The following is a 70,235-nucleotide window of genomic DNA, read 5'->3' on the forward strand; positions in this document are numbered from 1 at the left end:
CCTGTACATACATACTATATATAGATATAGATATATATATATATATATATACACACACATACACACCACTTTTCCACTGTTTTGTTTTAGAGCCAAAGCCATTGACTGAAGAGAATGGCAAAGACTGCAATAGGCCAAGAGACAACAGTGTTTTACCAATTTAACCAGCTTGCTGTTTTCAGAAAAAAAAATAAATAGAAAAGCAGAGTTTCTAGGGGCAAAAGGAAGAGGAGAAGTTTCATCTGAAGCGTACAAACATACTGAAGGGGGAAGTTATTTTAAAATATTTACATGAACGCTAAGGAAACTCAACAAACCATTGGATTTTGACAGCTGGACTGGATTCAATGTATAACCAATCTCAGCAGCAGTATTTCAAACAGGATGAAAGTGAATTTCCAAAAATTCATTAGCAGGTTACCTGTCCAGCAATCAAAGGCAATAATGTAAAGCAGGTTATTAACTTAAGGTGTCACAGTGCAACAATGGCTCCTACTCCTTATGTGGAACTCGGCTTTTGAAATTCAGCTTTAAAAGAGTGTTTTACAGCTTTTGAAATTCTGCCGTAAAAGAATGTTTCACAACATGAGTAACACTAATGAGCTGCAAAGAGACCAGAAAAACATCGGCTCTTGTTTGACTGCCTTCCCCATATGGTTCAAGGAAGCGGGGGATCTTGAGCAGCCACAATACGGCTGGAAGGGAAAACACTGAATTCTGCAAGTCTTGACTCACGCTGCAAGACCGTAAATCCCCCACTCTTTAATGAATAGGTAGGAAGTACGAGAATAGGTGTTGGACAATATTATAAAAATCCTCTTTCTTAAAGCAAGTCCGAATTGTAAACGAAATTACTCAGACATTCAAACAAAGCCCCAGCAGCTCTTCCCCATAAGGGAATCTTTCCTGGGTACTCCTGCGGGAACCCAGGGGTGCAGCAGGGACTTCTCACACAACCCCTGCGAGCAGGGCAGCCCTCACACAACACATCACCCTAAAGTTTATCAAATTCTCTTCTGAAGCTCAGGGAAAGGACTCTGATGGCACTGACTTCCCAAAGCACGAGCACAGAGGCTGCAGCAGCCCCCAGTCCCACCCCGAGCTGGGCACGCACACAAAGGTGTGAGCTGCAGAATGCAGATGTTCTGCAATGACTCAGCTTCTAGAAACTCTCTCACTCACTAATCTGCATGTACAGGCTGACCACTTAAAACAGCGACTGAAATAAGGGGATATTAATGTCAGACAATTTTGCTACCTCAAAACTGTCCAAATAACTATGCAGAATACTAAACTAATACTACTTAACTAATAAAAAGTGTGCTTTGCTTTCAAGTGCCCATCTCCAGCACACTGTGTACAACTTTTACTAAGAGCTTTAGAACAACCAAGCAAAGTTATAAAAATGATGTATTTATTACTGACCTCAGCCTCTCACACCCTTTGCTCTTAGAGTGCTTTTATAGTATATTTTTGGGTGAAATTCCAGACTCCTTGAAAGGTACAAAAGTTTTAGCATGTTACTACCCGAGTTTCTATGAAACTGATACACACACAAAAAAAAAAAAAAAAAAAAAGGGTCAGGGATGCCTAGCTCTGCCTCTGGGAGTTGTCTGAACGTCATCAAGTAAGTTTCACAGCAAATTTTGAATCAAATAGACGTTTCAGAAGAGCATTTGCCATCACCCCAGGAGAAGATTGTCTAAGCTGCCAACGATTCACCCACCCACCTGTGAAGGTTAGGCCCACAATGGAAACTCTCAGCTCATCAGAGTTAACCCATGACTTATCATGCAAGATTAATTACTTGTGTCCTTTTCCCATCAGACACCATCTCCTTTTCTTTTAAGTCTTGGAAAAGAACACTTAACAGCCAACACCAAAGAGTTCAGGGGGTGAGGGCTGTAGGAAGTGTGAGAATGGGATGGGTGGGATGACACACAATTTCTATTGTCTGCAATCAGCTTCAGGGCTGCATACAGTCAAACTGGATGTTGGCTCAAGGATCAATACATCAAACCTAGACCCAGCTCTGCAGATGCTCTTACAAGCAGAAGAAAATAGGGCTTTCAGCTGAGATCACATGTGACTACTGTGCCCATGACAGGCCTTTGCAATGCCACCAAGGCCAAAATCACCCAGGTACTCCAGATGGTTTCCAAATGTGAGTCACCACCACATGCAACACCCATCCATTGCAAATACTATTGGAGAACAATGCTGCATTGAGGCAAATTGCAGAAATGCAAGATTACAGCTGTTTAAACACAAATTCTGCTGATGAAATAGAGGCAGGAGTACTGAAAAAGGAAACGATTCAGCAGTTACAAATAGCAAGGGGGCCTTCAAGTTCTCAGAGTTGCACCTATGTGGAATGAACTTCAAAAGACAAAAAAAACCCATATCCACAAACCATGTGTTTTTAGAGTAAATCATCCTGGAACACCCAATAAACAAAAGGTGTGGTCCCCAAAGTATTGCTTCTGTCAGGAGTTGGCCAACAGAGCCCCTTGCATTCCAGCAGCAAATTAAGACCCGTGCAAATACTGAATATCCACCTTCCCACAGGCTGAAAGGACAGTGACAGCTGTTAGCAGCTTTCACAAAGGTCAAGGAAAAACTTGATTAAATCACCTCCCTCCCCAGGCTTTTTTTTTTTTTTTTTTTAATTTTACACTGAATGTGGAAAAAACCCCACAGCAACAAACCCACAGTGTCTGCACCTCTGAAACATTCATGACAAAAAGATAAAACTTTCCACATTCAATCACTTGGCCACCTGAACCTGGCGTGCTGTGACAGTGTTCTGAAAAGGCAGAATTTTTCCTGGACTACCTAACCACAAATTTACATGAAACTCCCCCAGATTACATCCTGTACCAAATGTCATACTCAAGAAAGTTCATTCCATGAAGTTCATTCCATTCAATGCACCAGCCAGAGCCTTTTCTACCCTGAAGACAAGCACCCAAGTGCTGAGGTGGTTTCCAGCTCAGTCTGCAATGTAATCCCACTTGTTTCAAGGGCTTCATGCCACACAAAAGGACACTGGTGGGAAGTGTGACACACACTTATGATTTTACCCACTAAAGTACCCTTCAGAAGACCTGTGGGTGCCATGCTCCATGTTCTTTCCCATTAGCCAAGAGAGGAAAAAGGTGAAGGAGATCCCAGTGTGCTTTTGCAGCCTGTTGTCCACAAAATGCAGCACTGAAGGTACAAGTCAGGTCTGGGTGCCCCTACATAATCTTCACTTATCATTTCCACTTGTTAAGTATTTAGAGAACGCTGCCAGGTTCAAGAATCAGACGTGAAATAAATATGTACTACACCCTCCTACCTGTCAGCCCTTAATGCACCCCTGAACTCAGGTGAAAAACAAAATGTTTTGGTGCTGTGCCTGCCCTTTGTCCTTAACCCGCCGCCTCCTCCTCAGCTCCTGAATGTTTGGAGTACAACAGGAAGAATTCTGCAGGGCTTGGGTGGACAGGAGCTGCAAGCAGGGTTACATGAGACCTCCAGGTTTTGTTCTGCACCACCGGATTGCTGGGAGGCCCCAGAAGATCTCATCATGCCAGCATTCCAGCCCATGCAGGGGATAAATGCTGCATTAGGACGTCTGATCATTCTGCTGGTTATGGATCCTTTCACACTCACAGGGACAGTCTTGAGGTGTTAGCCAAAGTCCAGAATCAAGTGTAATATCAGAAGGAACTCAACAATAGGATTGGCAAGCCAAAGGCACAGGATGCACTCGCATCACAGCACAAGGCTAAAAGCCTGGTTTGGGAATAACTCCCACGTTGCCAAAGGGATTTTATTGCTTCTGAAGTATGAGGCTTTCTGCAACCAGCCTTTTTCTCCCCCCAGGAATGAACAGAAATTCTACATAACTCCACATTAACATTCTATGAGCTCCAAAAAGCAAGCTGATTTTACTTCTTTGCTAAATTTAAAGGGTGAATCATGGACACACATCCAGCCTGGTAGATCAGAGATACAGGGTGCAAGTCAAGCTTGATCAAACATTGCTGATTTTTCTAGCGAATTTCTGAAATACAGTTAAAAACACTTGCTTTTGCCTCAACTTTCAGCCCTTCAAACCACATATGAGTCACATAGAGAACAGGCATTTGCTGCTTACCACACCTGCTCCTGAAAACCCATTAAAAAAAAAAAAAAAAGACAGCTGAGTTCTAAAGTAAATGGAAATTTAATTTTGTTTAAAAAAGAAATGCCATGATCAACAAAAGAAAGTGGCATATATTAAATATATTAATGGTGTTTGTGTGGTTTCCTTTCCAGTGAAAGGGAGAACACAGAGTGAGAAATCAGTTTTGGCCTAAATACCCAGAGCACTGGAAACCGACCTGTTCTCAGAGCTCTGCCCAAATTAAAATGGAACAACTCCTGCCAAATTTGTATCTAGAATCATTCATTCTCTTGATCCAACCCTTTTCCTCAGCAACCTACTACATTTCTCAGAGTGCTACACTGAGGACTTGAAAAAATGATACTTTGATGCTGCTGAAGACAATTTCAGAAACAAAACGATCAGATTAAAAGTTGTTACAAAAGCAATTTGTAACTGTTGCAGAAGATGTATATGTCAGCACACACCCCTACAAATATTACATAAAAGAAGAACTATTTATAGGCACTACTCTCTACTACCATTCTGGTTCAGGAGCACTTCAGTATTGCTTGCAGTTTTAGGAGTGGGGAAAAAAAAAAAAAAGTTCATTTTTGAGAATTCCGAGTTTATTTTCCAGTGTGAAAATTGTCAAATTCTGCTGCCTTTTACTTTAATTCCACACTAACTACTCAGTCTCCTCCCAAAGCATCCAAGATGCAGAAAAAGGAGGCAACTGCAGGTTCTCCCAGAAACATTCCCATGCAGCAGAGCTGTTTATATACTGATGAATCAATATAGCATCACTACACTATTTCACCAGCATTTATCACCTTTCTTTCTATGGCATATAAAACCACACCAAAATAACCTGTCCCAGTCAGCAACTGCTCCCTAATTTACTGCATAGGTCTAACCAGATCTGGCTAAAACATGACTCCAATGTCACAGCAAAACGGGATGCTGAGCTGCCTGCCAGAGCGGGCCAGGAATGCACCCAGCAAGGACAGCAATTAGCACATCTAAAATAACCATTTCTACAAGAGGCAGCTCAAAAGCTCAGCTATCTTTCCATCTCAACTCGCACCAGCCACAAACACATGACTACAAGAGAATCCTGCAGCGCTTTACAATCCAGATGACCCTCTGCCACTCATTCTTGACTTCTTCATTCAAAACACCGTTTCCATCTCCCTCTTTCCCCTCCTCCCGAGCACAGATCTGTCCCAAGATGTTCCTTGTCCCACCGCTCGGGGAAGAGCCGCCCCACAGCCTCCTGTCCGCGGGCACCAGCCCTCCCAGCCCCAGCAGGTTTGCTCCATGCTCCACCATCAAACATGGCTGCACCATGTCCTCTTTGTGATTGAATATGTGGAGCAGCTCTTCTGCCTTCCCAGACCTCTTTCATCTCCCTTCCCTTATTTCTTCTCGTTAGCAAGGGACCGTTTTGCACCGCTGTTGCCCACTTCTCTTTCCTTTCAACAGTCCGATATTTTCCATTAACCTTCCACCGTAAACCAAATGCATTTATACTTTCCAGGCTCTCCTCAAAAGCATCAAGGAGCTTTATACATTGAAACGCTCTGCACCATTAAAACCTGCTTTATTTACACACAACACAAAACTCTTCTCGTAAAAATCTCCGTCCTTCAGCTGCAGCGTGGAGAGAAACCCCTCAACAGCAGCGACAGGAAATTTTATCATCTGGCTTTTCTTCCCTGCAGCTCCCTCTCCTGAAACCGGACCCCCTGTCCATAGATCCACCTCGGAGCCTCCCGCAGCAGCCACACACAAAACCCACCCCACGCTCCGCTGCGAGCCTCCCTCCGCTCCCCAGCCGCCGCCGCTTTCCTCGCGCCACGGAGCTTTTTTAAAAAAGAATTTAATTCCTTCGGCAAAATTAAATCAAACTCCTGAACCTCCGCTGGGATTTCTCTGCAGAGGCTGCACATGAAACTTTCCGGAGCGGGGGGACCCCCGGGCTGAGCCGCGCCTCGGAGGCGGCGCGGAGCGCACCCCGCTCCCTGCCGGGCCGCGGGCACGGACCGTTATGCCCCGGTGCGGCTCCCGCAGCCCCGCTCCCCCCGCGCCCGCACTCACCCACAGCTCCGTGCCCCAGCTCATGGCTCCGCCGGCGCTGAGGGGCGGGCGCGGGGCGCTGGGGGTGTCGCTGTCCCCTGGCTGTGCCTGCTGGCCCTCGGCAGGGCCGTGCCCGGCGGTGCGAGCGGAGCGGGCGGGACGGGCACTGCTTACCGCCGCTCCCGCCTCATCGCGCCGCAAAATGGCCCGGGCGGCGCGGGGCGGGGGGGCGACTGACAGCTCCGCGCTGCGCAGGCGCAGAGCCGCCGCGGCTGGAGCGGGGGGGCGGCCCCGCCGGCGGTGCGCAGGCGCGGCCCGGCCGCGAGGGGAGCGGGGCTGAGGGGAAAGGGGATCGGCGGGGAAAAGGGGATCGGTGGGGAAAAGGGGATCGGCGGGGAACGGGGATCGGCGGGGAAAAGGGGTCAATGGGGAACGGGGATCAGCGGGGAAAAGGGGTCAATGGGGAAAAAGGATCAATGGGGAACGGGGATCAGCGGGGAAAAGGGGATCGGTGGGGAAAAGGGGTCAATGGGGAACGGGGATCGGTGGGGAAAAGGGGTCAATGGGGAACGGGGATCGGCGGGGAAAAGGGGGATCAGGGCCATGGGGAAAAAGGGATCAGTAGGGAAAAGGGGGATCAGTGGGGAGCAGGGCGGTGGGGAACAGGAATCAGCGGGGAAAAGGGGTCAGTGAGGAACTGGAATCAACGGGGAAAGGGGATCAGTGAGGAAAAGGAGTCAATGGGGAAAGGGGATCAGTGGGGAAAGGGGATCAGCGGGAAATGACGGCGATGCAGGAACGGGGATCAGTGGGGAGCGGCGGTGGCTGGGGAACAGGGTCAGTGGATAGCAGGGGTCAATGGGAACAGGTGCCAGCGGGCAGTGGATCAATGAGGAACGCGGGTCTCTGGGGAATGGGCATCAATGGAGGAGCAGGGGCAATTGAAAGAAGGGGTCACACTAAGGAATGGGTGCCACGCAGGGAGGAGGCTCTCCCCGCCCTGCTCACAGTATCACCAGCACTGGCTGCCCAGAGAAGTGGTGGATGCTCCATCCCTGGAAACGTTCCAGGCCAGGTTGGACAGGCTCTGAGCAATTTGGTATGGTTGAAGAGGTTCCTTCTCACTGCAGGGGGTTGGACTGGATGGCCTTTAGAGGTTCCTTCCAACCCTAACTACGGTAACATTCTGTGCTTTTTAAAACTTACACAAGTTTTAGAAGTCCTCTCGCTGGATACACTCCAGGACCTCAATGTCCTTTTTCAAGTAAGGGACCCAAAATTGAATGCAGTATTTGAGGTGCCTCACCTGTGCCAAGTGCACAGGTGGTGATTCCAGCCCCACCCACCCTTCTCTGCCTCTTACCACCCTCCCCCCGAGCCAGGTGAGGCTGGTTTTGAAGCAAATGTTCTTGTTTTGGTCATTTGTAAAGGAGGAGAGGGCCCTAGAAAGGAAGAAAACGCACAACCATAGAACGCAGAACTCTTGAAGCTGTGTCATGTGTGGTTCAGGTTGGACATCAGGAGGAATTTCTTCATAGAAAGGGTGATTAAATATTGTCATGGGCTGCCCAGGGAGGTGGTGGAGTCACTATCCCTGGAGGTGTTCATTGGGTGTGGCACTCAATGCCATGGTCTGGCTGACAGGGTGGGGATTGGTCAAGGTTGGACTCCATGACCTCAGAGGTCTTTTCCAACTGAATTAGTTCTGTGAACTCACTGCTGACTTCTAACTCAGCTAAGCAGTATATACATCCCTCACCCCCAAAATAACCCAAATCCAAGAATATTAAATCCACCATCTGTCACCAAAATGCTCAGCAAGCAAGCAGGAAAATAACCAAATTATCTGCCTTTGCATAAATGTGGGTTATTGTAGCAATTCCACAGGCCTTGCAGAAAATGGCTCATTTCCTTGCCAGAAAAATATTTATTTTGTGATCCTCTGTCATTTATTTGAGCTGTGTCACTTAATCTCATTTTGCATTTCTGCTTTTCAGCTACAACAAATGAATAAAGAGCTTTAGACCAATATATTTATTGATGTATCTATTCATGAGAGATTTTCTTGGGGGGAATAAGGAAGCATATTAATCCACCTGAGTAAAAGGCTTCTGCTCGTAAAGGGTGGGGATGCTTTTGATGTGAGAAGATAGAGATTGACCAGCTGCTACAGCCAGCATTATCTCCCCTAGATTAATGCACTTCTTCCACTGATGCTTGGCTGTTACCCTACACGAGGAAGAAAAACACATGAAGCAATTCCAACATTTTGAACAACAATGAAGACAAATGTTAATAACAGAATTGCATTTATTTTTATCCAACTTCCATTGATTTGAACACGAGAGGAGAGTGCAGCTCCTCACACAGCTGTCTTTGAAGAGACACAACAGGCAGTGCTTTTGTTCATCATTAAAAGTTGTTACTTTAAAGGGCTGGCTTCACAACAACTAAGAGACACCCTGTTCAGCTCATTTTAGAATAGTTCTTCCTTCCACTGCCAACATATTTGAATATCCAAGCCTGCCCTGCTGCCTGAAGCACAACCACAGTCTTCCAAGGGCCTGTACTCCCACAGGCTCCCAGACCACCATCTTTAGCCCTGCATCCACCCAGGACACTGCAAAACCAGCACTCTTCCATCACCACTTTTGCAGAGCTTCACCTATAAATACTTGCAGAAAAAGAATGTACAGAAACAGAAAGCAGCACTGGTATCATCTGAGCTAAGTTTGTGTGGAATTTCCTTTTGCACAAAGAGCTGGGAGGGGAACAGGGCAAACCTGTTACACCAGCACGGGCAGGGAAACCTGTCCACGCCGGGAGATAGAAATGCTCCACCAGTTCCAGGGAGATAAAGGCCAGAAATACAAGTTTTGTATTTTGATGGTACATTAGAATAAACCATGTAAAACCTATTACATGTTATCAAAATTTCTGTGGACAGAGGTTCAAGTCAAAAACTAAAAAAAGTAAATGTAGATGTTGCAATAACAGGATTTTCCCCTATTTGTGACTGCTTTTATTGTTTAGCCTGAGACTCTCCAAGGCAGGGACTGCCACTCACATTGTTACTTTCAGTTGTGCAGTACCCCAAACAAGAGGGCCTGCAGCTTGGCTGGTCCCTAATTAATAATGTAATTAGCAATGACAGGAGCATTAAGAGCCTTTTATGCCAAAGTTGATGCTGGAAAGCTCAGTGGGTTCCAATCTCAAAAAATAACTCAGAATTACACTTAGATCATCTAGCACTTCTCCACTGAGTTTGCACAATCCACATCTGAGCAACAGAAGCTGGGTAGGAATTTTCTCTCAGCCAGGCTGAGAACAAGACCATGCAGATCTGCGATCCAGATATGGGCCTATTCCTGTAAATTCTCTGTTTATCTCCCCTGTTGTTATGATTCAGAACACTCCCAGATTCAGCTCCAAAACTTAACTAGAAGCAATTCCATTTTTAGAAAGCCAGGACTTTGTTTAGGAAACCCCAATCCCCCTTGAAAACGGCCAGCCTCACTGCTAAATGATTGCGAAACCACGTAAAGTAGATACAATAAATCCCTAAACTATACTTCAATCGAAACCTTTTTACTCTGTGTTTGTTTACTTATGCAAAACAAGAAAAATCACAACTCTCAGAGCATGGACAAGCACTTGCAGCTTCCAGGATGCAGCAGGAAGAGGATGTACCTTTCCCCCCCAGTTACCACCCTCACAGCTGCTTCCCTTTGATTTGACAATTCTACCCGAATTATTCCTGTCCAAGATAAGGAACGTGGATGCTGCTTGTAACCTCTCATACACTGGGACCGAAACAGCACCGGGAAAGGAAGGGGACACACCTTTCCTAGAGGCCATCATCATCATCACAGCTGTTTCCTCGCTGCTGTTACAACACTGCTCAGATCACTCACACGCACCACGGGGGACCGCGGTGCTCTTAATGCCCCATCAGGGCCCGCTCAAAAACTGATAAACACCTGATAAACACCTGATAAACCCTAATGGCCGTGGCCAGCCTCACCTGGGGCCTCTGCCCACACCCTCACCTTCCAGGGTGAGATCCCTGGAACCCTCTGCCCAGGGATCCAGGGGCTGCATTCAAGCTCTGGCCTGAAAGCGCAGTTGCTTTGCCCCCTGTTTTAGGCGGTCCCAGTTCCAGCTCAGGCTGTGGATGCTGTTGGTATGGAGCCTAGCTCGAATCTGACCTCACCTTCGACTGCCTTGTCCCCGTCGGCCATCATCAGACCATGCCCCGTCACCCAAACTGCAGAGGGACTTCCCAGCTCAGCCTTGCCCCTGTCTCACTGCCGTGAACTCAGCAGATCACCTCGATTTTGGCTGCCTCCGGCTCTGACCCCTGGGCCTGCGGACTGGATCCCGAGTGACTCCTGCCCCGGATCTGTGTTTTTTGCTCACCTCCCCACTCTACACCTGCACCCTGGCTCACAAAACAGAAATCTGCCATGAAATGGCAATCTGGTTCATTCTGTGCTGAGCTGTGCCTGCAGGCTGCGCCTCCATCGTGATTTCCTGACACTGATACCTCCCATCCAACAGCAATAATTCCCCATGATGCACTTAAAAAAAAAAATCGTTCTGTGATGAGTTCTAATTATATGTTTAATTACAATGAAGGAGTAAAGAAAAAAGATACCCAGCCTAAGAATAACTGCATGTACTGGGAACAGCAGGCTTACAGCAAAGTGATCTCGTGTGGAAGCTACAATGAAGCAAATCAATGTCACGATGAAAATTATTGTTACAGCTTATTAATGACAGTCAGAAGCTGCTTTGTATCTTGATAGAGATGTAAATTTAAACAGAGACATTTTAATATACAAATTCTTAGAAAAAATGCATGGCCAAAGAAAGTAAACATGCTATAAATTCTACTTTTTGTTAATTTTGTATAGGTAATTGGGGAACTTACAGATACTACAATATCCTAATAGCTGGTGAAGAAACATTGGGAAAAAATAAAGATCTTCAGAAAATCTCCCTTCTGCTGCATAAAAATCCCTGATTGCTAGGAATCATCCTCAGGTTAAGGATGATTCTTCTTCTGAAGGAAGGTTCTGAAGGGAGCTCCCAAAGGCACCATTCTCAGACTAAAAAAAGCTCTGCAGGTGAACCAAATCTCAGAATTCTAGGGGAATTTCTTGACCACTCTAGCAGTCAAAGTGCTCCTGATATTTGCCATCGGCACGACAGCCTGTGCTGCAGCTGTGGTTGCAAGCAGCCGTTGTTTCTCAGGAGTCAAAACTCCCCAGCTTTCCGAGGTGGTCCGTGCACAGGGATTATAATAATTACAATTAAAAAAACCACCAAAACAAACAAACAAAACCCACCGCAACTCCCCCCTCCCCCCCGCCAAATTCCAAGAAAATATCTAACCCGAGTTTTTTAGAATAAATCATCCGATGTTTGCAGCTCCGTGCGGTGCAAGGGCTGATGCTGCCAGGACATCTAGTGGCACACGTCCGTACTGCCCAGACAAAGAACATTACTAGAAAAACAGATTTTTTTAATTTTTTTTTTTTTTTCATGCTTCCAGATATTTCCTGGTACCAGTCCAGGCTTCTTTGGCTGTTGGTGAGATTTCTCTGTTTGTTTTTTCACCTAAGAATACGCAAGGAGGAAATGAAATTTTGAGAAAAAATGTACAGGAACATCTGAATCATCTCTCTAAATAAAGATGGGACGTACTACACAATCTTGATGAAATAAAGGTCAAGGCCATTGATTTTTCTCTCCCTTTTCACCCTCACTTGCCTGGTCCAGTGCAGTTGTTTATCTGTCTCTAGACAACAGATCTTGTACAGCTGTTACTCCACACACTGAAAGGGAAAATCAGCATGTCTGAGTTTTAGGAGCTGAAAGCACAAGGCTCCTCATTAAAAAAATTAGATTTATTGACATTGATGGCTTCCCATTGCATAGTTTTTCAATTTTTTTTTCTTTAGCAATGTGCCAACCAAAAATCCATTTCAATTGCCCCTATTCATGTTCATTTTGCTTCTTCTGTTATTCTCATTTTCAGCAACAAGTCATGGAAACCAGGCCCAATCTGCTTTTTGTTTTATTTGTAAATGTGACTACAACTACTAGTTTAAATAGGTGCAAAATAGTTTAAATGGGTGCAAAACTAATCCTGTAAAGCAGCAGAAATCCCTTTGTTTGTTACATATTTTTCTGGCTATATTCAAAATCAATACTTTAACCCTGGCTTTAAATAGAAAAGCAATTTTCCTGTTGTTTGGACTACCTGATGTTCAGACGTCTGCTGTTGCCATAGCTCCCAGGAAGAAGCTGGAACTTGCTGGTAGATCCACGGCTGAGCTGGAAACAACCACTTCACCCCTCCCTGTAAACAACCATCCCACATCTCCCTGTGGACGATGCTGCAGGGCTCAGGTAGGAAGAGCTTCAGGCTTTTTTGGGTTTTTTTTTTTTGGTGTCACCCCACAGAGGCTGGTCCGAGGGAGGCTCAGGGGGTTCCTTTTGGCCGGTGTCCCCCTCTGAGCCCCATGGCCATGGGGGGACCTGCCACCCAGGGGGGACCCCTGTGCCAAGGGGGTCCCAGGGCTGAGGAGGGACCCACTGGACAGGGCCTGGCTGCTGCCATGGCCCTCGCTGAGGGGCCTGATCCGGCCTGGGGGCATCGTGGGGAGCAGCCTGTGGGCAGGGGCAACCCGGCAGAGCCCAGCAGGGCCTGAGGGGGAGAGAAAAGGGCGGGAAGCGCCTTCCCCACGGGGGAAAGGCTGAGGGAGATGGGGTGCTCAGCCTGGAGCAGGTTGTGTGGAGAGCTCACAGCACCTGCCAGGATCTCAAGGGGCTACAGAAGCCGGAGAGGGACTCCTCGGCAGGAACTGTGACGGGACAAGGGGGAGCGGGTTCAAACTGAGAGAGAGAAAATTCAGGCTGAACACTGGGAGGCAATTCTTCCCTGGGAGGGCGGTGAGGCTCTGGCACAGATCGCTCAGAGAAAGTGAGGCTGCTCCCCGGCAAGCGTTCACGGCCGGGTCGGACGGGTTTGGGGGCACCCTGGTGCGGCGGGAGGCGTCCCTGCCCGGGCAGAGGGTGGCACCGACCGAACCCCCAACAGCGCCCGTCCCCAACCCCTCCATGACTCCCCGACAGGACCCGGCCCCGCCCACCGCGGTCACGTGACGCGCCCCGCCCGACACGTGACTCGCCTGACCCGGAAGTGGCGCGCGGGGGACGCTGACGCTGGAACAAAGATGGCGGCCCGCGGCGCTGGGGCCGTGCTGGGGCTGCTGCTGCTGCTGCTGCTCCGCGCGGGCCCGGCCCGCGCCCGCGTCCACCACCTCACCCTCAAAGTAAGGTCTGCGCCGCCCCCGGCCCCGCTGGCTCGGCCCCCGGGTGCCCTGAGGGGAGCGGTGAGGCCGGCCCGGCCCCGCGCACCTCCCGCGGGCCGGGATTGGTCTCCCCACGTCTCTCTCTTCGTTCTGCTGCGTGCCCCGAGCCTTCTTGCTCTTCGCTTCTCTCTGAGCTCTCCCCCTGCGCCTCAGCCCGCCCGGGCCCCGCCTTGTTCTGCTTTTGCCGTTATCCTCCCGCTCCCTCTGCCCGCTTCCCCCAAGCCCCGTCCCGCTTGTCCCGGCCGCCTGTGTCTGAGTCGCGGGTAACGCGTGTGCAGGGCCCCGAACTGCGGAGTGCGAAGGTGCAGCCGCTTCACGTTCCCCTAAAAGCCTTGTGATAGGGGAGAGCCGAACGTGGGCTTAGGGAGAGGTTTCTGGATGTGGATTTGGGTTGAGTTTCCTTTTCTGCAGTGTCCTGGTCGCTCCGTGGGGCGTTTGGCTGCCGCTGCTTTGCCCTACCCGAGCCATTGGTGGTGGCTGAGGAAACTGACGCTGGCAGCTCTCTGTTTTGGCTCCGTGGGCTGCTGGGTGTGCTGTGTAGGAGTGATGTGTTAGGCTGTGCCTGTGTTTGAGAAGAACTCGTTGTTCAGGGTTGTTGCTGGGGAGTGCTGGAGGTCAGGGTGAAGGTGTGCTCTGCCTGTTGTGCTGTGCCTGAGCTGTGGGACAGAGGAGCTCTGCATTGAAGTGATGCCTTCTAACGCTTCTGTGGAGCTCATGGAAAGCTCTCTCAGCCTTCAGCATTTAAATTTTGTTTTGCTTGTCAACAGCATGCAATATTCTGCCAGTGGAAACATTGGAAGAGATAATAAAGTGGTAAATGACTGGGTCCTGCATTGCTGTGCTGTTGTAGGAGTTCAGGGATAATCCAGGACTTTGCAGCCTTTGGGATACAATGAGTGCTGGAGGTGTTCATATCTTGTAGGAAATCCTCCAGACTGTGTAGTTGTTTGAAGTGCAACCACATGAATGTTGCTGTACTGCAGGAGAAGTGAACTTTTTCCTGAAGCAGTCAGTTAGGAGGCTTGTGCTGGTTCCGTCATTGTTTTGAGGAATTCGTGACAAACAGTTGAGCACTGAAGGATTTCCCCTGGGGTGATTCTTTACCCTTTAGTAAAAACTTCCCAGCTTGCCTCAAGCAAATGTTCTCAGCAGCAAACACCGTGGCCTTTGGTCCCTATTGGGGACTGCTGGATCAATTACTGAATCCTCTTTGGTTTTTTTCCTGTCAGAGTGGGGTATGGGTTTGGTGTTCAGGTGTTTTGTGCAAGTTGCAGCACAAACCTGCTGGGAGAAGTAGCAGTGAGTGAATGCCTCTGCCCACCTGCTTTATAAACTTCATTGTCAGAGCAGTTGAGCTTTATTGTTGGAGCAGTTTCTCCCTTCCTCCTTCATCCCCTGCTTTACAGCCTTTATGTAAACATCAGGCTCCAACAACTGAGTCCTTTCACAATGAAAGCTCCTGTCTGGTGTTCTTGCCAGTGGCTCCTGCTTTGCTTGCAAGTGTGCATTGACACTGAGCCAAGCTAAAGGCCACAGCTTTGTGGGAGTGTTTGATATTAAATTTCCTCAAACAAGCTGTTATTCCTTAATTCAGAATAGCTTCATTCTTGTATCTTTGTAATTCCGTGCCAATGTGAAGCTTTTTTGTTGTCAGGAAAACAAGCCACAGTCTGAGCAGTTTCCAGCTCTAAAAATAACATTTTATCTTTTAAAAAGTGTACATTTTTTTTGCAGTAAAGAAATGATTTGCTTGATTTTTGCTGTTTGACTGACCTTGCCAGAGAAGCTCCTCCTCAGCAGCAGTTGTTATCACCTTCATTAGTTTAATGAGATATGTTAAAAAACCCAAAACACTTCAACTAACAAAACCTACCTCCTAAAAAAAAAAAACTACAAAAAAGGGAAGTTACAGAAGACAAACAGAAACAATTTTCAGAGGATTCCAGAAGTAGCTGCAGTTGAAATGTTTCTCTTGACTAAAAATAAGGCCTTTGTCTGACATGGAATTATAGAGAAGATGCTGGTTTTCAGTGGTTGCCTGTAAATGCCTGTGGCTTTCTAATGTTTCAGACTTTAAATAGCTCAGGCTGAAAATACCTTTCACAATAATTCACTCAGTCTTACACAAGTTATAAGCCTTCCTGTTAGTCTCACACAAATAAGAAGATTCTTTCCAGGTAAGGGTCACCTGTCTCTAGTGGAACTCTCACTGCACTGCCAGTGTGATCCCAATTAGGTTTAGGGTAAAATGGTGGAGGATATTTTTCTGCACGTTCTGAGCTACAGAATCATGGATTCCACCTCACTGTAACCTTATTCAAATATTGCAGGACCACTTTTTATCCTACAGGAGTGGAAGAACTGGGGAGGACTTTTATGGAAACAAGCTTGAGCACTTTGAGTATTGGTTTGACTGTAAGCTGTTAGTGATGAGTCCCAGATCATCTCTTCTCAGTAGGACAGGCTTAATTTTAGATGCACCCTATTAAATTAAATTAATGTGTGTATTAACAACTTGGATGCTGAAGTGTTCACTTGTATGGGTTCACACCTTTGTTGTGAACTTAAACATTTCTGAAGTCAGTAGTTGAGTGATTATAAATAAAAGCTGGGTTCTCTCAACCCCATTAGTAAGCCAGTGTCTTCAGGCTGTCAATCTGTGGAGCAATAGATGCTCTTGCTGTTGCTTGGTGGCAACTGGTGACAGTGTGTGTGTGTGGGATCATGCGAAGCTGAAGGATTTGTGAACTAAATCTGTAAACTCTAAACACTCAAAGCTGAGATCAAGCCAGGGAGGCAAGTGGTGTGTGTTGTATATTAATTATCTGCTGCTGGTGGGGAGCATATCAGTAAATCAGCGGAGTAGATCACGTCAGCTGAACTGAGGAGCTCCTTGCAAGTGCTCTCAACTGAGCAGCTGCCTCTGGTCACATTTGCAAGGTACAAAACCTTGTGTCTGGATGGCACCGTGTCCCCTCAGATTCACCCAAATTCTTCTCTGTGCCTTTGGGGTTAAACACATCTGGTGTGGCCTGTGAAGAGCCAGGATGGATTTTCTGTGCTGGCTGGGAGGTTCTGTGGGGTGCAGTGCTAGAGGAACCCGGTGGGCTCCTGCCTGAGGCACGTTCCATGACCGAGAGCCCGCAGGCAGCAGAGCTCTAATGCTCTGTTAAACACGGCATCTGCTGGAAGCCCTGTGGCACTTAACTTTTCTTTCCTCTTCTGAGCATCAAGGGAACCATCTGGTTATTTGCCAGGTTAACTTGATTCTGTTCGGGTGATCTTATTACAGCTGGATTGCAGGTTAGCTGTGTCAGGATTGCTGTCCTGCTTTACAGTGAGGGATGTTCACAAGTCAGGAACGTTTTGTGCAGAGATGTCAAAATCAATACTGGGGTGGAGAGAGAGAAAGAACTTCTTGTACTTGTGCAGTTCATAGCTCGGTCTTCCAGGACTGTCTGCAGAACAGTGTGCCTTTAGCAGCTGACTTCTCTTTTTAGAGAATTCTGCAATCTGATTATCTTTTCCTAGAAGAAGCGTGAGGAAGAAACATATTTTGAAATTGGTTTTTATTGCCAACTTGTCAAATGTTTTAAGTTCCATTTTAAATTTGCTTTTTGATTTCTGTTGCCTTGTTTCTGCTTTTCTTCCAATTAATGACCCAGCTGCAGACATTGGATGTGACCTTTTGTCATCTGATGTGGCAGCTGTGTGTGACGTCAGCTACTTTTCATGTGAGGTCCTTCATGGCCTCCTTAAAAAAAAAAAAATTAAATCTCACTGTACTTGAACCTTTATCAGCTGAGCAGGGCATGAGGAGAGATCAAGTGCTTTGGTTTCCTTGTCAGACTGAGAGGAAGGAAATTATTCTCCAGCTAAACTGGGAGCAGAGGAAGGAATTCAATTTTTCCTGCTAGAGAAACTAATCCAAGTAATTCAGGTTTTGGTATTTATTATCTTATTATTTTTTATTTATTTTATGCCAGAAATCATTTGGAGGTAGGGGACTATATATAAAACTTTATTTTCACACATAGTTTTCCAGTGTATTAATGTTTGCCTGTCCAAACACTGACCCTGCCTAACACAGATGGTCTGGGGTGGTGACAATGCACTTGCTAAACACTTGGCCAAACCCCAGCTTTTGGTTAGGTAAGATCCCCAAAGTCAATTTCTTCAGTCTGTGGAAACGACAGTAGCCACAATTCAAACAATAGCTGTCTTGGTGTGTCTGCAGTCACTTGAGGGGTTTTGCTGTATGCTGTTTAATCAGTGATGCCAGATGTTTAAATTCTTCCAGAATTTTGCCTGTGTATTTCCCAGCAGCATAGCCAGCCAGCAGAAACATGTCTGTGTAAAGTCCTTGCTGTTCAGGTTATTGGAAAAGTTGGTCCATTCCAGTGAAATAGTGGTTACATCTGAAGGTATCCTAAAGAAATTTGCTGTTTGCAGAATTAGATCTTTTGCATGAATGTTCAAGTGTCAATCACTCACCCTGCTTCCCCTTTGCTGCAGCAGATGACTCTGCATCTGTTTGTAAACTTGCTTTCCTTTCTAACAGGATGATGTGAGGCAGAAAGTGCACCTGAATACCTTTGGTTTCTTCAAGGATGGTTTCATGACAGTGAATGTCAGCAGCCTTTCCCTGCATCCAGAACCAAGCCCTGATGACATGGACAGTTTATCAGTGAGTTCCTTCCTGTGAAGCCTCCTGTGAAATTGCCCTCCACTTGTCTGAGGTGTCAAATCCAAACTTGTGATGCTGTTAGCTTTGCTTCTCAGCATGAGCCAGTTATGAGGATGTGTGTATTGAGATTCATCCCTGAGCACTCTCCATCCTGCTGTAAGCATGAGCCTTTAACATCCTCTGCTGAACTCAATGCACACATCTATAACTTACACTGAACATCAGTTTCCTGACAGTCCTCTGATGAGAAGTTTTTTCACACTGTGTCATGTAGCTTTGCCATTCAGCTTGTGATCATTGTGTCACTAGGTTTCCAGAACAGTGACAGTCTTATTTTTAACAGAACTCTAATATTACATGTTATATAGCACATTATATTAGGGGTTTTAATAGAGATTAGGTAACAGACCTGAGTTCTTACTCTGCTGCACAGTTTCACCTCTTCATTGCTATAAAGTATTAAATGTTTTTGTCAAGCAAGAACGTGTGGAATAATACTGAAATAAGTTAAAATGCTCAGATGCAGAAGGTACTCCAGGTTTAGTTTGGGTTTGAATAATGATTTTTTTTTTTCTTGGTGGATATGGATGAGTTTGTTATATTTGAATGTATTTTTCTGCCTGATTTGGTGATGAGAAAATACCTGAATTCCACCTTAAATGTAGTTTGACTTGTTTAGAAGCAGTATTTTTAACTCTTTCAGTAGTGGTTTGGCTTCAATTTGACAAATTGTTCTCAATTGTCTCCTAGGTGGGGTTCAGTTTGGATCGAACAAGTAATGATGGTTTCTCCACTTACCTGGTAAGAGTAAGGGATGTGAGCTTGCTTTTCTAAGATGGGACATCTCACAGTCTACCTGGCTCTGGGGATGGCTGGAAGAAACAAAAAAAAAGATGGGGGGACTTTAGACATGGGCAGGATTGATTCACAACTTGCTGCACTTAGAATGGTAACCTCTACCTGGAGGGGAACATGTCCAGAGGGCACTTCAGAGGGGTTTTGTTCATGTTACCAGGATGAAGAAGTGGATTATTGTATCTTGAAGAAGACTCCAGAGCCAGATGTCTTTGTTGTAATCTTACTTCTGGACATCCGAAATAAAGTGTGAGTGTACAAAACATTTTAAAGTTACTTCTTCAGTTGAAGATAATGTCACATTTGATTTATTTTTTAGGGCTTGGAAAGCTTCTCTGCATGTAGGTTGTTTTTTTTTTAAGGGGTTACATGACAGTTGAGAGGAGGTGAGTGTAAAAGTAAAACATCTGCAAGAGGTCCAAGAATTCTTCCTGCATATTGGAGGGGTAAAGGGACAGCAGGCAGAAACACCCTGCCTTAACTGTGCTGAATGAGCTTAATGAGCTTTGATGTCTTGGGTCACTTTTGCACTCAATATGGAATTTTATTGTTTGTCTTGAGTTCTCTTTTATTATGGAAGTACCTTCAAGTCTGCATTGCTTTCTTTTGCAAGAGCTGATGTGTGGTAACTTTTAGTTTCTAGTGAGACTCTTCTTACCAAAGCTGAAGAAACTTAATTTTCTTCATCTGCTCTTGTATTTCATGTAGAGATAGAGTGTGACTTTTCCCACACTGATCAGTTCTGCTGTGAGTCATGATCTGGTTCTTGCCTGTTCTTTGTGGTACAAAAAACAAGTCAAGACAAGTTGGTTTTCCTTTATTTGGTATATGGCTGTGACAGCCTTTTTGAAAATGTGGTTTACTTTCATTTTGTAATAAAACCTCTTTGTTTCTTTAGTGTGAAAGTACGGTTCTCTTCAGAAGCTGCTTCTTTGTTACCTAAAATTTTATTTGTATCTGAGGAAAATGGTACTGCCTTAAACACCAAACTGCTAAAAACTTCTGAACTGAGCAGTGATTCTGATAAAAAACCTCCAAAGACCAGTGAAAATACAGGTGACCAAGGTAAGCCAGCTAAACCTGACCTGTGTGTGCTCTCACTGCTGATTCCTCATTGCTGTGCATCCAGCACTGAGTTGTGGTCACGTTCTGGGGTCCCCTGGGGCTAGAACTTAATGTACATCCTGTGTCAACCTGTGCCCAGAGCTGCCTGTGGGGCTGGTGTCTCCTGCTCAGTGCTTTGTGTTCACCAGCCCTGCTAATCCATCAGAGAGACAATGAGTGTTGGAGACCTTCAGTGCCTCTGAGGAGGGGTTAACAACTTGGTTGTCTTTTGTCTGGCAAAAAGAAGGCTAAAGAGGGAATTTTATGGCCACCAACATCTAGTTGCAGAAAGGTTAGGAGGACAATTTCAAGCAGTTTGTAGTAGTGGCACACAATGTCTGTTTCCCTTTATTAAGCCTTGGATGTCTCAGATGGGATGTTAAGGCAGAAATAAGTAAAATAAATAAGATATCTTTTCTAAATAGGTATTCCAGTACTGTAGCAGATCATTTGTGCAATCCAATCTCCATATTTTATGGTTTTATATGCTTGACAAAGTAAAACCAGGGCCAACACGATACAGTTCACACCATGTGTGCTTTGAGTCAGAAGCTGCATTTGTCTTCACAAGTCCTTTCTAGCCAACATTTGTATGAGTCTGTGTCTGTCTGAAGAGTTGAACTCCTGTCACTTAGAAACTATGGGGAGGGAGGAGTAATTGTACCAGTAATCTTTCTAGGAGGCACAAGCCTTTGTCTGGCTTCCAGACCAGCAGACAAAATAATTTTATAATCTCAGCTCTAATGGGATTAGCTCATGTTATCCCTTCCTGGCAGAGTTTAGACTTCAGATCAGACTGCTGAGCAGTCTGATCTGGAGTAGTCTGAGTCTGTCTTGGCCTGTCACATTCACCAGCTTTGATACCATTCGAAAGCTTGGACAGCTGTTGTAACAAGTCAAGAACCAAGGGTGGATGGCACTGAGATAATGGATCTGACAGCTGTAGTTTTGCTTTCTCTGGTGTAAAAAGTGTAGCGTTTGGTGGACAGTGCACTGAGGTGTGGGAGCCAAAAGCAAAGCTCAAGTCTTGAACTTTTTTTCCTGCTAGAAAGGGGTGTGACCTAATGTTTGAAAAGCTTCTTATAGGAGAAAAGTCAAACTGTGAACTTGACATGCTGCTCTACTGAAGGCTCCTGTCACCTCAAGTTCAGAGGAAATGCTGACCTGGCAGGTCACCTATGCTTCTTTGTTTTGTTTGTTTGTTTGTTTTACTGGGAGCTTAGTGGAAAGCTGTGAATTTATTCCTTCCTCATATGGAAATTAGGATTTCCATATGTTTGTCAGGCCATGTATTAATGCTCAGATTGAGATTTGTCAGTGAAATTAACCATACTCAGTCATAACACAAAAAATCAGAGCTGTAGCTTGCATCTGGTTTAGGTCACCTGCCTCTGGTCACTCTTACCAGAGAGGTTGGCAAGATTTCTGGGGTAGACTTTTGTAGGAGGTGTGAGAATAGAGAATCATATCCTGGCATTTGAGGATGCATTCAGAATGAATGCTGGCTGTGGGAAGAGTCCTCTGAGAGTAAGGAGAGACTGGGGAAGCATCTCTGTTAATGATTAGCTGGGAAACTGCCACGCAGACAAGTGTGGGAAGATGGGAGTAAGGTATTGACAACGTGGTGGTTTCTGAGGATGTCCAAATGCGAACACTAAATGTACCATTAATACTTTTATCTCTAGATAACAAGTCCAAACGAAGTACAACATCCTCCCAGGTAAGAAACTATCTGGAATTCTGTTTCACAAAGACCCTGGGGGGATATTCCAGTATAATCATAGCAGAAAAGTGGAGAGTATTTGCTATTGCTCTCAGCCTCCACTGTAAATATACAGAATGCAAATTTTATTGTCTGGTTGATGTAGCCAAATGTTTTAGTTACCTGCTTAAGATAATCTAAAGGTCTCTTTTCCTTTTCCCAGAGCATGGTAGAACAAGAACATCCTGTACGCCATGTCGAAAGAATTTTTTCGTTTCAGGTAGGGTGTCTGCCAGTGTCTAAACTCAGTTCCTTCACTGTCCTACTTTGGAGAAGTGAAAGTCTAGGATATAGATGTCTCTCTGATAGCAGGAGTTGGCCTGAAAATTTACTGAGCTAAGCATCAGTGATGGAAATCTTTCTTTATAAGTTGTGGGAGCTGCTTTTAAATTAGCCCTGTTGTGATGCTGTTCTAAATATCATAGTCTGACAGCCTCAGCATATTAAAGTTTACTGTGATAGTAGTGCAGATTGCTGATAACAAATAGCTGTGACCTGACTGATGACTCAAGGGGAAGATCCTCTGTATGAAGCCAGATTAATGATTTGTTTGAACACTCTGGTTCACTTGTGATGGTTGGTTACTACAAACACATTTGAAATTCTGCTATCTGACACAGATCTCATTTCCAGAGCTATCACAATTTGCATAGTTGGGGGAGGAACAGAAAAGCTGCAGGGCAGGTATAATAAAAATTTCATGCTTTGCCATGTCAAATATATTATATTTGTGGTTATCTTTTCTCTGTGGAGTTAAGCACTGACACTTAACAGGCTTGGATTACCAGAGTGCATAGTCCTAGATAGGTGCAATGATTTTGCATCTGGAGTTCTGTTGAAACTTCCAGATGTGCTGCTATCCTCAGAACAGTCTGCTGAAGGGAACCAACTGACCTCAAATGACTGACTTCTTTCATGCTTCAGTAGAGATGACTTCCTACCAGGGCAACCCTGTTGTGAATGAGAAGAATGCTGACTTCTCTATTCCTTATTTTCAGTTCTTTTTTAACATCAGCTCGGATAAACAAGAAGGTCTCTACAGCCTGTATTTCCATAAGTGTGTTGGCAAGAAAGGGCCAGCTAATGATCAGCTGCTGTTTAGTCTTGATGTGAGTATGGCTTCTAAAGGATAATTAACTTGTTAGCTTAGACTGCAACATCCAGCTTCCAGCTCCAGCTTGTAACCAAGCACATGCTGCACACGAGTGCACACATGGGGCGGGAGGTGATTCAGAGTTGTGTGCCAGTCTCTGCAGTGGCATTTCTGAAAGAAGTGACTACTGTAAGAATAATTAAAATACTGTTTTTGCAAAAATGCCTGAAAATCTGAAGGCTGAATGTGGGCTGGGTTCAGTCTACACAGTTGTGACCTGATGCTGTAATGAGATGGGAGCTGCATCAGCTGCTTGTGTTTTGCTGCACTCAAAAGTCACTTTTCTCTTTCCATGATTGCAGACGTTAAGGCTGTTGCTGCAATGGAAATTGTTTGTATTTGAATTCAGTGTTTTTGCTTTTTCTGGCCTAATTAAAGATGTGTTTTTTATGGTGTTAGATACACATTCTACAGGCAGTATGTTCTAGCAAATGCCTCATCTCTTTTGATGTACAAGGGTTAGGTCCTGTGTGGTTTTGGTTGCTGTCAGAGCTTGGGCTTTTCCTTTTTTCCCTTTCCTGTGCTCATGCTGGTGTATAATGAGCTGGTCTGGTATGAATCCTCTCACTGACTGAGGTACCTCAGCCACATCAATCCCTGAACTGCTTTTTACGTGTTTGTGTTAATGCTATTACAATGGAACATGGAGGTGATAAAACTTAGCAGCCCTAACTTGACTCAGACTACTTCAGATCTTCTTTCTGAAGTTATAGATTTAGAAGACCAGCTTTTCTGAATTGCTGTGTAGGTCACTTTGACCCACTGAAGAAATTGGAAAGAGAACAAAATGTGGATGATTGTTCTGCTGGGGTGTACTTAGACATGCAGGACAGCTTCAGTTCTTCAAACCACACTTGATGCATGATTTTGTTGTATGACTAAGCCACTTAGGGGTATAAATAGAATGCTAAATAATGCCTCTGTTTTCTCAGTCACAGGAAAACAGGATGGCAGCCCATTGTAGATATTGTTTCTGAATCAAAGGTGGGCAAATTGTGACGTTTGCTAGAGAGAACAACTATTCTTTGGGAAAATTACCTTTCTGAATTAGGTTGCATAACTGAAGCATTGCTTTCCAAGGGGATTATTCTGGTGGGAATAGTTTTGCAAAATGTTTTGAGATTCTTGAGGATGAAGAGTAGGTTTTGGTTTTTTTCTCTGAGACTCATAAGTCACCCCTTCAGAAAAGCTCATATTAAATGAATGGATTTGATTGCAAAATGTAATTGTAAACTCAGTGCTTTAACAAAATGATATTTTTTCCAACTGTGCACGTAACACACCTTTAATATTCAGATAGATATTACGGAAAAGAATCCTGAAAGCTACCTCTCAGCAGGTGAAATCCCACTGCCAAAACTTTACATTTCCATGGCTCTCTTCTTTTTCCTGTCTGGGACTGTATGGATCCACATACTTCGTAAACGCAGGTAGGTTCAGTGTCAGTGACAAGTAGGGGCCTAACTTGTTTGGTTTTTATTTTTCATTCCTCTTCTTGTTATGCCCAATTCACAGTCAGATTTGATCATGTAAAACTCCAAATCTGGAGTTTTGTATGCTTAATACACTTAGTTCATATTTGAAAATGGCTGCAGCCAGTATTGTTGCAGACTGTCATTCTGAAATTCTCAAATCTTATGTTGAAAGTTCTTCAGGTAGTGTAGATATTGTGACAAAACATGGATAGGAAATTACTGTAGCTGAAGTCAAAAGAAGAAGACTTTGAAAATAAATAATGAAAAAAAATTCGTCACTTTTCTTCATTTTGGAAATTGCAACTTATGGTAGTAAAGAGCCTTAAATATCTTGATTGTGGTTTGAATTATGTTTAGCAAATTTTCTAACAGTTAAGAGATGAATATATATATATATGCAGGATATTCTTATTGGTTAATAATTTCAGTTATCCCAAGCAGTAAAGATCAGAGGTTTAGAACATGAAGTTCAAATATAGCTCAGGATGTGGCAGAAACTTCGACTGCAGCATTAAGGGGAATCTTTTTACACTGATGGTCAGCTCAGCCTGGAAGCAACTACTTGACACTTAGAGGTTTTAAAGAAATATCCTTAGAAACTGAAATTTGTACTGCTGGCTTTTAAGTAATGCTCTTCCTTCTCTTTTTTTCTTCCCAGAAATGATGTCTTTAAGATCCACTGGCTCATGGCAGCCCTTCCTTTCACCAAGTCCTTGTCCTTAGTCTTCCATGCGGTGCGTGCAACATCTCTGCCTGAAGTTGTTCAGCTAGGAAGCAGAAACATGGAATCCAGGACATGCTGTTAGGGAAATCTGCTTTGGAGGGAGCACAGTGGGAGGGAGAACTGGTCTTAATACTGAAGCATTAGAACTGAACTGCAGCTCTTTGGTGGAAGTGTTTGTTTTCATCAGCAAATTCTGACTTTAAATACAATTGACATCATGGCCTGAAGTGTTGAAGCAGCAAGGGTTGGGGGTTGAATGAATTCCACAAATTTTAATGTTTTGGCCAGCTGCAGTGGGCCTGAAAGCTTGGCTGTGCTGCTGCTTCAGCTCCAGGACTTGCAGTAAATAATAATAAATGAAAACCTTGTTTGTGAAATTCACAGGCAAGGAAGTATTATGGTGTATGGCAACAGGCCTCACCTTATCAGCTCTGAGACTTTCCATAGATAATGTTTCTGTTGAATTATATTGACTTTCCTCTTTAAATATGTATCATGAACAAAGGTGATGGCAAGCATTTAATCCTTCAGTGTTTGTGCCAGCCATGCTCTTCACCTTCATGCCACGGTGTTATACCTGCTACAAATGTTCTTGGAGTCTAAGGAAGTGAATCTGGCTTCCAGTAAAAATGAAACTAGCAAGCCTCTAATCACCTAAAGCAACTGAGAATGAAAAAATAGGTTCCAACTGCAGTTGTTTCACTGTAGTTAAGCAGGGGAGTTGTGTGGGAAGGATGTAGATTGTACCAGATACATCCACTAGCACTTAGGAAATAGAGCAAATGGAAATGATCTCATTGTTGCTAAACAAAAGTAGAATGTGTTGGGAGGAAGTGCTCTCTGAATGTGACAGAGCTGGGTTTGTACACACTGACTGGAAAGTGAAGGTGGCAGTGGATGTGGAGCAGAGCTGTTTTTAGAGGGTGGGGTGTCAAAAAGCAGCTTGTCAAGTGCTGTGTTTTCTGCTTCCAGATCGACTATCACTACATCTCTTCTCAGGGATTCCCCATCGAGGGCTGGGCTGTTGTTTATTACATCACTCACCTGTAAGTATGTCAGAAGATTGATGTGATAGATTCAAATTGCCTCTGGAGCTGTCTCCCTGCTGTACAGAGTGGGAAATCTTTGTTCTCATGCAGACCACAGTACCAGAGACTCAGCAATCAGCCCTGTGTGAAGGGGAAAGCTCCACTTACAGAGGGCAGCTGCAGAGAATTGGCAGTTCTGTGGGTGGAGGAGTAAAAGGATAACAAATGCTTTACTTTTCTTTGTTCACACTAATATTCAAGTATCTAATTTACTCCTGGTGTGAATGGTAAGTGGATACAGCTGTCAGTGTTTGCTGCTGTTCACAGTGGTGAATGGATGACTCCCCCAGGAAAGGATTGCATATATTGTGAATGAGGCCTAATAGTGCTCTGTGATACAGAGTTGTAGTGAGTACATCTGCTTCACTATTGCGGGATGGATAAATGCTTGCCAAAATTATGGATAGTGAAGCATTTGTTTGGGTTTGTGGCTTTATTGGCAGTGGGAGAAACCTGGGCAGAAGAGGAAGTGTGATAAAATAGTCTCTCACTGCAGTGTCTGTTTCTCTTCCAGACTGAAGGGAGCTCTCCTGTTCATCACTATTGCCCTCATTGGCACAGGCTGGGCTTTCATTAAACACATCCTGTCAGATAAAGACAAAAAAATTTTCATGATTGTCATCCCACTTCAGGTGAGGACTGAGCTGTGCTCATACTTCCTGTCTTGTGGGAAAGCTGTTTGTGCAAGCTGGAAAAGGCTGTGAAAGCTTCACACAGTACCATGTAGTTCTTGCTTGTATGAGCCTCTTGGCTATTTCCTAATCCAGAAATTACTGTAATTCTCCCATTTTTTTCTCCCATATTGAGCATGAGATAATAGTGATTAACAGTTTCAGCAAATGAAAAGTGGCTGTAAGGAGTGTGACAAAACTTGGACTGGAAATTCAGTGCTGAATAAGTAGAGGAATTGAATTAAAGTTGTCACTGCTGAAATGCTTGCTGAATGTCTTAATGAAATAAAAAATGGGAAAAACAAGACTTGTAGGTCTGTTGGGTCTGAGGGCAACATTCCCAGTGGTCCAGAGTGCTCTGTGCTGGTCTCCTACTTGAACTGAAGTACATAGGAGAACAGCACTTTTGTTGTTGTATGTAGAAGAGATTTTCTGCCTTTCCAGATGCAAGCCCTTAGCAGAAGTATATATAATTAGTGTTTGGGGCTCTTACAGAGCTCAGGTGTGGAGTACAAAAGATGGTCAATGCCAGTCTGAATTCCTGGCTTAATTTAGAATTCTGTATTTTCACTACTGGCTGTATGTGCCACACAGTCCTGTGTCTGGGTTTCAATAAGTAAATTTTGCTCCTTTTTGTCTCAACTGAAACAGTAGATTAGGCACAGTGTATAACAACTACTCTCTGAATGTCAGCAGGAATAAGTTCCCATCAGTTTTATTTCTGTAAATCTTATGAAGATGCTGCTGAACATGTGGCTTTTGGATGTAGAGCTGCAGAAATGTTACTGATGTTACTGGCTGGGCTTTTGCTGAATTTGCAGCCCACCTTTAGTGGCTCCTTGGCCAGTTTCTAAACCATAACCTTGTCTCGTTGTGTAGGTACTGGCAAACGTGGCCTACATTATCATAGAGTCAACAGAGGAGGGGACAACTGAGTATGGACTGTGGAAAGAAATCCTTTTCCTGGTGGACTTGCTGTGCTGTGGAGCCATCCTGTTCCCAGTGGTATGGTGAGTTGCTGGATGTGAAAAGCATGTGAACTAAAGGGCACTGACAGCTCTGCCAAACCAGAAGAGCTCTGTGGTCCTGTGGAGTCCAACATTCTGTTAACTTTTATATCAGCCTTAACATTTCAGTCTAGTGCTGTGGAAGATTCCCCTTTTGGGGATGTTAGGGTGGGGATAAGGGAACGTGGGTGGCAGTTTAAATGTGGCCAACACTGTGCAGGCTGTAGGTGCTTTTGAGACTTGGAATTTTGCAGAATTGTTGACTCTCTAAATTGAAAAATGGGATTTGACTTCACTGACTAAGGTTAGATACTTGACTGCTAAATTTCAAAACAGTAGTGTTGTCTAAGATCAGGGCTGCCTTCAAGCAGAGTAGCTGCATGTTTATTTGACTGTTTATAAGAAATAATCCCACAGGGAGCATTTCCCCGCCCTTCCTTCCACTCTACTTGGCAGGGAATAATGTTGGTTATATAAAACTCAACCAAAACACAGATAATCCAGATAAACACTATTGTTGCTGCTTGCCAGTTAGCCAGAACATTTGTCTTCTAAATGCATTTTGTCTTAATTGGATAAACAGCTGAGTTTAAAGGAGGATATCAAGGAGCTTCTGGCTCCTTGGTTAGTAAACACAGAATATTCCTCTTTTTCTCCAGTCTCTCCATTATTTTTTTCTGAAATGCAGATTATATAAATGTCTGGTAGCATGTCATCACTTGAGAGTGTAACTCTTGAGTTTTTCAGAGGTGTGGCTCAGTAGATGGAAATAAGCTTCAGCTTGACTTGTGAAGGTGGCTTTCAGCTGGCCTTCTCTTCCCCTACACACTCCTGGTGGCCTTCTGCCAAGGCTGGGAGATGTCTTCCAAGAAACTTGCACTACCCACTTGTCCTTCCCTTTGCTCCAGTCAAAATGCTTCAGCTCTGAGGTTGAGGAGCATTTGGCAATGGTAAATAAAAGCTGAGGGATAAAATTGCAGAGGGACTCAATCTCCTATGCTAAAGGTGACTTCTGCAGTCACAGTTCTTGCTACCTAATGCTGGGATCTGTATGCCTAACCTAGTGAGGTGCTGGTTCAAAACTTATTTCCATAAAGGATTTGTATCTGAAGAACAAATGTGAGCTGTCTTGTGACTGTTTATGGTATGCAGCCAGTGTTCCTGCATTGCCACGGTGCCAACATAAACTGGCAGTGAAGCCCCTGACATAAAATCCTGCCCCTTTTTCCTCTGGATAGTGTCACTGCAGCTGGTGGGATGACTCATGTGAGCAAGGTGACTAAGACTTGGCCCCTGAATTTACATTCCTGCAGGGTAGTTTCTGTTACATAAGTTGCCTATGTAGATATGTAAGCTGTAATCAACCATTTAAATGAAAAGACCTTAAAAGAGCAGTAAGATGCCAAATACTTGGCAGTACTTTGAAGAGTAGCTCAGCTTAATTCTACAAGTGGAAAGCATTATGCTGGAAAATGCCCCAGTTTCTCACTCTGCTCCCTCCCTCCCACAAAGCCTTCTGTAGGCTGAAGTAGGTTTTAGCAATCTGTTTTCTTAATCCCAAGGAATATAGAGGTACTTGAGCTGACTGCCTGAGCTGGGGACACGAGGGTGAAGTGTGTGCAGTGCTAAGCACAGTTAATTGTGAGCATACTCCAGCCATAAAGAGCTAACAAAACTTGCCAGTGATCTAGAGAGCTGCTGTGAAAAGGGAGTGTAAAACTTATCATTAATCTATTCTTTATTTTTATTTCTCAGGTCAATAAGACATTTGCAAGAGGCTTCAGAAACAGATGGGAAAGGCAAGTAATCTGTATTCTTTCTCCTCTCTTATACTACATGTTATAATGCCAGAATTTCAAACATGTGATGCTGATGTAAACCAAACTAGGGCTATAGATCTACACTGTATTAGTGCCCCTCTCCTTTTCCTCAGTGGGCTCGTGGGAATGACTTTTGGAAAATGGCCTTTTTCTTGTATTGCTTTAATTATCAGAACTGCAGTTTATAGCCCATGCTCTGCTACTTGCACAGCTCTCGGTGCTCAAGCTAGACATGACATCTAGAGCAAATCATCTTGACAGATTTGCCATTTTTTCCTCACTGGAGTGTTCAGAAACAGAGCTAGAAATGAATTCCAGAATTGCTGACTATTAGCCCAAATAGACCCACTTACTTCAATTTCTGCAGAAATGCATTCCTGACAGAATAGAGGGAAATAAACCTCATTATGAAACAAAACATAACTTGGCATTCAGTATAGCACAGTTCCTGACTTGTCCATGTTTGTGCAGCAGCTCCAAGGGCTGCCTGTGGAAAGTGGAGTCATGTTTATTGTAGCACTGAAAAGGAGCTGATGGATGGAAAGGCCAAACGTGGCTGCTGGAGAGAGTGCTTTTCCTGCCTTATCTGCTCATTTCTTCTGGATTAGGTCCTTGGATACAAGCTGTGGAGCACAGCGCTAGCTTCCTTGGAAGCAGGCAGCCTTTTCCATCTTCTGTCATTCAGTGGTTTACTCTTCAAAGCTTCATTTGTAGAAGGTCATTTGTTGGCAACAGCCTTTTAACGTCAGTCCCATCCTTCAGCTCTTGGCTCTCTTTTCTGGAATTCTGTAGCCAGGTCTGGATGCTTCTTCCAGCCTTTTCCTTGGCTTTCACAGACACTTCTGCACTTCACTGCTGATTGTAGGTGAAATGTAAGACTGGGTACTGAACTTAGCTCTCTACAGACCACAGATTAGTTCATCTTCTGCCGTGTGTTAAATTTAAACAATAATTATGATGAGCCTAGCATGCTTTCTTGGTGTTCCAAGCTGTTAAAAAAGCCGCCAAACAAAAACCCTACAAGTTATCTACCCCAAACCTAATGGTGGAAAATTACTAATTTCTAATGGAAACAAATGTTAAAAAGGCCAGTTAGCAAAGTGTAATATAAATGTTATTGGTGGCTTTCTTATCAGTGCATTCACTTGGGTTCAGTGACATTGACTGATGGATTTGTTTTACCTTGTCCACTGAACACATGTGCTGGAGTATTTATGCTCAGGTCAATAAGTCCTTAAAAAAAGTCCTGATAAGTTCAGGTTTCCTTGAAGCAGTCTTTCTTCTGAACCAAGGCCTTCACACTTGTCAGGCCTGGCTCTTAGCTGGGTGGCCGTGGATCTGACTGTCCTGGTGGTGAGCACACAGCAATTAACGCGTGTCATTAAGACTTGAGATCTGTGTGGCCCCATGTGATCCCCGTGTACGTACTTTGGTTGTTATCACAAGATGGTGCTGTGGAGTTCGATAAACCTCACACATGCTGAGAAGTTAGGTGGCCATAGCAGGGATGTTCAGTGCAGGCTCAGCCTATCCACTGTCCCTCATACCAGACGAAATGCAGATCTGAGTAAATCCAGGCAGTTCTTTAGGATGCACTGTGGTGTGTAAAAAATGTGGAAGGAAAAAAATTGTAATTTGATAGGAACTGGCTGAATCTTTACAGCTAGTCAGTGCTATGCACAGTAACACTTAAGGTCTGGTTTAGTCCTGTGTTTTGTGTTGTTCTCCATGGGTGATGGTGCTCTTTATCCTGAATGTCACCTACTGCTGTTGCCAGCTTTACCTACTGGTGTTGCCATCTGGTCGTGCAGATCCTGCAAGTAACAGATCCTGCAAGTAATGTAACTGTATTCAGGGGGACTTAGCAACTGTGTTATGCTACACTGATAATAAAAGAATAGCTAAGGAATAGATTTTCAGGGAAAACATTGCACAGGCTGAGAGCAGATTGTGGCTGCAGTGCTGGGACTCACTTGTGAAACACAATCTGGTTGGACTATTTAGAGGCTGTTGAAAGGAGCCCACGGGGAGCAAGTGAATGGCAGTGTGATGCCAGAAGCAGAATGTTACCTAGTGCTGTCATGCTGCTAGTGTGGCTGGTTGAGAGAACCAAAAGTGATTTGGTTGCACTGTAAAAAAGTGAAATCATTCATGTTAGGCTTATCAATGAATTCTCTTCTCTAGAGCCACATGCTCTGTAAGCTTCCTTTGGAGGCCCTGTTCTTCAGAGGGCTGCTCAGTGTCTCAGCTTCTCATGGGAATAAAAAATAGAACATTGCTTACTATTAAATCACAAGCATTTTTTCTCTCTGCAGTTAAAGGCGGTTTTCTCCTGAAGTAGTAAAAATTACTGTATTTTCTCATTATGAGGTTTAAGTGTCCCATGGTTGGAGCTGGCTGGATTGTGTGCAGACACTGCTAGCTGGGCTGCCTCTGGCCTGCTGGGATTTATTGTCTAGTCAAGGGCTGCTTTCTCTCTTCTCTCACACAGACTTCATTAACTTATAGGATGTTTTGGGGAGTTACATACTACACATTCAATAGCTGTTTTTCCTGGCACTGAGTCTTCTGGTGACATCCTTGCTGATGACAAAGACCTAAGGAAAATTATTTTTTCTTCATTGCATCTGTTAGGACTAACAACTCCAGGACTTTATGGCTCAGTATTCTGGTGGTGTTTCCTGACTGTTTGTTATGCTCTCTTCCAGCTGCTTCTCCACCTGTTTATTAGGTAGCAGTCCCCTGGGTCAAGTGGCAGCCATGACTGGAGTGTGTCTGGATTAGGAATGAAGCAGATTTGGATTTACCAGACCTTTAGTCTGGGCTTGTCATAGGCCTTTGTTTTAGCAACATACAATTAATAACAAAGCCTGTAATAAGTGGCACTGATTTGGAGTCAGTAGCTGATAGTCATTTAAACTAGATTAGATACTTCAAAAGAAAGGCAAAGTGGGAAAGCTGGAGAAATTGGTCTAAAGCCATAATTATCCAGGGAGACCTTACATACCCAGATGCTGTGGATTGCTAGTGAAGAGGAGGCAGGGCACAGTGCTATGGCTGAGTTTGAGCTGCCTGGTTGTTTGCTTTTTTCCCTTGAAGGTGATCTTTAAAGCAGTATATCTGACCTGCACAGGCTTCTTATCTTGCACAGCAGTGGGCGTAAACATCCTATTTTTAGGATCTTTTTTCCTCCCCTTTTAAAATCGCCACCTTCAGACTTAAGCAAGTGCTTAGCTACACCTTTGATCTGTCACTATATCTTCCTTCAGGTGGGAGCCTTTGCTCTCTGTCCATCTGTAGATCTGCATTGCAAATGTCTTGCAGATTTAAGGAAATCAGCCTTGCAAACTGACCTAGAATTGCTCAGCCTGCAAAGCTGCTCAACTGCCACCACCTTGTTTACAGGCATCTCAAGAAAAGAGAGGGAGTATATATAATTTATAAATCATTTTTGTTTAAAACTGAGTTTTTGGTCACTGGACCTCTCACATCTCATAGCACACCCTCGTGATCACATCCTGAGTTGTGTGAGGGAGGAATGGGGTTGGAAAGCAGTTTGTTCTGCTGGTACCTGTGTGTTTGTGATGAGAGATGTGACACGGCACAGTCGGATCATGGGTTGCTGTTTTCCTGCAGTTAGAGTTGGCAGCAGAAATAGGAGAAATACATGGCAGCCTGTTGCTCCCAGGCATCATTCATTCCCTGTGCTCTGTGCAGTGGGCAAATGATGATTAATGCTTTTGTGCTTGCCCCCATGTCAGGAGAAACCATTTGCAGTATTCAGTGTCTTCCTGCTGCTGTGCCGTGAAAATGCTCTGAACAAAGAGCCTGGTCCTGTGTGGTGCAGAGCAGCCCATGCTTGGCTGGGCTCAGCACCACTTCCAGGTGACCCAGAGAGCTGTCCAGGGTTGATGTGGCAGCTCTGTGGTGGAGATACAGGGCTTATCCTGCACTTTGGACTTTCATCTGATCCTGGTGGAGCACTTTTGTGCCAAATGGCTGATGTGGTTCAGGACATTCAAGATTAACAAGTCTGTGCCCCCTTCTTCTGTGTGACACTGAGCCTTGCTGTATCTGTCTGACCTCTTCTTTCTAGTACAGGAATGCTTTTAAGCCGAGAGCTCAGGCTGCAGAGCCACACATCTCAGAGCTGATTTTTCGAGGGTTAGATCTACATGTGCTGCATCATTGGGGGAGAGCAGAAAGCTTCTATTTACAGTTTGATAATGGCACAAATCACATCTCAAATGCATCAGCGTGAGTAGGGCAAGCAAAGCATTGAAGAAATACTCTCAGCTGTACCTTGAGCACATTCACTGGCTGCATTATGGTTTTTCTTTATGGATTGTATTGTCTGGGCTCAAGCTCCCTGCACCCTCAGCTGCAATCCTGTGATTGTTATTACATACATATACTGAAAAGGTCAGATTTATTCATCAAAAGGCTATTGTGTGGTGTGCAAGTGGATGGTTCAGCTGCTTTTTCCATCTTATAGACAGCCTCAACATTGGAAATTAGCATGGGGACAATCTCAAAAAAGAGACTGCTTGTCGAAGCAGTGAGGTGTGCTGTGTTTTGATCGATGCAGATCAGGCTATTGCAGGCACAAGCTGTTAAAGTAAATGGTGATAGAGAGGGAAAACTGAGGGAAGCAAGGTATAGACGCTATAAATCTTCCATGGAAGATGGCTTTTATCTTTCTAATTACTGTTTGAAAGAGCATGAATTAATTTCTAAAACCTTTTGGTGGAAGGTCTCTTTTTAAATTTTTTTTTCCCTTCTCTGCAGTTAAGCACTGTCCTTTGCAGAATGGTTATCATACTCAAAATATAAATTTACCCAACCTTTACTGCATGCTGTGATTACTGCTGTGTTATCACAGCCTTACAGGTTTGGGTTGCAAGTGATTCAAGTTGTAAGTGACAGCTGCTGGCTGAGCCTTGCTCCTTGTAAATGCTGCTGTTGCTGTCTGGGCTGCCAGGCTGAGGTGAACAGAAATCTTGGAGTGTCCATGATAGCAGGACTCAAATAATACTGCTTGGAGCACATTCAGCCTGTGAAGAAGCAATTCACGAGCTGCTGATGCCAAGCAATGATGATTTTAGATTTTTCTCCAGAACAGTGTGTCCTGTAACTTTGAGTTGTTTAAAAAAAAAAAGCTGGCAGAATTCTGTAGACACACATTAATGCTGACTTACGTATCTGATCGTGGAGAGGAATATTGCTGCAGTTGAGGAGAGCAAGTCAGCTTCCACAGGTGCCTCCTTAGCCTTTCTCCTTGCTGGTGGCTGTCTTTTTTTCTTCTCCTTGCCCTTCCTTCCCATGCTCAGACATTCTGGATGTGTGAATGTACCAATTTATGACTCTTTGCTATTGATTATCATGATGAATAGCTGAGGTGTTGAGCTGTGCCCCATCTCTGACTGGGAGAGGTGGAATTATGACACTTTGTTTGGCAGTCAGATCTTTGGCTTTGCTGTCCTTTCATCCTATGCAGTGCATGAATCCAGCAGAAATGACTCCCCAGCTCACTGGTGTTGACTGTAAAGCACTGATAGACTGGCAGTTTGAATCGCAGCTGTTGAGTTGGTGTTCCTTCAACTACAAAGCCTGGTAATTCTCCTGGCCTGTCAGTGCACCAACTGGTGGCAGTTCTTGAAGTTGGACGTGTTGAGTTCAAAATAGATCCTTCTGTGTGCAAACCGGTGTGTGGGAAATCACAAGATCTGCATGGTCACACTTAATGCAGCTCTTCTTTAAATAGGATGATATTGCTTTCCTGCTTCACAATTCACTGCACTTATCATGCATATTTACATGCTTTCATCTTTCACCAACTCTATTAGGAAAAGCTTTTAACTTCAGAGCATCAGTCAGTTCATGCCTCGTGTTGGTCAGGTTGCTGCTCTTGTGGTGTGTCTGCTGGAGGAGGGTTTGTATCTGGCTTGAGGTGTCTGTAGCTTTCAGTAGTACCACAGGAACACGAAAGGTAAACTAGAAAGGGACTCTTGATCTTTAGATTATAAAAGTAGTTTTATAACAGAATGCTGGTTGTCTTCACTGTAGTTTCTGTAGTGGGAACCTACAGGAATTTATTTGCAGTGGTGCATTTGACACTTCCTTTGCAGAAGAAAAGCTGCTTTGTTTTCATCAGAGGAGGTGAAGCATTCTTAGGGAACTATTAGCTCTCCTCTCCCTCATCTGTATTTTGCTGTCTTGTGAACCTGGAAGACCTTACATGCAAATATATGCAGCCTTTTATAAATCATTGCAGTGGGTGAGTTCTGTGAGGGGGTGCAGGTGAACTTCAGCTCGATGTATTGCACTTCCACATCTGATAAATGCATCATAAGGACTTGGAGAGAATACCAGTAAATATGTGGCAGTATTTTTTAACTGGCAGCTCATGTTCATTGGCTCTGAACTGCATCTCTGTATGCTGTCAACAGACCTTGGACTCTTTGCCTCTCGTGTTGTCACAAAAGCATCAGTGGCCTGTGTTTGCAATCCTGCTGCACATCTAAAAGCTGACTCTCAGAGCAGAGCTGACAGCTGCTCCATCTGTTGTTGACCTCAGCTGGTTCACATGCTCTCCCTGCTCTCCAGCTGATGTGATGTGTGCAATAAGGGCAGGTTTGCCCCGGGGCCTGGGCTGGCACATTTGGGGAACTGCTGGGGATGATTTCCTGCCTGAGCCATGACAGAGGACCTTGCTTAGGTTTTCAAGTGCTCGGGCTGCTGTCCAGCAAGGTGCAGTGGTTCCCAGAGCTGTGATTACTTGCAAGTTGCTCAGCTCAGCTATAGGCATGGAGCAGGTCAGGGAGGGCTCTAGAAAAGACAGGAATTTTCTAGGCTGCAGTGTCAGGTGAAGAGGTTCTTTTGGCAGGAGAGAGTGACAGTATGTCGTTGGCTCTACACAGGTAGAGGAAGAATTACAGAATGCATTATAGAATGCAGTGTGTGTGCATATAAAATTTAGTGCAAAAGCAATCTCAGTTTCATTTTTGAGTGAATTCACCCCAGCCTGGGAGTTATCCTGTGTGTGGACATGCCAGGCTGGCACTCCTCAGTACAAATCCTTCTAGCCTGGGATTACCTGAGTCCTGGTTTTGACCACTTGCCTGCCCTGCAGACGGGCATCAAAAGAAATTGTCTGATGTTAACAATTTTCTGATGGACTTTTGTGTTCTCTTGATAGCTGCCATTAACCTAGCAAAGCTGAAGCTCTTCAGACATTACTATGTCATGGTAAGTAAAACACCTGCACACGTGCACGTGGGGAACTTGGAAGCTGTTCAAAGCTTTTGATGGAATACTTGTAGGAAACTACTGCAGCTGGTGGATGTGGTAGAGGCTCTTGGCACTGTGCTTTGGCATCTTGGTCAACTGGCTTGCAATCCTAAAAGCAACTTCCTTTTTTCTCCTAATGGTTATATCCTTCTGTCTCTCTTTAAATTCCAGCTATTTGTAATGCTTCCTGATTTCCTCTGGAGACAGCTTGAGCTGCCAGTTGAATTGATGGGCTTGAATAACATACTGTAAACTTGCTAAAAATTAAACTTGGGACCAAATGGTGCCTGGAGATGCATGTGTGCAGTTCCTGATTAAGTCAGTGGGAGCCATGAGTACGTTTCCCAGGAGAACACAGCCTTCTTAATGATTTCCAACGGCCTCATTTCAGGCTCTCCTGAGTGGCAAGAGTAATAAATTACAATTGTGATTCTTGAAATTCTATGAAATTGTAATACTTAAAGCATTTCCTGCTGTAACTTGAGCATGTTACCAATAGTTTGAGTTATTGGATGTTGAACAAGCAGTAGAGCCCTCAGCCTGTATCTTCCCTGCTGTTGAGGAGCAGAATAAGGCTAGTCTGACATAATGAGTTGTCTGGGAATTGCTTGAGCTGTTTCTCTGGGGTAAGAAGGTTCTATAAGGAATGGTGCTGTTGTTCTCATGCTTTCTCCTTTTCCTTCCCAGATTGTGTGTTACATTTACTTCACACGGATCATTGCAATTCTCATAAAGATTACTGTTCCATTCCAGTGGAAATGGCTGTACCAGGTATTTGCCAGCAAAGGAAAATACATAAATTTCTTGATGTTTTTCTCTATTATTCTTTAAATATAACTGCACAACAAAATTCCATGAAATGTTCCTCATGTTGTACTAAAACATCTCAAAGCAGAGTGCAGTACCCTGCCTCCTCTTGATTTTATAACTGATGTGCTTAAGGTGAAAAAATGTATTCTTGGTTTTATGTTTGTCCAGCAAGGCTGCTGGATTATACATGAGATGTCTGAAAGTAATTGCATTATTGATTTTTCAATGTTTCAATTTAAAAATGTCTGAAGGAAATTAATCAAGAACATGCAAAGGAGAAAAAAATTAGTCAGGTTTGCTCTATGTAATTGAAGCCCGAGGGAGCCAGGGAAATAGGCTTTTGCTCTTCCATCTACAGGCTTCTTTTGCCTATGGACTTCTAAATACTTGGTTTCTTAACACATAATCCAGGTTAACTGTGCAGGGAGTCCTTGGAATACATTAACTGTTGAAAAAAACGAAGCAACGTAGGGATGATTCCTTCCCCCACCATTTAAAAGCCAAGTCTTGCCATAGTTCTTTGAAAGCTCTGGAGAGATGGACAGAACTGTAACTCTATTTAAAGTGACAGGGAAAACTGAAAGAACAAAGGATTTGACAGCCTATAGCCTGGGATTAATGACAACCAGACAGGAATTATTTTATTTATGTTGTGGCCCAGGCCTCTTGGCCATTAAACCTTGAACCTTATGAATGAGGAGCAATGTTTCGTGACCACAGAGCATAGCAGGGCTGAACCTCAATCTCAGTCTTGTGTTTTCACTTGCAGCTGCTGGATGAAATGGCCACACTGATGTTCTTTGTGCTCACTGGGTACAAGTTCCGTCCAGCATCAGACAACCCTTACCTACAGCTCTCTCAAGACGAGGAGGATGACTTGGAGATGGAAGCTGTGTAAGAACCCCTCTTCCCCTTTGATTTACCTCTTCATTTGATTTGAGAAAAGGAGTGTTTAAAAGCAGTTTACTTTAATCTTTGTAAATCCTTCTGTGACAAAGATGAGGATCTGCCCACGTTTAAAGAGGAGGTGTCTGCATTGGTGTGTGTAAAGAGATTTGTGGTGTGCACAGGAGCCTCTGACCTGGATATTGCAGTAGTGTGGAAAAAGCTGGTGAAGCTTTTCATGGGGCAAAAAGATGCCTGTGAAAATGTGAAGTAAAAAAGCTTTTCATTTTAATTTTGATATGGAACATGAATGAATTTTACAGTTCATTGTTAATGCTTCATATTTAAAAAAACCCAAGTGAATAACAAAAATGACCCACCAATCTGCAGAACCTAAATAATAATAAATGTATAAAAATAATACAATAGTAAATAGATGAACAGGGTGTAAAGTTCCTTCTGCCTTGGTGTTCAGCATGTGGCTTTGCAAAAATTTATTTTAAGCAACACTGAGCCAAGGAGATGGATTTTTATCAATATCTTCCCTGGTTTATTCCCTGCTGTGAAACCACGAGGCACCACAAATGCTTCAGGACCTGAGCTAGTCTGGAAAAATTACACAGCAGGGCTCAGGCTTAAGTCCCTGTCATTTTCTTTGCAGTGGTTTGCTGAGGACTTAAAAAATTGAGTGGCATTTTTAAATGTGTAATTAAAAATGCCCTAAGAAATTCAGCCTGCCAGGAGTGTTGGATACAGCTTTACATGCCCTGGAGTCTGCTGCCTCAGTAGGAGCAGAGCTAACCTAATCCTTTGGTAGTTACAGGTTTGATGCATAATTGCAATTCTTGTACAGGCTCAGAAGCCTGTTCCCTAAGAGTTTTTCCAGTTTGGCAAATCTCCTTTACCTGGGTGAAATAAATCAACACTGTTTTTATTACAGAGGCAAAAAAAAAAAGGTCCAAATGTGCTTGCTGTCATAGTTAGCTGAAAAAGAAATTAATCTTATTTGAAAACTGCTACAAGAAGGTTTGAATCATAGAATCCAGACTGAAATGTCATGTAAGGAGTTTAACTTCTCAGAAATATAGCTAGTAACAAAGATCTTTTTAAATGCTTAGCTATTTTTGCTTTGGGTCTAGAAAATCTGTCATTTTTGCAAGTAGAATCCAACTAGTGGGTAGTGACCTTAAAATCACTATCACTTACATGTGTTTCAATGGTTTATGTAAGAAATTGGCCTCAGTTTGGAAGCTGTTTGGTAAAAAAGCATTCACATCAGGAAGTCACTGTGTGAACTGGAAGGATTTGTGATTGTACCAATACAAGCTTTTTTCCCTTTTTGCCTGTTAGAGCAAATTTCAGCTTTGTATTACGTGCTTAATGAATTTTTGCTTGTGGGGGTTTTGCTAGGACTAATAATAGGACACCTTTCAAATACAGTGATTTTAGTCTATTGAGAAGTTGCTAAATTTAGGAGAATCTGCCAAAAATGAGCTGGAGAAAGTTTAATGAAGTAATTCAGTGATTTACATCTCATCATGAGGTAGACATTGCTGAAAACTCAATTCCTTGTAAGAATGCCTTGTAAGCCTTTTCCTAGTAAGGCATTTTGCTCTTTGCTTTGGGAGTTTTCATTGTTGTGCCTTGTGGGTTGTTCCTCTTAGCCTTGCTTGAATTTTCTGATCTGATTCACCAGAATTTTTTTTTCCATTTGGGCACTTGGCAGGGTATAATCTGTGCCTGCTTCTCCCTTCCCCAGCTCCATCAGGAAGGTTATGTTTGTAGATACTTGAAAAACAGAGTTTGTGCACATTCTGAGACAGGTGAAGCACTGCAATGGATGTGTATGAAATTTCTCATTGATTTGGTCTTTCTGGTCCTGTTTTTGTCTTCATAAATATTAAATGTCGTTCTGTGGGGGGAAAACATACCTGGGTTTATTAGAGCAGGTGACTCAATATTGTCAGTGTCCTGACTAACCACTGCATGAGTGTTTTGTCTTTCATGTGGTAAATACCCACTTGTCTTTACAGGCTGTGGCAGAAACCTAAAACCTGCAAGCTTCATGGTGTTCTGCTACGTCAGTTTTATTGTTATTTTCCTCTTCCAGAGGGTTTTTGTTTAAAATCTGGTTTCTCTAAAACAGAAAGCATTCAGTTCCTTTAGACTCAACATTTCTGTGAGGGGAAAGCTGTGAGGTTATCAAACCTCTTTTCCAGGCTTTCTTGTCTTCCATGAAATAGAAAAGGACATTTTCAGTGCAGCTCTCCAGTTTGGGTCTGTTTTCATGCATTCTAAATGATACAATTCTCAGTCTGGCAGTAAATGCAAATATTGTTAAGGACATTGGAAATCTGGGAAGTATCAAGAAAAATCTGCAAATTAGGTGTCTGCACAGAAGCAACACAAGGCACAAATCCTCTCTTTGTAAGTCTTTGTGACTCCGAGGAATGAAATATAAATCAAGAACAGCAAAGATAACTCTGGCTTGGGGGAAGGATCCACAGCCTTTGCTGGAATCTCTTCAGTTATTCCAGGCTCCACAGAAGCTGTCCTGGCAGGGAGGAGAGTGTGACTAAAGCTGAGCTAAGGACCTGTCTGTCCTTTTTCAAGCAGGTTCAATAGCCATTCATCATCAGCAAAGTGGCTTTCTGTGTATTCTGTGCTGGGCAGCCTCTTGAGCTCTGTCAGTACGTGGGCTCGTCGCTGACAGTTTGTTAGATTAAAGTCCCCTGCTTGAAAAGGTGCAGCCACACTTGGCAGAAAGAGCTGTCAGGCTTCCAGTCCTAATGCCATTTCTGGGGCATGAACACAAAAGTATGAACAGTACAGAGGATGAGGTGGGGGTGAGGAAGGGGAAAGGAAGAATTTTTTGTTGTTTTGGTTGGTTTTTTTTGATTTCATTAGCTTGGTAAGCTGGCTTTAGATGCTGGATATGGAAATGCTCTTTAATGGGTCTTGGTTGAGAATGATGTTCATGCATTCAGGGAAGGTTAAGATATTTCCACTGGAGGAGAGACTGCAGGAGAAGAAACCATTAATGGTTTTGTTCTCAAGTTGGTAAATCCATCTTACTCAGTGCGTGGAGACTTTGCTTCTCCTTAACACCCAAAACAGCCTCAACACAGGGAACTGTTGTGGTAACACTGATCTTTGCTTATGCCTTGGGATCTGGAGTTTCTCTCTGTCACGAGTCAGCTTTTTCTGTGCTGAGATTTGATGACTTGCTTGGTTGTTTTTCTCTGCTTTCTCTCAGGTTGTGCTTCATGGCAGACTGATTCATGGTGCTCTCCATTGCAGTGATTTTCTTCACCTAACACATCTTTTGCTTGCAGAGATCAGCTTTTTTGCTCTATGGCTGATCAGTTTTCACTCCAGTTTGCAATAGCTTGCAAGGGCTGCCTGCTACCAGTATTGCAGTGTTTCTTCTTGGACTATAAAACAAATAAATAGGAGAAAAGACATTGAAATTCAGCACTGTGGAGAGCTGGAGGTACTTCTCAATGTTTAGCCATTCCATGATACCTTGGATACAGTGCAGGAGAAAAATAAACCCTGTGAAATCTCTGCAGCACGTACCACTGTGTGATGGAGTGCTTGGGGAACTCCTTCTCTGCCTCATTTGTGACAGATATCCCTCTGGCAGGCACAGAAATGCTCTCTGGAGAGGGATGGTTCAGTGAGAAGGATTTGTTGCATTTTAACTGCTGCTGATTTGTGGGCTGGAAATGCAGTTCAGCAGACTGCAGGTGAGGAACATTTCCCTGCTGTATTGCTGGTCAGAGCTGAAGTGCTGAGGGCAATGAGGATTTCAGTGTGCTTGGACTTAGAGCTGCTACCCTTATTTTATTGGGCACTAACATGTGATGACTGGACTGATTTTAGGAGTGAGAGGAATTGCTTGTTGTACCTGAACAATCTGAGAAAAGGAGGGACTTGAGCTACTTCATGCACTTGTCATGAGACAAGAACAATCCCTTCAGATGGGATTTAACCTTCACTCTTGGAGAATCCACACAGCAGTCTCTTCCACCTATTTGCTGTTACTGAGGGAGGACAGTAAATGGCCTCTCTGGTAGTACAGGATGTGACTTGGCCTGCCTGCACTTTCAGTGTGTAACTGTCCCATAAACACGGGAAGTGCATCGTTCCCTCCCAGCTGTAACCTTGCATTACTTCTGTCCCCACCTTGGTGTGCAGGGGCTCTCTGATGGCATTAGGGTGCAGTGCTGGGATCTAGGCTGTGTGCCAGGTGGGATCTGCCCAGCTGTGAGTCAAGTGTTGGGACTGCTTTGGTGTCACACATGTGAAAAACCTCTTTCTATATCGCAGTGTCTCTGCTGCTGCATTGCTGTGTGAGGTGCTCATTTCTGCTTTGTAGTTCATGGCAATCTTCAGCTCCTCCCTGAGGAATGGATACTTAGCTCCTCATTCTGTAATTATGAAGTTGATTATTTCTGAAGAGTAAACTTGGTAGCTGTCTTGCTGCATCCTCCTATACTTTTCAGACTATTACTTCAATTTGCCAGAATCTTTCTGCATTCTAGTCTTGTTCTCCAGTATGTAACTGTTAGTGTCTTGTGCAGATTTAATAAGCAAGTTCTCTATTCCATTACCCAGGCAATTACTGAAAATACTGAGTAGAAGTGAACCCGGGACAGGCCTCTCTGGAACCACACTCAGTGTTCTTACATTTTTGACAGGAAACCATTAAGTAAATTTCAATGCATACTTTTCCAATTAGTTATCCATCTACTTTGGTTTTGTCTAGCTTATGTTTCTCCAGATTTTTTTCCTATCTGGCTGTGGGAAACCTTTGGCAACAGGGGGAACTTAAAAGATCTGCATGCCTCTGTACTGATTAGTTTGATCTCTTCTAAGAAATGTTTATTGTTTAGTAATTCCATCTTTCTCCTTTAAGCAGCCTGCTTACTTTTCTATGTACTTGCCTTTTTTACTTTAGTAGGGAAAAAAGTTACTTGATTTGTACTCTTGTGACCATTTCCTACTAAGGCCAAGCTCATCTAGGGCCACTCTGAAGTGAGAACCAGTGATGATCCCACTGTGGCCACTGCTGGCATGTCACTGAACACAGCAGGCTAAATTATTTTTACAGTACATGAACAGAAGCTGGGATGTAACGTGGAGCTAAGGGAAGAGGAATGTGATCTGAAGGTGACTTCTCCTCTTGGGGTGATGCTGTGGAGGTGTTGTTAGCAGCTCTGATCAAATACAGCACTCTGACATGGTAAACAGCAGGTGAAGGTGCTCACAGACCATCAGGGGCAGCTTTGAACAGGACAGGTCTGTGTATGCTGCCAGGCATCCCTTGGGAATGCATTGAGCTATTGGCACTCTTACCTTCAGCATCCAAAATAACCTTTGTAGCATGTTTGTGGGGAAAAAAAATACCTGTGTGGAATGAGAATCACACTGTGCAAAAGAATAAAGGAAATGTGTTGTGCATCCAAATTGCCTGTTTGGTGTAGCAGCAGAGAAAAGCTGCTGGGCTGAAGAGCTGTTGGAGAGCCAAGGCAGCTCCAAGAGGAATGGAGCTGTTCTGCCTGGATAAACAGTTCAGTCTGCCTCGTCTTGAGTGGTATTGTGAGGCTTTGTAGTTCAATGGTCAGATTGCCATGACAAATCCAGACTTGGATGGTATAAGAGGATAACTTCTCCTTTCTGTTTTGTTGCTGCTCGTTTTGCTATTAGGAGGAGCTGGTGTGCATTAAGCTAATGAGGTTCATCTGGGGCACTGTCCACTGTGTGTCTGTGTAATATGTTGTACCTATTAAAATGCAGAAGAAAGTCACAGAAGTAAAGGTGGTCAGCTGCACAGTAAATGGGAGGTTTTAAGTGAACTGCTCAAATTTAGCAAATAAACACCTGGTTTAACTGTTTTAACCCCCGATAGCTTTTTTTTTTCTGAAGTATGAGCCAATATTACTTGCTGCTTTAGTTTAGTGATAGATGGGAAGGGCCTTGAGGTGCTCAAGGACAGTGGCTGTGCTTCCAACTCCCATCTGTGCTGTGTCAGGGTGGTGCAAGAGATCAAACATGGGAACTGCTCAGTGTGGGTAAAGCACTGTGAGAAGTGTTGTTTGATAGGTGTGAGCTGTTGCTGAAATGGATTTTACAGTTCAAGGTCTGATGCTTCTCCCTTCTCTTCTAGGGTGACCACTTCAGGAGTAATGGAGGGCATGAAGAAAGTCAAGAAGGTGGTGAATGGTTCAGCAGAGCCTCAGGGCGAATGGGAAAACACAGCATGATGGACTGGACTAAGGCAGCACTTTCAGAGAAACTTTTTTAATTTATTAATATTACTCTCAGTGGAAAGGGAGCAACTTGCACTCCCCACCACTGAAACTGCAGAGTGGGGTGTGTCTAGGGAGAGCAAAGCAGTGCAGAAATATAACTATTCCTTTGATCATAAGAAAATGGGATCTCCTGGTACCGGCAAGGAGCGTGAAGCTTTCCTAGGGATTTTGGGTAGCTTTTTTTCCCCCCTTTCTGGATCGGTTCTTTATTCTGAATTGTTGTGTTCCTCAGAATGTGTAATACTAATGTGAAGAGGGGTCTTCAGTGTGTATGTAAAGAATATATTTTATATAATGCTCATATATATACACACACACACACACTTGCTTTGTAACATGAATGCTGGGACTTGCAAAGCCTGTCAGAAGGTGGGAAAAGAAGATAAAGACATGTAAGTATTTTTTTTTTCTTTTTATAAACTCCTTTTGGCTTGGATGGAACATTGCAAAACAAATGGATAGGAACAACTGCAGTTATTTGAGAGACTGAACGGGTATTGGATCAGATGACTTCTGCCACTGCTCATGCAAGTGTGAAAGGTGATAAGTATCTTCTTGTCTTATCCCTGCAGGTGTCCACCTGAATGTGTCAGGTTTTCAGATGTGTTGCTATACAGGAAATGAGTGACTATTCTCCATTAAAGCACTCCATTAAAACCCATAGTGCAATAATTATTTATGTACATTGTCCACTGTCCATGGAGTTGCTCTTGGCTCACCCCCACCTGACAAGAAGTACACAAGAGGTGTAAGACTGATGCTTGCTTTTTAGGGGTCTGCCTAAATGTTTACTTTCAGGCTGTGACCCAGAGCACATTGGTTTGCTTCATAAAATATTTTCAAGGTATTTCAAAAGTCACTCCTTTCTGGCACAGTATAAACAGTACCAGACTCTCCAGTGGAAATCTGTCTAGCCATTTTACTGCAGCATAAATCTCTGGTTCACAGTTACCCTGAGTTACTGGGCCTCTCTGGATGGCTACTTGTACCTCTCTGGCTGTGTAGGATTAATAACACTGCTGTTTGAGGGGAGCTGAACTGCTCAAAGTAGTATTGCCACCAAAACCAGGCAACTGTAACTCCCAGTCTTTTTTTTTTTTTTTTTTTTTTTCTTTTGGTCAGGAGAGGAGAAGATTATGACCAGAACCTTGATGCAGGGGAATATGGAATCCTTGACTGTTAGCTGCAGACTTGCAGTGGAGTCTTTACAGACACACTCCAAAATGCCACATATGTTTTTCTCTGCAGTCCCTGGGGTTGTCAGTAGGGCAGTTGGTGTCCAGAGCTGTAGTAGTGAAAATGGGTGCTCATTTGGGGGAGGATGGAAGTGGCTCACTGGTGGAATGAGGATTAGCTTTAACAAAAATAAATCAGCTGTAAGTCACTGACCCACTGAAGCCTTAATATTCATGCAGAGACATTGACATGTGGTGCTGTGGAGCCAAATGCTTCTGTCAGGGAGAGGCATCAGCAGAGCTCTGGATGTGCCAGCATCGCTTACAGACTCGTTCAGGAATTGGTTTTTTGGAAGGACTACATTTCTGGCCACACCTGATTAAAGGACTGTTAACCTAAAATTTATTTTATTCAAGCTGAGAAGGAGGATTTCCTCCAGAATCTTGAACCACTTCCTCACTCCTGAGCAGGGGTTGTGGAGCTCTTGGTGAGCTGTCTGTAGCAAGCCTTGCTGTTTGAGGAGCAGCATCCCTTGCCCCCATTGCCACTTCTTTTCCCAGGTGTTGGCTCTATGCCCCGTGGAGGTGGTAGAAACAAATCTACCTGGTTTGATACCTGGAACTGCTTTCTCTTCACATAAAGCACAAGAAGAAGAGCATTTGTCTCTGGCTGCAGAATCCTCTTCTGATTTCCTCCTCAGCTGTAACTTCACAGCAGTCACAGCAGTGATTCTGCTTTGCTGTCATTGCCTTGCAGTGAGACAGTTTTAGTGAGGAGAGATCCTGTACCATAAAAAGGCTGTTTGGTGACTTTTGGGCCTTCTGGAGGAAGAAATCTACATATTTAACCTGAAGTGTGAGAAATTGGACCAGAAACAAACACAAGCAGTCCCAGCTCTTACATTTAAATGCAATACCAGGAAAACTCATCCTCTGTAGTTACTCTGTCCCTTGTCACTCCCTGCATCCAAAGGGCTGCTCAGACAGGCTGTAAAGTTTGTTCAGAGAAGCCCACTGAAGACTTGAAGTGTGTTGGCACTGAGGTATGTAAGGGATAAGGTTGTGCTGTCAGGAACAAAGTGCATCTGGGCAATGCTATTCTAGAGCCTGTTAATCCTTTTGTGAATGAGATGTGAAATTGTCAGAGGTGTGGCATTTCACCCAGAACCACCAGGGCTGTGCTGTGATCCCAGGGAATGCTGAGCTGCTTCCAAACAGCTGCTTATTCCATACCTCAGCATCAGTGGACCTGACAATTTGGCAAGTGCTGTTACCTTAGTCTCAGGTTTCTTTTTTTTTTTTTTAATATGCACTTTTTTTCTAAAGTTGCATATGGTGTGGGTTTATCTGCCAAGTTCCTGGCTCACCAGTCAAAGGCCAAAAAATGGGTCATTTCTTTTTGTCTTGGCATGAAAAGCCACAGCAGTGTTCTGGAAGTCCATTTTTTTTACAAGAGCTTTTTCCAAGTTCAGCCCTGAGCTTCAGCAGTCAGCTCCAGAGTCAGCTTCTGGTGTTCTACACAGGATACCAAGCAGCAGGAAATGGTCAGACCTGAGCATTAGGAAGGAAAATCAGTCACGGACAAGTCAAAACCCAAAAGATTCTTATTGTGGCCATTTCCAAAATGAATTTTCTCTGGTGCAATTCCTTGGACCAGGACCGAAAGTCTGTCTTGATGGATGTGATGGATAGGTGGCAGCTGGGAAGTTGCAGAGTGGAGGGGATGGCTGCAGTTGTGCTTCTCTCCAGCACAGCAAGTGCTGCACTGCAAAGCATCAAAGACAGGACTACTCCCTCCCCTCCTTCCCAGGCAAACCCACAGCTGCATCAGTGGCACTGCACGACTCCAGGGCTAGTGGAGTGCAGCACTTGGAGCTCCCCGGGCAGGATAATCAGTGCTTGCCTTTCACGATGGCTGCTTACCTGGTAGGAAGCTCTGCCTCTCACAGGGAGGGAAGAGAGGAGCTGTTGCGGATTACAGATCGTTTAGGAGTGTGCAGCTTTGCTTCCCTGTCGCTGCTTTTACTGAAGTGAGGAGCTGGAGCAATCACCAGCAGTACCCAGCAGCAGTGACAGGAGTCCTGGAACAGCAGGTCTGCTGCAATGGTAATAAACAGTTTGAATGCTTTCCCATATGCTGCTGCAGCCGAGCGCTCGGTCCCCTCTGCAGACAAAAATGAGATTGGCTCAGTCTTCACTTGTAATGCAGGTTATGCCCCAGTAAATCCCTGTGGATGCTGACATGCACATGGCACTGCTGCACTCCTTCCTGCCGTGGCTGCTCAGCAGGCTGTCTTCCAGAGGAAGCCTCCTTGCAGTGCATCTGCCAGCCTCTTGCATTCTTCGGGCTGGAAAATGTTTTCCTTGATGGTTCATCAAGAGACATACTAAAAGAAAGCAAGACATAATGGGGTCATGTGGAACGGTGCTGCTGCCTGCTCCGAGTGGAGCAGTTGGAGTTGAAGAAGCCACATGCTGTCCTGTTCAGATGCTCTTTCATGTTGCCGTCTAACTGGGCGTGTTGTGATGTGTGCAGTGCATTGTTCAGTGTTTCCCTCCAGCTCAGTGCCCTGCTCCTGCATTGCCATGCTGGCATGCCCTGGGAGAGCATGTTGTAAAAATTTGCTGCATTGCAGCATTTTGTCTGGAGCTCGTAATGTGGAAGATGTATTTTTTCTAAGCTGAGTGGACTCTCTCTGGCATGAGTGTGCATCCACCATGTGTCCTTGAGCACTGTAGCATTCCTTCTGGCCATGAAAGGCCAAGTTCTGATCACTCCAGCGTGCACATCTGGTGCAAGTCCTGTAGAAGATTTTTGTGTTAAGTCTTTTTTCCTTACTTTGTGTTCCTCTTAGACAAAAGCAGTTGAGCCACTGACAATCAAATTGATGAGAAGGGAGGTGATTTTGTTGTTAGTTTGAAAACTGCCCAATTTGAAGCAAATACTGGGTATTGTAGGCTCTATTGAGCTCTGGGAACTGGAGTTCTTTAGCCATTAAGGAGAGGGAAGGAAATCTTTCTTCCTTTAGCCTACTTGGTTTGTCTCCTTCAATTTGACCTGTCATGCTAGCTAACAGATTGCTGTCACTTTAAAGAAGATGTTTTATAGCTCCTCTGTTGTGATCTCTGCTTCACTTATAGAGCACATCCCCATTTTTCACTTGTGTACCAAGAGTGAGGAGCTGTGGTCTGCAGGAGTGGGAGGTGCAGTGAGGTTTGAACATAGTGGGACTCACACTGAAACTGTGACCTTGTGTGTGGTGTCAGTAGCCTCAATGTTTCATGAAAGCTGAGGTGGTGCTGCCTAGAGACACTTGACCAATGTTTCTTTGTGTTCCCTGGGGCTGATATGCTGTAAAACGTTGTTCTAAATTGAATTAATTTGGCTTCTTTTTTTTTTGTAGCTGCTGGATACAATACTTTTGGGCTGATTAATCACTTTTCCTTGGCAATACTGGGAAGCTGTGCATTTCCCTTTGTAGTGTCTTGCCTGGATATAGCAGTGATCCAGTGAGAGCTGCACATGATCTGTGCTCCCAAGTGGCTGGAACAGGATGTAGGAAAATATCAATACTCGGGTGTTGAGTGGTGTAGGAAGAAAGTGGCTGAGAATAGAGTCACTCCTTTTAGGCTGACTGGCTCAAGAACCCATTTATGTTTTGACTGCAGCAATCCTCTAGAAAGGACAATTCTAAATAAATATTTCCCTGTGGGATTTCACTCAGTGTTCTGCTCTCTGTGTACTAAAGTAGAGTCCGACCTCGACATCATCGGAAGCACTTCATCCTGCAGCCAGTGGAGCTGGTACCTGCTCTGTCAAAACAGAGTATGGGTCTAAATAGCTTCCCTTGCCCTTTAGAAACTATTAATAATTAATTCTAAATCCTCTTGTGTCATTAAGCAGCTTTAGGGCACCTTGTACAATGTAGCTTTGAATTCATTCAGTAAATTACCTCCAGAAGAACTAAAAAAGACTTTTCTGTGTACAGCAAGGTCCAGTTCCTGGGGTTTTGGTGACCTGTAAATATCCTATTCTTCAGTTCCTGTTCAGATGTAAAAATGAATTTTTTTCAGTATTTTTTTAAACTTTATTAAAAGAACAGCAAACAGCGTTTGAAGAGAAGCAAGGTAGAGACAAGTCAGGACAGTCTGTGTAACTTGGTTTCCCTGCTGTGATGCAAATGTGTAAAATAAAGATTGACCAGAAAGAAGTTTTTAATGCATCTCATTTTCTCCTTCTGAACTCCCAAGCAGCCAAGCTGACCCATTGTTCCCAAAGTCTGCATTTTCCTCTGCTCAGCTTCTGTTTCCAGCCATCAACATCTGCGTCATGGATTCAGGGCCAAATCACAAAACTCTGGTGGGAAACTTCTGTTGAAGGGAAAAGTTTTCCTGTCAGTGACCCAGCGAGGTTCACTGAGGTGCCTTTTCTTGAGCTCCAGGTGCTGGAGCTGTGCTTGTATGTGCCCAGCTGCTCTTTTAGGTTTGTAAGCTGAACTTAGGCAGTGTTTGTGGACTGGGTCTTGAACAAAATTGTTTCTCCCAGCCCTGTGTCTCCTGCAGTCTCAGGCAGGCAGGAATTCGGGATCATCTGGGCTTGTTGCTGCTCCCCAGCCCTGTGGTCTGTGTGTTCTCTGCTGTCAGCTTGCCAGCGAGGGCAGACGAGGAGCTGATGCTCTGAACCTTGGTGTCCAGATACAAATTAAGGATAGAAGGTTACTTTTAAAGTAATTCTGGCCACGCTATCTCAGAGGGGCAAGTCCTTGATCTATTTGAAGTTAGACTGATGGTGATTTGGGACATCTGTAGTTGTGCTCTTCCTGAGGTGCTGGGATCTAACCTTGCGTTTCAATTCTGCAAACGGGTTGGGTTGGCAGGGATGAGGAGGGCACAGCATTCCTGTGAAGTGTTCTTCCTGATAATCCCCCATCCCTCAAAAGCATATGTCCTTCAGCACGAAATTCCAGGCTTCAAGATGTTTCTTACAGTTCAGCCTGTGGTTCTCATCCTACCACTGAGGGGTAATGCCAGAAATAGCCTCTCTTCTCCACCCTGCACCTCCCAAGCAGCCAGTTCTGCATTGCCTCAAGCCTCTGGGTGGGTGGTGTTTTCCCAGGGAGCTAAATTATAAAAAGTACTTGGAATTTGGATTTCCTTACTGTACCTTACTTTAGGTTAGAACAAACTTTCCTGATGCAGGTGGTTGCTGGTTGTTGCACTGGAGTGGCCTAAATCTCTTGAATGCAGTTTTCTCCAAACGGAACATCCTCTGCATATTCTGTCTGTTATGTGTTTGGCCTTAAAACATTCCCCCTTGGCATTCCCTCACAGCAGCTGAGACTCAAACCCAGAGTTGCCTGCACTCAGCCAGTAAGGAAAGGTGAAATGTTAAAGGTGGAGTGGCTGAGGTGGGATTGAATTGTGGGAACACTCACTTGAGAAGGAGACCAAATGAAATGATCAGTGGAAATATTGATTCCTGACCATTTTCTCCAAGGAGACACAAAGAAGAGCTCCCAGTATTTGAAGTCTATTGCAAGCAAAGGTCATCTGGCAGACTTACAGAGGGAGCAGAAGAAACAAAACCACAGCTAACAAAACTTTCCTCGCTGTTCTGCGTTTGGATGTAATTTTGTAGGTGTTTTCCTGTACAGGGGAGGTAAATTGTTCTACCTGCACCAAGGTTTTTCTTCCATTGTCTGCCATTCCCAGCTGCCTGATCATTTGCAGCTCCTCATTGCAGTCCTGCCTGCCTGCTGTCAATGCTTTTGCTCGAGCAAGGTTATCTTCATGACTGCAAAGAGCTGCCTTCTCCTTAAATCTGCTTTTGCCTTCTTTTGCCTTCTGACTGACAGGCTCTAATGAGGGGAGAGTGTTGTAGTGCCCTGTATAGTGAGTGGTCAATAAAAACCAAATTGCTTTGTACAGCAGAGGTAATAACACAGCTTGTTATTGGCACAGCTGATCCTGATATTGGGGCCCTTGGTAAGGAGACAAGGGCTTTCTTCTGTCTTTAGTAAAAAGTGCACATCATCCCTTCCTTTTCTCCCCTCTCATCCATGGAAAATGGTAACTGGGGGTGACACTGCTTTGTTGTGGCTCTTCTCCCCTGTGGGATATTTTCTGTGGGGTGGCTGAGACACAATACCCGAGATGGCTCTTGTATTCCTGAAAAAAAACAAATAAGGCATGTGAGGTGAGGTTGTTACAGGGGTGGCAGGTGGAATAGGTGAGGATTGAAATGGAAGGGGCAGTGTGAAATTCCCTTTACTGCTCCCTCTTGGGATGATTGTGCTGAGCTTGGCAAGAGCATCCTTGATGAAAGGAGCAGTTAGAACATGGGTTACCTGAACGTGTAGCAATAAGTTTAGGAGATTTTAGTCCCTGAGGACATTGCTCTGGGGTGCAGATCTTCTACATGCCTTCAGTCCTGAGTCATTTGGGTAAAGGGGCACAATATCCCCCAGTATCCCATCACCAGCTTCTCCCTGAGATTGCACCCACTGCTTACCTGCAGGTGTGGAAGAGTCCCTGTCAGTGCTCCAGCTGCTTCTTCCCTGAACTGCTCAGGATCTTTGTTCTGCAGGAGCTCTGTGAAGCTGGAAGGAATCCTCCACCCAGCACAGCTGTGAAGGTATTGATCTGCCTCTCCTGGGAGAAGCCAAACTTGTTCATGTTGGGCTAGATCTATACCAGGAGGCAGTAGCCAAATTGGAGGGGCTACAAAAGAACAGCTGCTGTGACTGAGAGGAAAGAATTGGGCAATGGCAGAAGATTACAAGAATTAAAGCTGTAAGTCTGACTAAGTGATGATTAAAGAAAGCCAAGATGTAGCTCAGTACAAAATGGCTGCATGGGGGTAACCCACAGAAATGGGTTTGGAATTGGTGTGGCTGAAGGCTGAGGAAAACAAGATGTTAGGAGAAGCCTTTTGCCAATGAGCTTGGCTGCAAACAATCTCCCTGGAGAAATGGAGGCAGTTCTGTGTTGTTTTAGATAATCAACACTAGGCTGGACAAATCATTGCTAAATACACTGCAGGGAATGACCCCTTGTCAGCTGTGAGCTGGATGAAATGCCTGGCTCAGCCAATTTCCATTTGCTTATCTCAGTGGGAAATATATTGCATGCATAATTCCTGGTTTGGGGGGTCGTTTTAGTTTTACTGTTAAACCTCACAGATGCCTTGAGTGAGCTGCTCCATAGGAGGAACACGTTGAAATGAAGCTGGTTGGTGTGTGCCCTAATCTATATTCTGAGTCAGTCAGGGTTTTAACTGTTGCTGCAAAATCTGAGTGGAAATATCTGCTGGGATTTACCAAGCACACAATGCCTGAGTGTTGCCATGAATCAGAGCAGCCTTATGGGAGGCAACAATTCAAACTCTTAAACAGCAACAAAATTTGAAGAATAGGTACAAGTCGATCAGATTGATTTTTTTTTTGTATGTTTGAATGTTTTGGGGGATTGTTGTGGTTTGGTTTGGTTTGGTTTGGTTTGGTTTGGTTTGGTTTTAACGATTGCAGGGTAGGATTTGGGTGGGCAGACATCACTGCTGACTGCACAGTTTGCTTACAAAGCTTGCTCAAGAGCCTTGTGTTAAAACCAGAGCAGGTCAGCACCAGCTGCCCCAGCCTCCAGATGTCCTCAGCAGACAGACCCTGGGCACCAAGGGGCTGATGAGCCAATGTAGGCTTCATGAGTAATCAAGAGGCTGATTTCTGTCTGGTTTGTGCTGTGAAGCCCACCACCACACATCCCCTGTGCCCTCTGCAGGCTCAGAGCTCAGCACTGAACAGACACTGAGCTGCCTTCCGAGCAAACATCTGGGCAGGATCACAGAAGAGCTGGAAGCCACGTGACTTCCCTTTATTTTGAAGGTTCTTATAAATATGTATAATTTTCAAAAGCTCTGTTCTGCTCCAAATCTCTTTCAGATTTAAGGACGCTTCTGTCACAGATGTGGGGTTTGTTATTGAAACCCCCTGCCGAAGCTTGGCAGCAGCCCTGGTGAGCAGTGCTCAAGTCACCTGCAGTGGGTGGAGAGCAATGTGGAGAACAGCTTCTCCAACCCCTTTTCCAGCCCTGAGGGTGCCGCTGGATGCTGCCGGGAGTCTTTGCTGCAAAATGCTACTGTGACTGCGATCTTATCTCACCCAGACAAAGTGCACAGCGCTCCTCGGTTGTCCTTACAAGGAGCCTTTTATTTTCAGTCTGTCTGGAATCAAGCCTTGGCTCAAGGTGGCTGGGCTGAGCTCTGCAGGACGAGGACGGCAGGAGCAGAACAAGGGTGATTTCCCACTTGCCAGCCGGGATTTGTGATGTGCCACGAAGGAAGATCGAAGGAAGATCCACAAAACCTCCTCCTGCTTGGCTTTGTCTCAGCCCAGGGCTGCCTGCGAACTGCAGGCAACGGGAGAACAGCTGATGAGTTCACCACAGCCACCCTTCCCGGGTTCCTGCATTAGCATAACAATTACAGCCCCAGAGGCTGTAAAGAGAATACAGGCTTTAAAAAATAAACTAGAATTTAACAGAGAAATTAATAGCGTAGCAAATTGTAACGCTGAGTGTGCCGGCTGCGTGTCAGACTCGAGCGACAGCTGTACGTGCAGCCCTGGCACAGTTTGATTTCCAGACCTTCCGCTGCATTTGGCCATCATTTCAATATCCACACTTCCATTTCCTGGGGAAAGAGCCTGCAGGGCACCATTCCTGCTGCCACTTTCCCCAAAAACCTGAAGTGTTTTGTGTCTGTTGCGTTTCTCTGCAGCCATGTGATGTATTGGCATTAAAATGCTGTGTGATAGAATTAATTTATGGCAGTGATAGCCATTAGATGCTGCAGTCTGAATCTTGGAGCATTTGGGGTTATAAATCTTGATTTTTGAGGGCTTTCTTATTTAGTCATATATAGCCCAGCTATCAAAGCAGTTGGTAAATGCCAGCACTGGGTGCTTGCTGTGACCTGCAGGGATACCAGGGGCGAAGCAAGAGCAGCTCACTCGCATCTTGTCAAGCACAAAACAGCTTCAGGAACACCCTGGTTGGTGAGCTGGAAGCTGTGGAGTCCCGTGGAACGCTGCTCACAGCCTTGAGATCATCCGCATGTAAAATGGTTGTAATCCGAGATGCGGGTGATGCCTGGGAAGCCGAGGGTGTCCCCGGGACGAGCTGATGCATTCCTGTGCTTGTGGTTGTTGCACCAGGATGTTGAAGTCACTCGAATGGCATTTTTTTGTTCAAACCCTCTGGAAAAGCAGCTATTTTGGTGGCTCTCTGTGCCAGCGGTGACCGTGGCTTGTCTGGGGGAGCAGCCAGCACTGATGCCAATAATTCCTTTGGCTCTTTTTCTGACTGAGTCACATCACTCAAGCATTAACCTTAAAATAGCAACTATTTTTGTAGTTGATATAATTAATCTCCTCTGTGTGTATGTTCCTTCCCTATTCCAGGCTCTGATGCTTCACCACTCCCCTGCTGACCCACTCCTGCTTTGGCACAAGAAAACTCTGAGCAAAACTTGGCTTTTCCACAAAATAAGCACGAACTACAGGCTGTGTGTGCTCCGTGCCGTGAGTTCACTGCCAGGCTGGTGTCTCCAGCCACAGATGCCTCGCTCATGTGGTCTGTTGGTTTTGGAGCATCTTCTCGATCTGTTTTTGGGTGGGTGGATGTGGAAGGGGGATGTTCACAAGCTGCCAGGACTGGGGGTGACACTGGCCACAAAGACAGCTGTGACGGATGGGTGGGTGGGTGGGTGTGTGGGTTTCGTGATGCGGTAGGAAAAGGCGGTTTGGAGAAGCCTGAAGCCTAAGCGGACCCCGTGAGGCGCCTCGTCCAGCCCTGGGAAGGGGAGGAGCGAGGAAGGGGATGGGATGGGCTAACCGGGGTCCATCCCCTGCCTCTCTTCTCCCTTTCCTGGGCCAGCTCCTGCGTCAAAGCCTGTCTAAGAGTGCAAGCGTGCCATACTGGATACTACCCCTTGCCCAGCTTCCCACCCCACAAACAGCTCCCGCCGCGCCAAGGTGGGATTCAGTGCGTGCTGTGCTTGGCCTGTGTGACACCAATGATTCTTTAGGTCTGAGCACATCGGTCAGGAGGATGAAGGGGGAAAGAAAAGACCATCTGTGATGAAGCACACGAGATCAGGACAGTCTGCACCTCGCCGCTTGCATGCAGTGCCATTCCCACGAGGCAGCTGCAATCCTGGCAATTAAATCAGGAAGGATGCGTTGGGGAAAGCCCCCGTGATGGCGTCTGAGGCTGCTGATTAAATGTGCACAGCCTGGTGAGCCCACGTGGAACAAACGGCTGCGTGGCTGAGCCTGACAGACTTGCTGCGTCCTGGGCAAAAAGAACTCCTGGGTTTTATTAAACGCTTCCAAGTAGATACCCGAGGAAGGAAAAGCTTTCTGCAGACACACACGCGGCTGTGCAGCCCACACAGCTCCCAGCTTTTACAGTCAGAACGTGCAGCATTGGATCCATCCCAGCCTCCGGTGCTGGCACGGCAGGAGGGGTAACAGCTTCCCTTGGAGCAGGAACCTGCTCTGACCACGGCAGCAACAGCAAATATTGCCCAGGGAATGCTCATTTCCATGGCTGCAGCGTGTGGATCAGACAGCGGAAGCCCTGCGAGCACACGCTGCTTAATCAAACAGCCAGCCCGGGTCAGGGCTGGCTCTGAGCTTGTCCTGCAGTTGCTGGTGGTGGGAGATGTGAGCAATGCCTGAGATCTGTCTTGGAAGAGAAAGCCAGGGGGTTTATAACGCAAAACTGCTCTCAAGGACTGGCCTGCAGTGGATTTTCCTCTGAGCAAACAACCCAGCTCCTTCCCGGGCACACTGACCACATTCAGCCGAGCGCGATTATTTTGTGTCCCACTCTCTGTTCAGATTTCAATCCTGTCGGCCCCAGGAGTTTTTCCGGGCTTGGGCTGTGTTTCTCTGCCTGTAGAAATGTCACTTCATTCTAGAAAATGTCACTAGGGTTGTTATTTAAACAGTAATAGGGTTAAAGTTAATAATTGGGAAGTGAAAGTGACTGGCTTGCATAGTTTCCGATTACTTTTCTCCTCTCGTCTGTGATTTGAGTTCTCTCCTCAGCATTTCGCGTGATGGAGGCAGGGTAGAGTTTTAAATAGAATTAAATCCTTTCAACATCAGTTCTGCAGCAGCAGAGCCTGTGCCGTGCAGGGAAGGTTTGGGACCTCGCTGGACCCCCAGCCGGGCACTGGCAGGTCATGCTCTGCACACAAAAGGACGCCCCTGCTGCGGTGTGGTTACAGCCCAGGGAGCACAGATGAAGGGAAATACTGCAAAAATTGGAGTTTTGCTGATGGGCAGCAAAGAAGGGGCTACACAGGATGTTTTTGCAGCACATTTGGGGACTAGACAGGAATCTGCTGAGGCCTGTTGGAGTCGCAGGCAGGCCTTTGTCCCTGAAAGCCATGCAAATGCTGGAAGCAACTGGGAGGGATGCTGGAGGGGAGACACGGCCTCACAGAGCTCCGACTGCCACGTGCTGCCAATCCCCTGTGCTCAGTGCCATCCCTCCAGCTCATCCCCCAGGCTGTGCTGCTGCTGGGACATGGTGATGGTGTTTTTATCCTCTTCTGCCTTAATGAGCTCATTTGTGTGAGGCTGGCTAATGGAGGACGAGGCATTTTAGAAGCATCCACTTGGGGAATGTATCCCTGGAGAAGTGAGTGTCAGGCAACGTTTGGCTGGTTAAAAACAATAAAGGTGCAAAGAGCAGTGCTGTGTCAGCTGTGCTCCTCTGTGTCCTCTGCAAACTCCCCGTGTGTGTTGTGTTGGGCTCTCCACAGCCCCACAGACAGGTTTTGCTGTATCCAGGCACAGCTTTTCCCCCTCTTTGGCTGCTACCACGGGAGTCCAGGCAAGCCCAGGCAGCTCCAGCAAGGCCCTCATTGCAACACAGGCAGGAAGAAAAGTGTATTTATCGTGTGCATCGGTACAGCTAATGACTGCACACAGACACCGAGCTCTTGTGGAGGCACAAAGCCCTGCTTGGGTTTGAGGTGGGGAAAAGCCAGGTGCTGCTGCTTGAAACACTTGTATGGTTTCCTGGCTGCACCACAAACCTGCTGTAGGTTGAATCTGTGGGGCTTTTGAAGTGACTGAACTTCTCTCTATGTACACATTGCAGAGAGTGAGTGAAGGCTCAGTGGAGCCCTGGTGTGAGAGAATGTAGAATCACAGAAGGGTTTGGGTTGGAAGGGACCTTAAAGATCATTTAGTCCAACCCTCTTTCCAGGCAGGGACACCTTCCACTAAGCCAGATTGCTCAGAACCCCATCCATCCTGGCCTTGAACACTTCCAGGGATGGGGCAGCCACAGCTTCCTTGGGAAACCTGTGTGAGGGCCTCACCACCCCCAGAGAGAAGAATTTCTTCCTGATACCTAATCTAAACCCTGCCCCCTGTCAGTGTGAAGCCATTCCTGTCCCTTCATGACCTTGTCCAAAGTCCCTCTCCTGGAGCCCCTTTAGGTACTGGAAGGGGCTCTAAGGTATTCACAGAGCCTTCTCTTCTCCAGGCTGAACAAACCCAGCTCTCAGCCTGAACATCCAGAGTTGAAAGGGACCCACATGGATCCGACTCCTCCACGTGGGGAACAGACCCCTCTTCATCTGGGGAACCCAGGGCTTGGAAAATGCTCCTACAGCTGGAGCTGTTGATGTCCCACCAAGGTCACCCCCAGACTCCGAGCTCAGCCTTGCTCCAGGCTCTGTGTTCCCACCGCCAGCTCCCCTTCTCCTCATCCCCCCGCTGCCCATCACCCCCCTCCCCCGGCAAGACCCCGATTCCCGGCATTTCCCTCCGAGCGTTTCCGCCGATCCCTGCGGGGCGGCTCGGGGGGATCCCGGCGGCGGGGCCGCTCTGGAATCCCCCTCCCTCCGGGGTCCTCCCGCCATTGGGAGCGGCGGGGCCGTGCCGGAGCCCCCTCCCCATCCCCATCCCCATCCCCATCCCGATCCCGCTCCCGCAGCGCGGGGCGGGGCGCGCCGCCCCCCCGCCCCTCCGCGCCCCCGCGGCCGCTCCGCGCCCGGCGGCGGAGGGCGGGGAGGGCGCGTGGAGCCGGGGACACGCACACGCACACGGACACGGACACGGACACGGACACGCACACGGACACGCACACGGACACGCACACGGACACGCACACGCAGCGCGGCCCCGCAGCGCGGCTCTGCGGCCGAACCCCGCCAACAAAGACCCCTCCGCCCCCCTCGCCGCCGCCCCCCGCGGGATGTAGCCGGGCCGGGAGCCCCAGCGAGGCAGCGGCCCCGCCGCTCCGTGCCCCGCAGCGAGGCCGGGAGGCGGCGGGCTCAGAGGCGCTGCCGCCACCATGGGCAAATCCAACAGCAAGTTGAAGCCTGAAGTTGTGGAAGAGCTGACCAGGAAAACGTACTGTGAGTGCCCGGGGGGCTGCCGGGGGGATGCCGGGGGTGTGATGGGATCCGCGCTGCCGCCCGGCCCCGCCGCTCCCCCGGGTCGGCGGCGGCTCCTGCGGGGCCGCTCCCGGGGAGGGCGCAGGCTCGGCCGGGCTTTGTTGGAGGAATTCAGGGATTGGCCTGGGAGGAGGAAAAAACCCATGAGGCAGCAGAGCCACGGAGAGGGGCAGCGAGCCAGGGGAACGCGCTGTTTTCTCACAAAAACCATCCTCCGTGGCCTATTTCTGAGCCTCCGGGAACGGCGGGGCCAGGGCCGCATCCTGCCCGCCCGCGGCGCCCAGCGGAGCATCGCGCCCTCCCTCGCCGCCCCCCCGGCCCTGCCCCGAGCATCCTTCCCCCGGGCTGCCCTGCCCCCGGTACCCAGGGCCCGCCGCGGGGATTGTGGTCCCCGCGCTGCCTCCCCAGAGCCCGGCAGCAGCTCCCGGAGCGGGGTGCCGAGCGTCTGGGTGGCTTCCAAAGTTTGGGTGCGTTAGTTGGAGGGGTTCCCTTTGTTATTGCGCTCTGAAGTGGAGAGAAGAGCCCGACACCGGCGAGTTCGATATTTATCTGAGTATCTCAGTATCGGTTTAATAACCTGATTTTCTGAACGAGTGGCTTTCCCGTCTGGACCTCCACCGTAATCTAATTAACGTGGCTGGTGCCTCAGCCATCCAGTTTTAGCAAAAGCATTTTTTTCCCTGAAGGATGCACAAAGGAAACAAAGGCTTTGGCGTCTCAAGTTTGCCTCCCCGCTTGCAGGTCGCAGATATTTCCCAAACGTGCGGCAGACCTGCGAGCTCTCCCCTCTGTCATTGCTGCAGTCCCACGGCAGCGCTTACCCAAAAAGGCAATAGATTAGGATGCAGCAAGTTCTCCCATATGGAGAAGAGGCAATACTGGTGCATTGCACAACCCTACACGCGGGGCTGCTCTCTGCCGTGGCACAGCCGGCAGCAGGAGGGCAGGTGTGGGGGGCATGCCCGCAGTGCCAAGCCGGGTGTGATGGCAGCAGAGGCTGGGGTGCCCCGGCTGGGCTTCCTCAAAGCGCTCGGGGAGAGGGAGCCGTGAGAAGGCGGCAGTGCCAGGTGGGCACAGCCCCCGCTGGAGCTGAGCTGGGTTTTGGTGTCCTCACTGCAGCTGTCGCCCACGGCGAGTGCAGCCGCACCGGGCCAGGTGCTGGCAGTGCTGTGCTGCAATCCCCGCTTGCCTGCAGCCACTGTGCCGACCTGATCTCCTGATGGAGAGGAATCTGGGAGCTGCCAGCCCCAGCACAGCCCTGTCTGCTGGTGATCTGTGTGCTGGGCTTTCTGCGCACCTGGGGAGGCTCCTCTGCCCAGGAAGGTGCCAACACCAGTGGGGCTGACACGGGGCACACGGGCAGTGGTGCCCCGTGTCTCACTTGCAGCCAAAGCCAGCCAAACAGAGCGCTGGTGAAACCAACATCTTTGAGCACAGGGATGTCTCTTTGCTGGATAAGGCCAGCAGGTCATTGCTTTTTTGAATCACTTCATTCCCAACTTGCTGCTCCTCTCTTTTGGGTGCATCTTTTCCAAGAAAGACTGTGGTCCTCTGATCCCTCACTCGATGCGTTTCCAGTCTGTCTGGAGCTTTGCCTGCCTGCTCTGGACCTCTACTGCCTCTTTTTAAAGACTCCTGTACCTGTGCAGGTGAGGCAGCAGCACCCAGCAGCACGTGGGCCTTTGCGTGGCTGGAGTCTGGTGCAGCATCCCAACGTGCCCCAGCAGCATGTGGCTGGTGTGTGGCGCCTGTCAGGGAGAGCTGTCACTAATTCCAGGGTCTGTTTGTTGAGCTCTGCTCATTCCACCTCTCGTCTCTGGGATTAATTACTTTTGCTGTGCGCCTCTGCCCCTTTTCTGCAGCTGTCAAGGCGAGCGTGCATTCCCTTGTCTGGTGAAGACTTTACAGAGCCCTCCCAGGCACGGCTGAGAGCCTCTGGTTTATCTTCAGCCCATGGGAGATTGGAAAGACACCAAATTCCTTCTGTGTTTTGGGGAAGCCAGGCAGAGGAGAGGCAGGTAGGAGGGCAGGGCTGCGCTGAGTACAGTGGGAGGAACTGATCCAGACCCCAGTGCTGTGGCTGGTGGAACAGCTGGAGCAGGGGACAGTCATGCACACAAATCCATGGCCTGTTCAAGAATTTTTGGTGGCCTGCTTGGAAAAGGTTTTTTTTTTCCACAGCGTGTTGATATGAGGCACGTCTCTGGCAGACACGAGAGCATCCCTGGCCTGTACTGCCTGTCCCACGTCCTGCCACATTGCTGAGCAAGTGCTGTTCCTGCTGTTGCTACAGCACATCTGGGCAGATGTCTCTCTCTAGCAGCCAAACTGATGGGAACCTGCATTTGTCCCAGGGAGGTTCCTGTGGCAGCGTGAGCCGTGGCTGTGGAACGTGAGGGCTTCTCCCACGCTGGGATTTCCTTCCATTGCATCATTTTCTGCTTGTATGAATTTCCACACAAAACAAAGCAAATACCAAAAGGGCCCCTCTCAGTTCTGCAGGATCAGAGGGAAATGTCACCCTCCCTCCCTGCCCCACATGGCTTCTCTGCTAATTTATCTCATCCATGGGACACAGAGGACATCTGCTTCCCTTCAGTGCTCTTCAGTGCCTGGTGGCTTCTTGTGTGCTTTGTCCCCTCTGAGCTCTCCATCTCCTGTTTGTGGTGTTTCTCTGGCCTTGCCTCAGCTGCAGCAGTCCTGGGAAGAGCAGGCGATGGGAGCAGGGGAAGGCTCAGGTGCCAGGGCAGCTGTGGACAGGGAGGTTGAGCTGAGGATGCTGCAGGGCAGCCATCAACGGCCTCCATGAGCTGTGAGAAATGTTTTCCTGTGTGCATTCAGAGCAGGCTGTCCCAGGCCCTGCTGGGAACTGGACATGGAAAGACAGGAGCTTGGAAACCTCATCCCTTGGCTCTCCTCCCCACTCTGCTCCTGACTTCCAGTGCTGGGGGCCAGATTTTAATGGCACTTGGACACCTAAAGGCGCAGAAGGGCTTCTTTGAAGTGCCGGCTGCCCAAATCCTGTTGGTTTGGACCCATCTCTGTGTGCCTTTCTGTATCTCTGGGCACCAGAGTGCCCAGGAATACCTGGCAATGCCAAGCTGCCCCGTCTGCCAGGTGCTGGAATAGTGCTGGTGGGGACAGCCAGGCTGCAGGGCTGTTTAACCCTCCTTGGAGACCAGGCTGGTGGCACACAGGAGCGTGCCGGAGAAGTCAATGTTGAGTGATAACAATACTGAATAATAAATTATGTAATTCTTTGTGCTTTCATAGATCCTTTCATTGAAAAGTACTTAATAATAATTTATTAATCCTCCTGATGCCTCGTTGGGATAGCTCAGAGATGCAGGTTGGTGGTGTGTGGTAACTCCTGAGACTTGAAGGAACTACCATCCTCCCTGGGTCATATCCTCTTCCATGGGGATTTAAACCTGAGCTTAACTTGGGCCAGGTGCTCACGGCTTAAGGCCACAATGGGATTTGGGATTGTGTTTAAGAACCTTGTGGGGCCCCAGTCAGAGGGTTCTGCTCAGCTGGAGGTTTATGAAGGTCCTGAGGTGTGACTGCGGCCTGAATGAAATGTGTGACGGGCACGTGTGCATGAAACATGTCCTGGGTGGAAATGACTTGGTGTGGGGAGAGAAACTGGGAGAGAAATGCAGTTCTGAACATCCCTACTCACAACAGCACTCCCAGGCCAGGAACCCTTAAAACCATGAAGCAGTTTTTGAAATGTGCACTTGTTTCAGAAGAGCACCTTTAGCTCTTTTTTCCCAGTCATTTTGGGGAAGATTGGCTTTTGGGGTTCCCTTTGCACGGCTGTTGCCCGTGTCCAGAACCAGCCCTGTGTTATTTTTGAGGCTGCAATAGCTGAGCAATCAGGCATGCTCAGAGCTCTGCCGGTGCAGCAGCATGGCTCTGGGGCCGGGATGGGGTCAGCGTGGTTGGGGAGGGTGGTCCTGGTGCTCCTGAGGCCACAGTGGGGCTCAGGTGAAGGTGTGGGAGCCACGGTGAGGGTGCCAAAATGACAGCCAGGCTGCAGAGTGGGTGCGAGGAAGATGCTCTTTTCCCAAGAACCGCATCCCACCCACTGTGATCTATTTTGTGGATTTAAACTCACTCCAGCATCATCGTTTTCTGCTCTTTCACAATAAGCCACAAAATTGGCTCCACTGCTCGACAGTAATGCAGGGAATTAAAGGGCATTAGTTTAAGAGCAAACTATAAACATATTGATTTGTAGTTACGGGGGTATGTGGTGGCGGGTGGAATTCTCTGGGAAAGGAGAGGAAATTCTACGATTGCAGCAGTTTTCAGCCAGGAAAATGGATTGGTTCCTTGCTGGCTGAGCCAAGCTGGGGCTTTGCTCCATCATGCCACCACAGTGCTGAGGAAATGTGCTGGCTGGGGCAGTGGGCAGGAGCAGAGGAGGGACCTTGGTACCTCCCCCACTGCTGCTGGTTTATTTTTAGCCTCTCAAGTGTTTGGCCCCAGGCACTGGGTATCTCTGCCAGGTTGGTTTGTGTTGAAATCCCTCCTGTTGCTCACCCAGCAGAAAGCAGGGTGAGCTGGCCGGGTGGCCACGGACCCGTTATCCCTCAGTGGCAAAGGCTGGGTGAAATTGTCACCGTGGGTGACTTTTAACAGGGCTTGGAGGGACAGGACAGGCAGGAACGGCTTCAAACTGACAGAGAGCAGGGTTAGATGGGATATCAGAAAGAAATTCTTCCCTGTGAGGGTGGGGAGGCCCTGGCACAGGGTGCCCAGAGAAGCCGTGGCTGCCCCATGCCTGGAAGTGTTCAAGGCCGGGTTGGTTTGGGGCAGGATGATGGGCAGGAGGGGCCAGAGGGATGCCCAGGGGCTGGAGTTTGTCTGGGGCCTGGTTTTGCTGCAGCCACGTGTAAGCCAGAGCTGTGAAGGGGTTTGCTGTGGTGCAGGTTCACTGCAAGGTCAGTGTGGACCAGCTGTGCTGCCTCTGGAGGACTGTGGTGCTCTGGAGCCATCTCCAGCTCCTTCTCCAAGGCGACCCCAACCTGCTCCCAGTGCATCCCACACGCACAGGGGCCTGGGGCTCCATAGGCAGATGCAAGCAAAACAAGTTTTTGGGTTTCAGAAGCAAGTTTTGAGGAATCCCTGCAGTCTCTGGGAGGTTCTTGCAGTGCCAGGGTAGGAAGGGGGAGATGTGACCGGCACCCTGAGGGTTTCCTCTGCGGCAGAGCGGAGCAGCCGTCCCCGCCGGCCACGCTCGCTGCTGCTGCTCCAGCATCACAAGAATCACATTTCATTTATCCCCTGACATGTTAATGGATCTGCTTAACCACTCTCCTGACCTTTGCTGCTGCCGCTATAATTAAGGTTGTGAAACAAGAAGCTCTGAAGGCATCAAAGGAAGCGGCTGCCTCAGGGAGGAGCCTGTGGGCACGCTCACTCTCTTATCGGGGTGACATCTGTGGGGTCACTTTGTTCCTCCTTCCCCTCCTTGTTCTCCTGGATCCTCCAGGGAGCTGGATGTCAAGGGGAGCCAGGGTTCATGCCCTGGGCAGGGGTGGCCATGGGGGGCTCAGCCCCTGGGCATGGTCTGTGCCACTTCCATCCCCATCACTGCCATGGGTTCCCCAGCCCGGTGCTGCCAGCACAGGGCTCCCTCCCCACACCTCCTGCTGCAAGGAGGGCTGCCTGTGCTTCATCCACCTTTCTCCAGCATCTTCTGATCGATGGCTGGACCTGGTGGAGCTGCTCTGGGTCTCTGTGTCACCCCTCAGTGCACAGCGATCCCTGCAAGAGAGACCAGGAGGGCACAGAGGCGGCCCTGCTGCCAGCAAGGCTTTGCCTTGAGCATCCTCCTGACCTTCCCATGGCTCCACAAAATGATGGCTGAGCCAGAGGCACTTGCTTTCCTTCTGTCCGTGCTGGTCTAGAGGGGAGTTTTCTCCTCTGCCCAGAGCAGGAATTATTCCTTGGGTTGGAGAATGCACCTTGGAGTGCCAGAGCACACTGAGATCCCTGTGGCCAAGGGATGTATTTAAGCAGGGGGCAGGACACAGCTGCCCCTGGATGGCCAGGCAGGGGGGCTGCTCCATCCCTGCTCCCAGCAGCACTGGGAATCCTCTGCTCCTCCAGGCATTGCTGTGTTGGCCCCTGGGGAAGCTGGGGTTCAATCCTGGGATAGACCTGCCACAGCCACCAGCTCCTGCTGGGGGGGTGCTTCAGCCTGATTCATTAATTTCTGAAAGAAGGCACTGTCTGCCCTTCCTCTCCTGCCTTTGCTTCAAAGAACAACTCCTGCTTTTTCCCTAAACCAAATTTTCAAAGCCTAATGTCGGGCCCTTAAATATTTAATAAAGTCTAAAAAGGATTTCAGCTGCATATTGGCTTTCCTGTTGGTACCAGCCCCGGGGGAGATGAGAGCTGCTCATGGACCTGTTTATCCAGTCTGGGAGCAAGGCAGACCACTAATGGCAACCACCAGCAAGGAGGGTGCCAAACACCCTGGCAGTGCTGCGGGCATTGCTCCGTGTCCCAGAGTAACAGATGACACCAATAACTCTGTCAGGCTCCAGCTCAAACGTCTCAGAGGTTCCCAGAGCTGCTGGGGTGCTGGTGATGTCTGTGATGAGCAGAGAAGCCAGGCTGGAAAAGCTGGGATGGGGATGTCCTGCTGTGACAGGCAGCCCTGGCTGTGTTGGGGGCCGCTCCCAAATCCCTTGGGGATGTTTCAGGGATGGGCTCCCACACAGGGACACTCTGGTGTGTGGGTGATGTGGCCAGGAGCAGGGATGGGCACGGGGCTGAGCTGGGGGAACAGTGGTTGGGGCAAGCTGGGAGCAGAATAAAATGACATCAGTCATATTCCAGCAACAGCTGTTTGCATGGGGGTGACCCAGGTGCCACAGTGTTTTACTGCCTCTGCCCCAGAGCTGTCCCTGTGTCCCTGGGAGCTGGAGCAAAGCCCAGCCAGGGGTGGTGTGGTGGCCCCAGAGCTGGCAGATATCACAGGACTAGAACATCGTTAAGGAATTCAACCTGAATTTTAATGAGACCACATCATCAAGATCAAACTATCCAAATTTCCGAAGTGCTGACGTGTGGTGTGTCCTAAAAGTTACAGTCATCAAACAGGGACCTGAGTGAGCTCTGAGAGCCCCAGGATAGGCTGATGGACAGTCCCATGGGAGGACTGATCCTGCAAGAGTTCACCCCTTCCCTCCACCACCGTGCGGCTCTGTGCTGGGGGTTGGTGCTGGAACTGGGACAGTGCACTGGGATGGATCTCGTGCTAATGCTCCAGCTTCCCCCTGACTCCCCCAAACTGCACAAAGCCACCTGGCAGCCCAGGCTGCCAGAGGTGACCCCAGCCAGCCCCGGCACACAGGGCATCTTGCTCTCTCTGCAGGGAGGTGCCCATCCTGCACCAGACAGGTTTGGGGGCTGGATGAAGTCCCACAGTACTGCGCTCACCTGCAGCTGCTGCCGGGCTCTTGGCTGAGTGTTTTGTAGGGACAAGGCCAGGAACTGGGAATGACCCCAGAGGCTGGGATGTGTTCAGCCCAGGTGACTCACTCTGCAGAGTGGCTGGCGCTGTGCAAACCTCGCCGTGTCCGCGTTTGCAGGTGTGAAGCCTGCTCCGGGTACCTGCTGTACCGAGCTGCGGTCGCCCTGAGGGACCAGAGGCGAATTCCACCGGGGCTGTTCCGACCCTGATGCTGACTCTGCGGTCCAGGGGCCGGAGTGCAGCCGGGGTGCAGGCACACGCTGCCGAGCCGGGAGGGAGAGTTGGTCAATATTAACGTTGTGATGATGTTGAGAGTGGAGTTTGTATCAGATTTACGCTCAGAAAATTCTTAAAAATGCGTTTCGCCGGGCCGAGGGGCGGAGTGTGGTTGGCATAAATTGCAGGGTGTGCGGGGCTCTCCCCGCAGCTCTCGGCTGTTTTACCCGTGAGGGGCTGAGCTCCGGGCTCGTCTGCATCGGCCCGATTAGTTCACGCATGAGCACCCAATTAACACACACATGAGCGCACAATTAATTTCCGTATGAGCACCCAGCTGCATTTATGCATGGCTGCCCAGCGAATTCCCGCTGGATCGCACGCTGCTGCTCCGTGCATGAGCGCCCTGGTTGTTGATGCATGAGTGCCCAATTAATTGGCGCACGTGGCCGCAATTAGCTCACGCCTGAGCGTCCAATTAATTCATGCATGAGCACCTGATGCATTCACACCTGAGTGCCCAATTAGTACGTGCACAAGTGTGTTATCTCCTAATTACACCCATTTACACATGAGTGCCCAATTAGCTCACGCGGGAGTGGCCAGCGAATGGACGTGTGACTGCTAAACTAATCCCCGTGAATTCAGGAATGCCCAAAAAAATGGATGCAGGAGCCCCCAGCTGCTTCGTGCGTGAGCGGCCCTTGCACTCTCGCCGCAGCACCCGGGCAGCTCATGCATGAGCACCCAATTAGTTCACCTAGAAGCACCCACGTCATTTATGCACGAGTGCCCAATTAGCCCACGCATGATCTCCCGGTGTGTTTTTGCATGAGTGCCCCTCTGGCTCTGGCATGGGTGCCCGCTTAGTTCGTGCATAAGTGCCCCATTCCTTCACGCCTGGGCACGCATAGTGGGTGTTTCATTTCCCCCGGCCTGGGCACTGCTCTGAGCACCCACAGCCGGTTCAGGCAGCCCCAAAGCCGGTGGGAGCCCCATCTTGGGGTGTTGTGCCGGCTCCCCCAGACTGGGATGCCCGGGGACCCTGTGAAGGAGTCACAGCAGGTCCTTGGGAGAAACAAATGCCGCAGGACTGCCCCTGCCGTGACCCGCTGTGTGGTGCTGTGCCCGTGGGCTGGCACAGCCCGTGAGCTGGCCTAGTCGGAGTGCCCTGTGGCGCTGAGGGAGGCCACTTTGTGCCTGGAAATAATTAACTGGTTTCCTTGATGAGGCTGCGGTGCCCACGGCCCCGCGGGGTCAGGGTGCTGTGCTGGCAGCTGGGGCAAGGGGGGACGTGTGGGGGCTCGGGGGAGACTCCTCACTGCTGCTGCGTGGGGACGGTGCTTGCTGAGCCCTCAGGAGCCCAAACGTGCCCAGGGACAGAGCCGCGCCGTTGGTTTCGGCCCGCAGGGCTGAGCTGGGTGTGCACAGTCCTGCTCAGGGTCCGGCCTGCGGCCGTGGCCAGAGGAAGGGATGCCAGCACAAAACAAGCCCCTGGGGGGGCTGGAGCATCGCGTCACCTCACGCATCCCACCGTGGCCAGGGAGCCCTGAACCTTTCGAATCCAGCTTCCTCCTTCCCGCCGCCGCGGTCCAGCCTGCGGCAGGGCGACGGACGGGGATTTGCAGTCCCGGCTCCCTCCTCTCCTCTCTGCCTGGAAAACACAAATTAACAGGCTTGAGCACTGATTAACCAGAGCTGCTTCTTGCTGCAGTGGCAGCTGGGTGGTGGGAGGAGAGGGGGCACGCGAAGGGCGGGTGGTGACGGAGCTGTCAGTCCTCGCCTGTGCCACCGGGATTGATGGAGAGGTGGGGGAGAGGCCTGGGGGGGGAGAGCTGGGTACCGGCAGCTGCGAGGAGGGGGCTGGGGGCTGCTCGGAGGCTCTGCCCCTCTGCGCTGTGCGAGAGACGCCGAAACCTTCCTCCCTAAGGTGGGAGAGGGAAGGGACCGACCGGCTAAGGGAGAGGGCCCTTGGACGGGCTTCGGCCGTGTGGGGCAGCTCCTGAGCTGCTCCGGGTGCCCGTCCCTGTCCCCGCTGCCCGCCCTGGGAGCCCCGTGCTCGGTGATTCCCCGTTCTTTGCGCGGAGCCGCTGCCGCCGAGCGGGGCTGAGCGCTCGGGCGGGGGCTCCCTGCTCGGCGATGTCTCTTCCAGCGCTGCGGCTCGTAACGAGCGATAACACCGCCTTTATTCAGCTCCTTCCATCCCCGAGGAGCCCGGGGCACGCCGCTGCTAACAAGCTGCTCCGTGCACTGTCTATAGCCCTCCCCGGAGCGCGGCCCCGCTCGGGTGGGACTCGGCCCCGCTCGGCTGGGGGGCTTTGGGGGGCTCTGTGGGTCATCCCCTTGTTCTGGGGGTCGGGGGCGCGCCTGGCCGAGGTTTGCGTCGCAGGGAATGGATGTGTGCGGGCTCGGTGCCGCGGGAGGGAAACGCAGCAGCAGCCGCGGCACAGGCACTGCCCCTGGTCCCGGCTGGGCTCTGCGTGCCGGGCGGTGCAGAGCGCAGGGACAGCCCTGTCCCCGCCCTGGGTGTCCTCTGTCCCCAGCCTCGGGACAGGTGGCTCAGCCACGCACGCAGCAGCGTGTCCCCAAGGCTTCTGAGGCTGCGAGCCGGGCATGAGCATTCCTAATTGGTGC

The 70,235-nt window shown here is 47.3% G+C and overlaps 2 protein-coding genes and 1 long non-coding RNA gene across 4 annotated transcripts in view; 1 reads left to right on the top strand and 2 right to left on the bottom strand.

Annotated features, from left to right (window-relative positions):
• Positions 1-6,466, bottom strand: part of FNBP1 (formin binding protein 1) — a 96,948-nt gene extending 90,482 nt beyond the window's left edge. The window contains exon 1 of the mRNA XM_038156279.1: positions 6,233-6,466. Within this exon, the coding sequence (XP_038012207.1) occupies positions 6,233-6,256 (24 nt within the window). The 5' untranslated portion in view covers positions 6,257-6,466. The remainder of the gene's footprint in view (positions 1-6,232) is intronic.
• Positions 6,467-12,597: 6,131 nt separating this feature from the next.
• On the top strand, positions 12,598-45,357 carry GPR107 (G protein-coupled receptor 107). Of its 2 annotated transcripts, XM_038156123.1 has the most exons (19): positions 12,598-12,628; positions 13,355-13,554; positions 18,155-18,280; positions 19,031-19,081; positions 19,296-19,384; positions 20,034-20,200; positions 21,925-21,959; positions 22,165-22,221; positions 23,000-23,110; positions 24,451-24,584; positions 25,288-25,363; positions 26,326-26,399; positions 26,956-27,073; positions 27,992-28,122; positions 29,875-29,918; positions 37,138-37,187; positions 37,917-38,000; positions 38,809-38,933; positions 45,097-45,357. In XM_038156123.1, the coding sequence occupies exons 1-19, from the start codon at positions 12,613-12,615 to the stop codon at positions 45,191-45,193; spliced, it is 1,785 nt and encodes a 594-aa protein (XP_038012051.1). In that variant the 5' UTR covers positions 12,598-12,612; the 3' UTR covers positions 45,194-45,357. The 2 variants fall into 2 exon arrangements, with proteins under 2 accessions (XP_038012051.1, XP_038012052.1); XM_038156124.1 differs by lacking the exon at positions 12,598-12,628 and having other exon boundaries at positions 13,418-13,559.
• Positions 45,358-46,331: 974 nt separating this feature from the next.
• Positions 46,332-53,873, bottom strand: LOC119708991. Its single transcript, XR_005259267.1, has 2 exons — positions 52,928-53,873; positions 46,332-52,584 (listed from the first exon to the last, which is right to left on the bottom strand). It is a non-coding gene; the product is annotated as an uncharacterized LOC119708991 (long non-coding RNA).
• Positions 53,874-70,235: the final 16,362 nt, after the last annotated feature.

Source organism: Motacilla alba, chromosome 17 (assembly GCF_015832195.1).
Source record: "Motacilla alba alba isolate MOTALB_02 chromosome 17, Motacilla_alba_V1.0_pri, whole genome shotgun sequence".
In the NCBI taxonomy this organism is placed as follows: Eukaryota; Metazoa; Chordata; class Aves; order Passeriformes; family Motacillidae; genus Motacilla; species Motacilla alba.

What these genes read in the sequence shown, in the direction of transcription:
- GPR107 (XM_038156123.1), top strand. An exon ending in GAAGTACAACATCCTCCCAG is followed by an intron (nt 21,960 to 22,164) that starts GTAAGAAACTAT and finishes TCCTTTTCCCAG; the next exon opens with AGCATGGTAGAACAAGAACA. An exon ending in TCAGACATTACTATGTCATG is followed by an intron (nt 37,188 to 37,916) that starts GTAAGTAAAACA and finishes TTTCCTTCCCAG; the next exon opens with ATTGTGTGTTACATTTACTT.